This window comes from Zea mays, chromosome 5, assembly GCF_902167145.1.
Source record: "Zea mays cultivar B73 chromosome 5, Zm-B73-REFERENCE-NAM-5.0, whole genome shotgun sequence".
Classification (NCBI taxonomy): Eukaryota; Viridiplantae; Streptophyta; class Magnoliopsida; order Poales; family Poaceae; genus Zea; species Zea mays.
The window spans coordinates 187,334,394-187,405,125 of record NC_050100.1 but is presented as its reverse complement, the minus strand read 5'-3'; the positions used below and the strand labels follow the sequence as shown (position 1 = coordinate 187,405,125).

At 49.3% G+C, this 70,732-nt stretch overlaps 3 protein-coding genes across 5 annotated transcripts; 2 read left to right on the top strand and 1 right to left on the bottom strand.

Moving 5' to 3' along the window:
- Positions 1-24,617: 24,617 nt before the first annotated feature.
- On the top strand, positions 24,618-28,319 carry LOC100217168 (uncharacterized). The gene is made up of 3 exons (NM_001143533.1): positions 24,618-24,981; positions 26,716-27,228; positions 27,758-28,319. Exons 1-3 carry the CDS (start codon positions 24,751-24,753, stop codon positions 27,998-28,000), a joined length of 987 nt encoding a protein of 328 aa, NP_001137005.1. The 5' UTR covers positions 24,618-24,750; the 3' UTR covers positions 28,001-28,319.
- Positions 28,320-29,955: 1,636 nt separating this feature from the next.
- LOC100194386 (uncharacterized) lies at positions 29,956-35,518 on the top strand. 3 transcript variants are annotated; one of them, XM_008683030.4, is made up of 3 exons: positions 29,956-30,851; positions 31,015-31,452; positions 34,369-35,518. In XM_008683030.4, the coding sequence occupies exons 2-3, from the start codon at positions 31,015-31,017 to the stop codon at positions 35,269-35,271; spliced, it is 1,341 nt and encodes a 446-aa protein (XP_008681252.1). In that variant the 5' UTR covers positions 29,956-30,851; the 3' UTR covers positions 35,272-35,518. The 3 variants fall into 3 exon arrangements, with proteins under 3 accessions (XP_008681252.1, XP_008681253.1, NP_001132890.1); XM_008683031.4 differs by having other exon boundaries at positions 29,956-30,937; NM_001139418.1 differs by having other exon boundaries at positions 30,721-31,452; positions 34,369-35,512.
- A 2,330-nt stretch (positions 35,519-37,848) lies between these two features.
- On the bottom strand, positions 37,849-42,039 carry LOC100191497 (uncharacterized). Its single transcript, NM_001136929.2, has 2 exons — positions 40,974-42,039; positions 37,849-39,240 (listed from the first exon to the last, which is right to left on the bottom strand). Exons 1-2 carry the CDS (start codon positions 41,940-41,942, stop codon positions 38,188-38,190), a joined length of 2,022 nt encoding a protein of 673 aa, NP_001130401.1. The 5' UTR covers positions 41,943-42,039; the 3' UTR covers positions 37,849-38,187.
- Between the last annotated feature and the right edge of the window lie 28,693 nt (positions 42,040-70,732).

Sequence of the window (70,732 nt, the reverse complement as noted above, 5' to 3'; positions counted from 1 at the left end):
GCTCTCTTTCCTTTCTCTGTCGTGCACTCCACTACTGATGCTAAGTACACATATGAACTTTTATTACTTGCTAAACAAGATCCAATCCATACAGATTCACTTGGGGTTAATGATTCATTAGTACCAAGTTTATTTCATGCATATGTGGTCTAACGATTTTTCGCAGCCATAGAAGATCCTAGGAACCCAATCTACGTCGTCTTTCTCCCAGGTGTCATCAGCTGACATGCTTGTGTCTTCTCCAGTGGGATCTACGCCGACGCCGATAGCACCTCACGATGTGCGGGGCACGGCCGCTCCAACCTTGCCACGTGGCGCCCTGTCTCTACCTGCATTCGACACCACGAGTCCACGATGGACTAGCCCCTCAATGATTCTAGCATAGACTTCTGCACATGCAGCTGCTCTGGAATTTGCACATCCAACGTCATAATCCCCGGTATGTGCGCCCATTACTCTGTGCACCCGACTTCATTTTGGTATTCGCTGCCCCAAAAATATTCTCTGATGGCACCATACGGTATGGTCTTCAATCTATGTCTGATACTGAGCCTCCTAATTTAAAAGTAGCATTATTTGACCCCCATCGGAAAGCTGCAATAGATTCTGAATTTTCTACTTTACTTCGAAACAAAACTTGGTACTTGGTTCCTCCAACATCTGGTTGTAATTTGATTGATTCCAAATGGTTTAACAAAATTAAACACATGGTAGGTGTCGATGTTTGTGTCCGACCGCACACCTGGGTACCCTCGTGGTGCTTTTGGGTAGGACGGTGTTGTAGATCGTAACTCGATGGTTCGCGCTTGGGCACGAGAGAGAGACAAGCAGATTTCAGTAAGTTCGGGTCGCTTTGAGGAGCGTAATACCCTACTTCCTGGGTTGGCTTTGTATGTGAGTGGTATTACAGGTGGTGTCTACCGAGCTGTGAGATGCTAATGATATGAAAATGGAGGGCATCCCCCTTGGCCTTATATACACGTCCGTAGGGTGCTTCCCGCGTACATGTTGATCATACTTTTCCTGCTTGTCTCCTAGTTAATAGCAAACAACCTTCACTGTCCCAAGGAAAACCCGGCGCCTCCGCTCCGAGCTATCTCCGGTGTTTGAGGATGTCGGGCGCGAGAAAAACGAACGACCTCAACACGATCATGCCCAACCCGCGACTAGTCCGGGCGTGGGCCCAACACGCTCCTGGGTCGGCTCGCTTCCATCGTTTCCCTTTGCCCGGCCCACGACGGGATGTCGTCACAGAGGGGCGACTGTCATGTGGCCCCGGACGAAGTTTTCACCCCCGAGTGGACCCAGGGGATATTCGCCCCCACAGCAGGTGACTCAATTGATCACTACTCATGAAGTACGCATAAATGACAATAACAAAAGCAGCATCTTGATTGACAAGCGATGTTCTCTAATCCACATGTTCCATATAATTCATAGCAAGAATGGAAAAGGCATGGCTCATATAACATCATAACAACAAAAGGCAGTGCTCATATAACATAATGAAACATCATCGACTAGGACATGCGCTTAGATACAACATCGAATCAACATATCTGCATACAGGCAGGGACATGAATTATATGCATCACACTAGAGAACAAAGGAAGTAGAGCAACAAGAAAAAGAGGAAACTTTCAACGTTGGCATAGGTCTCGAGCGAGAATCGCACAAGGGGGTCTCAACTTGATGGAACAAGTTAGGAGGACGGTGGATCTACACAAGGAGCGAGGAAATACATGCAAATAACAGATCTACAAATCATTAAACAAGAGGAATAAAACTTGCCTTTTCCAAGTCAGACCGAGCCAGAAAAACATAGATCGAACCCTACAAATGAGCAAATCCAGCATGCCTTCATAAAATACCCATGGAAATCACAAGACCTAAGGCGGATTTTAAGGTTACCTCCACTGTTTCTCAAGAACCCTAGTTGAATCGACCACAGACCCTACATAAATGCAACAAATCGAGAGGAAAGAGGAAACACAAACAAATGTTAGGAGAAAGCATAGATCTTGCACAACCCAAACAGGAAGAGGGGAACCGCACGACGCATCGCATGCTCTCACAGGAGAGGAAGCTCGGAGTCAAGGAAGAAAGGAGGAGGAGAGAGGAAAGAGCAGAGAAGACGAGAGAGCACATAGAGGAAGATGAAGGGGCGACAGAGGGTTGCGGTGGCGCAGAGGGCTACAAATACCCAACGAGTGCACAAAAGGGAGGTGGTAACCCTGGACCTTCCCGCACGACCGCGCCTGCATCGTGGGAGCCGTATTTTGGAACCCGCGCTCGTCCCCTCGCGTTCGCCACGAGCCAAGACAAGAAGAAACGAAAGCCACTGGCGTTTCCAAGCTACCAGGCTTAGAAGGGAGGAATGCATACAAGAATGTGCTCTCTAGATGTAGTGCAGGCAACCAAACTACTGAGACCTGCATCTGATGGACTAGCTGAACTGAATGCAACCAGTCAAACGCAACCTAAGGCTATCTCTAGCATAGCGTGTATATAATCATGCAAAATAATGTTTTATATTGTAGATTGTTCACATATTAGACATTGAAATAGGAGGTAAGACAGTGAGTTCGCTGAAGATTGTCTAAGAAACTCTCGCCGCGATTCCCCGTTCGCTTGAGCTTGAAGCTGCAGCAGCTGCCTTTTTTCTCTCCGTAAACACTGTGGCTGCAGCAGCAGTAGCAACTTTTTCTTGCTGTCGAGCATATAGGTGTACATTTGGGCCGGGCCTGATGGGATGGCTCGAAGCACGAAAAAAGCATGGCCCAGGCACGACCCGACCCGAAATATTTTAGTGCCGGGCCAGCACGACCCGATATATCGGGCCGGGTTTAGGCCGAGGTCGCGACCCATGGGCGGACACGAGTGAAAGGGAATTAGGCTTACACCTAGTTCCTAATTGATTTTGGTGGTTGAATTGCCCAACACAAATAAATTGGACTAACTAGTTTGCTCTAGTCTATAAGTTATACAGGTGCCAAAGGTTCACACTTAGCAAATAAAAAGACCAAGAAATGGGTTCAACAAAAGAGAGCAAGGGATAACCGAAGGCTGCCCTGGTCTGGCGCACCGGACTGTCCGGTGCGCCACCGGACAGTGTCCGGTGCACCAGGGGACTCCAAGCCAAACTCTTCACCTTCGGGAAAACTCAGAAGCGCTCCACTATAATTCACCGGACTGTCCGGTGTACACCGGACAGTGTCCGGTGCTCCAGAGGAGAGCGAGTCTGAACTCGCCAGCTTCGGGAATCTGCTCCGCTATAATTCACCGGACATGTCCGGTGCACACCGGACTGTCCGGTGAGCCAGCGGAGCAACGGCTACTTCGCGCCAACGGTCACCTGCAGAAGCAATTAATGCGCGCCAGAGCGCGCAGAAGTCAGGCACGCGCGAAGTGGCGCACCGGACACTCTACAGTACATGTCCGGTGTGCCACCGGACATCCAGGCGGGCCCAGCAGTCAGAGCTCCAACGGTCGGAACCCAACGGCCTGGTGACGTGGCTGGCGCACCGGACAGCGTCCGGTGGCGCACCGGACTGTCCGATGCGCCATGCGACAGACAGCCTCCACCAAACGGCTAGTTTGGTGGTTGGGGTTATAAATACCCCCAACCACCCCACATTCAAGACATCCAAGTTTTCCACCTTCCAACTACTTACAAGAGCTAGGCATTCAATACAAAACACACCCAAGTGATCAAATCCTCTCCCAATTCCACAAAAGCTTTAGTGTTAAGTGAGAGTGATTTGTTGTGTTCTTTTGAGCTCTTGCGCTTGGATTGCTTTCTTCTTTCTCATTCTTTCTTGAGATCAATACTCACTTGTAACCGAGGCAAGAGACACCAATTGTGTGGTGGTCCTTGCGGGGAAGTTTTGTTCCCGGTTGATTTGAGAAGAGAAAGCTCACTCGGTCCGAGGGACCGTTTGAGAGAGGGAAGGGGTTGAAAAGACCCGACCTTTGTGGCCTCCTCAACGGGGAGTAGGTTTGCGAGAACCGAACCTCGGTAAAACAAATCTGCGTGTCACACTCTTTATTCGCTTGCGATTTGTTTTGCACCCTCTCTCGCGGACTCGATTATATTTCTAACGCTAACCCGGCTTGTAGTTGTGATTAACTTTGTAAATTTCAGTTTCGCCCTATTCACCCCCCCTCTAGGCGACTTTCAATTGGTATCAGAGGCCGGTGCTTCATTAGAGCCTAACCGCTCGAAGTGATGTCGGGAGAACTCGCCAAGAAGGAGATGGAGACCGGCGACAAGCCCACTACAAGCCACGGGAAAGCTTCATCGGAAGAGTCCCGCAACAAAGGGAAGGGAAAGGTGAAGAAAGCTTCTTCCCACAAGTCGCATAGGAGTGGCGACAAGAAAAAGAAGATGAGGAAGGTGGTCTACTACGAGACCGATACTTCATCACCTTCCACATCCGGCTCCGACGCGCCCTCCATAACTTCTAAGCGCCATGAGCGCAAGAAGTTTAGTAAGATCCCCTTACACTATCCTCACACTTCTAGACATACTCCATTACTTTCCGTTCCATTAGGCAAACCGCCAACCTTTGACGGTGAAGATTATGCTAGGTGGAGTGATTTGATGAAATTTCACCTAACCTCACTCCACAAAAGTATATGGAATGTTGTTGAGTTTGGAGCACAGGTACCATCCGTAGGGGATGAGGATTATGATGAGGACGAAGTGGCCCAAATCGAGCACTTCAACTCCCAAGCCACAACCATACTCCTCGCTTCTCTAAGTAGAGAGGAGTACAACAAGGTGCAAGGATTAAAGAGCGCCAAGAAAGTTTGGGACGTGCTCAAGACCGCGCACGAGGGAGACGAGCTAACCAAGATCATCAAGCGGGAAACGATCGAGGGGGAGCTCGGTGGCTTCCGGCTTCGCAAAGGGGAAGAGCCACAAGACATGTACAATCGGCTCAAAACCTTGGTGAACCAAGTGCGCAACCTCGGGAGCAAAAAGTGGGATGACCACGAGATGGTTAAGGTTATTCTAAGATCACTTATTTTCCTTAACCCTACTCAAGTACAATTAATTCATGGCAATCCTAGATATACACTAATGACTCCCGAGGAAGTAATCGGGAATTTTGTGAGCTTTGAGTATATGATCAAGGGCTCAAAGAAAATCAACGAGCTAGATGATCCCTTCATGTCCGAAGCACAACCGGTGGCATTTAAGGCGACGGAGGAGAAGGAGGAGTCTACACCGAGTAGACAACCAATTGACGCCTCAAAGCTCGACAACGAGGAAATGGCGCTCATCATCAAGAGCTTCCGCCAAATCCTCAAGCAAAGGAGGGGGAAAGATTACAAGCCCCGCTCCAAGAAGGTTTGCTACAAGTGTGGTAAGCCTGGTCACTTTATGGCAAAATGCCCTATTTCTAGTGACAGTGACAGGGGCGACGACAAGAAGGGGAAAAGAAAGGAAAAGAAGAAATACTACAAGAAGAAGGGTGGCGACGCCCATGTATGCCGCGAGTGGGACTCGGACGAGAGCTCCTCCGACTCCTCTTCCGACGAGGACGCCACCAACATCGCCATCAACAAGGGCCTTCTCTTCCCCAACGTCGGCCACAAGTGCCTCATGACAAAGGACGGCAAAAAGAAGAAGGTTGAATCCAAATCCTCCACTGGATATGAGTCCTCTAGCGATGATAATGCTAGTGATGAGGAAGATAATTTGCGTACTCTTTTTGCTAACCTCAACATGCAACAAAAGGAAAAACTAAATGAACTAATTAGTGCTATCCATGAAAAGGATGATCTCTTGGACTCCCAAGAGGACTTCCTTATTAAAGAAAACAAAAAGCATGTTAAGGTTAAGAATGCTTACGCTCTAGAAGTAGAAAAATGTGAAAAACTGTCACACCCGGTTTTAGAAGGCAAACCGAATGCGAACCATGTACGTGCCAGGATCAGTTATTCACGTACACAGCAGTTACATAATATGGACATCATCACACAGTGCTCAAAATGGTATTAATAAGGGAAATAGTCGATTACATCATACGTCTGAGACGTCCATATAGTTCTTACAATAAATCAAAGTGCGGAAAAGAAACGTAGATAACACGGCCTTCACAGGCAGCCGACTGGGGGTTGCCGCTAACCCACACCTAGAACTCGTCGTAATCTTGGAACTCCTGGAAGTCTCCTTCCACAGCTTCATCTTCGCCTGAGCAGTGGTTGCAATGCTGACAACCTGGGGGGGGTTTGGTGTGTAGAGCAAGGGTGAGTACACATCAACATACTCAGCAAGTATCCTGTTTGGCTGTAGTGGACTAGCTTTATGTGGGGATAAGTCAAGCAGTTGCTTTTAGTTGGTCAGATTATTATTTACTAGTAGAAAGCCAAGTTTTAGCATTAACCCAAGTTATTAACCCAATGTATCCTTTCCAAACGGAAAGGATACCACTTACCAGCACCATAATCATAACCGGAAACATCAATCTCATAACCACCTGTACCAAAATATCTCTGATCAAGTATCACTAATCTCTGGAGCTCCCTTGGCCGCTCATAACCGCGAGCACGGCTGATATATCAGTTTCATAACACTCTGCAGAGGTTGTGCACTTTACCCACAAGCCGTGATTCCCTCTCTGGCCCGGGCTTGCAAGACCCTTATTCACTCCCGAGGTGAATGGCCAGGGATCCACTACGAAGCCTTTACAAAGATTCCCCGGGGCTGTAGCCACCCGTTAGGTTTCCTAAATGCACCGCACTCCTCCCCAAGGGGCGAACCCAAACTTGGCAGAGCGAGCCGCATACACCGAGCCCCATTGACGGCACGACGGCTAAGTGAACTACACCCCGGATCCTCTAATTATTCAGCTAAGGGCACCCCATTCCACCCTCATGGTTGCACTGTTTTCCCGGGCGGTCATCCATAGAACAGGTCCTTACGGAGAGGCACTCGAGAAACCGCTCGAGTCCCCTTGAAAACCACAAGTATAATCATAAAGAAGAACGGGAAAACAGCGTATCATAGATAATCACATCATGTTCATTGATTAGAGTTGAGCAATAGCATCAGACTAAGTAGTAATAATCCGACCCAAATAGGTAAACAAGGACATGGATAACAAAAGCTAGTCAATCCTTAGGTATAAATGTGTAATGCGGGAGGTGAATTAAAGAATGAATAGGACATAGATAGGTCAAAGGACACTTGCCTCCACCAAACGACTGCTGCTCAGGGGCTTCTCCTGCGAATTCCTCGGGCTCTTCGACCGGATCGTTCTCTATGCGAGCGCAAACATACATACATACATCCACACATTTAATACAAAAGAACAGTACACCATACAAGATAACAAATAAAGCGAATATGCATCAAGTATGACATTCGATAACGCATTTGTTATGGCTAGAAAGAAACGGGAAAGGTCTCGCAGGAGGTTAAATCTTATGCACTAATGACACAATTGGTTTTTAACAAAATAATTCTGTTATACATATTTATATATACTAATGGAAACCTAATCACTTTTAGTTGATCAACATTGCACAGGGTAAACAATTAACTACGTGAATCAATAGCATAACGGAATTTAAATTAAACTTCCTATTTTCTCATAGCATGAACAGCGATTAGCCTACTTAAAATGCAGTAATTATGATCACAGAAAGTAAATAAAATAAAATAAAAAAATAAAAAAAAACAGAAGGGGGGGGGGGCGGTTGAACCGGCCCTAGGGCGGTTGAACCGGCCCTAGGCGGGGCGCGCAGGGGCGGCCGAGCTGGCGAGGGCGGGGCGGCCGAACCGGCGGAGCGCAGGGGCGGCCGAACCGGCGGGGCAGGGGGCGGCGCAGGGGGCGGCCGAGCCGGCCATGGGGCGGCCGAACCGGGCGGGGCAGGGGGCGGCGCAGGGGGCGGCCGAGCCGGCCATGGGGCGGCCGAACCGGGCGGGGCAGGGGGCGGCGCAGGGGGCGGCCGAGCCGGCCATGGGGCGGGGGTAGGGGCGGCGGCTAGGGTGGGGAAGAAGAAAATGAGAGAAAATGAGAGGGAGGGAGAAAGAATTGGGGGAAAAAGGGGAGGTGGGGGGGGCGGTTGGGCCTATTGGGCCCAAGGGGGGGGCGCCAGGGGGCGGCTGGGCCGGCCGGGGTCGGCCCACGGCGCGGGAGAGAGAGAAAAAGAGGAGAGAAAAAGAGAGGGAGAAAAAAAGAAAGAAAAGATCTTCTCCATATTTTCGAAATCCGATCTTTCTACATGAATGCAATTGCGCTTTCAAAGCAATCAAAAGAAATGCAAGGTTCGGCATGGTGCATCAAGCAACATAAAGCATTTAGGGTTTTTATACGTACGGGAATTCCAAACCGAATCCCGCTAGAACTTTGGAAAAGGTCAAGGTTTAGCGAGGGGAAAAAGAAAAGGAAAAGGTAACGCCCGAATTTTGGCGAGTAAAGAAAAGAAAAAAAATTCAACTGCAAAATTCGGGGCGTTACAAACCTATCCCCCTTAAAAGAATCTCGCCCTCGAGATTCAGGGCTGGCTAGCAAAGAGTTCCGGGTACTTGGCCATCAGATCATCTTCACGCTCCCAGGTTGCTTCTTCCTCAGAGTGGTGACTCCATCTGACTTTGCACATTCTGACGGTCTTCCTTCGGGTGACTCTATCTGCAACCTCAAGGATCTGAGCTGGCTTCTCAATATAGGTCAAGTCCTCCTGGACCTCAAGACCTTCCACTGGCAACTGCTCTTCCGGCACACGCAAACACTTCTTCAACTGAGACACATGAAAGACATCATGCACAGCAGACAAATTCTCTGGCAAACTGAGCTGATAAGCCACTTCTCCTCGTCTTGCAAGAATCTGATACGGACCAATGTAGCGGGGTGCTAGCTTGCCTTTCACTCCGAATCTTCTGACTCCTCTGATCGGTGACACTTTCAGATAGACAAAGTCTCCGACTTCGAAACTCAGCTCTCTTCTTCTTGTGTCTGCATAGCTTCGCTGCCTCGATTGCGCTATCTTCAGATTCTCTCGGACCATCTTGATGTTCTCTTCGGCTTCGAGCAAAATGTCTGGCCCAAACACTTGCTTTTCTCCAGGCTGATCCCATTGCAACGGAGTTCTGCAATTCCTTCCATACAGCGCTTGAAACGGTGACATCTTCAAACTGGCCTGATAACTGTTGTTATAGGAAAACTCTGCATAAGGCAATCGCTTGTCCCATCCGGACTGATCTTGCAACGCACAGGCTCTCAACATATCTTCAAGAATTTGATTGGTTCTTTCAGTCTGACCATCTGTCTGCGGGTGATAAGCTGAACTGAAATTCAGATGCGTGCCCAAGGCTTCATGCAACTGCTGCCAGAAATGAGAGGTGAACTGCGTTCCTCTGTCTGACACTATCTTCTTTGGCACACCATGAAGACAAACGATCCGAGACATGTACAATTCTGCTAATACTGCACTGTTGTAGTTGGTCTTGACAGGTATGAAGTGGGCTGACTTGGTCAAGCGATCCACTACTACCCAAATGGAATCGTAGCCGGCTCGAGTGCGAGGCAATCCGACTATGAAATCCATACCAATTTCATCCCATTTCCACTGAGGGATCTGCAACGGTTGCAACAATCCAGCTGGTCTCTGGTGTTCTGCCTTAATTCTTCGACAACTATCGCACATAGCCACATGCTCTGCGATTTCTCTTTTCATTCCGTACCACCAGAATTTCTTCTTCAGATCCTGATACATCTTCTCACTGCCAGGGTGAATCGAATAAGCTGTCTCATGAGCTTCCTTAAGAATCAACTCCCGAATAGACTGGACATTGGGAACACACAAGCGGTCTCTGAACCATATCACGCCTTCTGCATCTTCTCGAAAATCTTTGCCTCTGCTATCTAGAATCAATCGCCGAATCTCACTGATCTTTTCATCATTCTTCTGCGCTTCTTTGATTTCTCGCTCCAAGGTAGGTTCTAATTCAACTGTGACTCCTCGCGAATTGTTCAGAAATCCGAGACTCAACCTGTCGAACTCCTTGGCCAACTCATAAGGCATCGGGCGAGCGACCATCAGATTGACTTGACTCTTTCTGCTCAGAGCATCTGCCACTACGTTTGCTTTGCCTGGATGGTAATGAATTTCCAACTCATAGTCTTTGATCAACTCTAACCATCTTCGCTGCCTCATGTTCAATTCTGACTGAGTGAATATGTACTTCAGACTCTTATGGTCTGTGTAAACATCGCATTTCTGTCCATACAGGTAGTGCCTCCATGTCTTCAGTGCGTGAACCACTGCTGCCAACTCTAGATCATGGATTGGGTAGTTCTTCTCATGAACCTTCAGCTGTCGGGACGAGTAAGCCACAACTCTTCCCTCTTGCATCAACACACATCCCAAACCTGTGTAACAAGCATCGCAATACACCGAGAAGGGCTTGTGCACATCAGGCAAGACTAGGACAGGCGCTGTAGTCAACTTCTCTTTCAGCGCTTCAAAGGCCTCTTGGCATTTCTGGGTCCACTTGAACTCAACTTTGTTGCCTAGCAACGCTGTCATTGGCTTCGCAATCTTCGAAAACCCTTCAATGAATCGCCGATAATATCCGGCCATTCCAATGAAGCTCTTGATTCCTCGAGCATCTGTTGGCGCTTTCCAGTTCAGAATGTCTGCCACTTTCTTCGGATCCACAGCCAATCCTTCTTTGTTGATTATGTGACCCAAGAACAGGACTTCACTGATCCAGAACTCACACTTGCTCAACTTTGCATACAACTGGTGCTCTCGCAATCTCTGCAATACCATCCTCAAATGATCTGCATGCTCTTCTTCACTTTGAGAATAAACCAGAATGTCATCAATGAATACCACCACAAACTTATCAAGATAATCCATGAATACACTGTTCATCAAGTTCATGAAGAACGCTGGCGCATTGGTCAAACCAAAAGACATCACTGTGAACTCATACAAACCATACTTGGTAATGAATGCCGTCTTCGGAATGTCCGAAGGTCGGATCCTGAGCTGATGATAACCTGACCTCAGATCAATCTTGGAGAACACACTGGCTCCTCTCAACTGGTCGAACAGATCTTCTATTCTGGGCAAGGGATACTTGTTCTTGATCGTGACCTCATTCAAAGCTCGATAATCGATACACATCCTTTTGGTGCCATCTTTCTTTTCCACGAACAAGACAGGGGCGGCCCAAGGCGAGGTGCTTGGCCGAATGTAACCTTTCTCTGACAGCTCATCAATCTGCTTCTTAAGCTCATCCAACTCTGGTCCAGATATTCTGTAAGCTCTCTTGAAGATAGGGGCGGTTCCAGGAAGAAGCTCTATAGCAAATTCAACTTTTCGCTCTGGTGGCATACCCGGTAAATCCTTTGGAAACACATCTGGGAATTCAGACACAACCTTGATACTCTCAATTGGGTCTGCTTCACTGCTATCGACAGCCATCTGATAACAACTTCCTTTCTTTGGCTCAGGCGGGACTAACTCGGTCACCACTTCCTCTCCTAGTGGGGACATCAACTTGATTGTCCTTTTATCACAACTGATAACGGCCTGATACTTATCTAGCCAATTCATCCCTAGGATGACATCTATTCCCTGAGTACCCATTACTATAAGGTTGGCGGGAAATGCTATCCCCCTTATTTTCACACTTATATTCAAACAAATGCTATCAGCTCGAACTCTACCACCGGCTGAGTCAATTTGAATGGGGGTTAACATGGTAGTAGTTGGAAGATTATGTGCTTCTACCCATGATGCAGTAATGAAAGAATGTGTTGCTCCAGTATCAAATAACACTTCTGCAATATGGGAGTCGACTGGGAACATACCCACTATCATGTCGGGGGTCTCCTGAACTGCTTCAGCCTCCAAGTGATTCAATCTTCCATGATTATAGCGCGGCTGAGGGCGATTGCCTGCTCCAGGCTGAGGCACGCTCTGCTTTGCTGGGGCATTGGGGCCTGACTGCTGCTGGGCTGCCTTCTTCGGACATTGCATCACCCAGTGGCCTTGCTCCCCACAGTGGAAACATGCCCTGTTTCCAACCTGAGCTGGTGCTGCCTGACTGTTCTGCTGATTTGCTGGGGCAGGAAGGCGAGGTGCTTGCTGATTCTGCTTTTGAAACTGACCTCCTGACTGATTGCTCTGACGGTTCTGGTACTGATTCTGAGGGTACTGCCTTTGGAACTGCTGATACTGCTGACGCTGCTGATGCTGCTGAGGTGGACGCTGGTTCTGCCTGAACTGCTGAGGTTGATTGCCTGAGAAACGGGGACGGCTGCTGCTTCCAGGCTGGGGTCCACTGATCTTGCGCTTACGATCTTCCATCTCCTTGCGCTTCCTTTCTGTCATGATTGCTCTGTCAATCAGGTGCTGGAATGTCGGGAAGGTGTGGTTCATCAGCTGATACTGCAGAGGGTCAACCAAGCCTCTCAGGAAACGGTACTGTCGCTTGGCGTCGGTGTTGACATCTTCAGGAGCATAGCGAGACAATTGCAGAAACTTGTCCCGGTACTCACTGACAGACGATGACCCTTGCTTAAGGGCCAGGAACTCCTCCTTCTTCACTGTCATCAGACCTGCAGGCACATGGTACTGACGAAAGCTACCTCGGAATTCTTCCCAGGTGATGGTGTCGGGGTTGGCATGGGTGGCGAGGTAAGACTCCCACCATGACTGGGCTGCTCCTCTCAACAGACGGGGACCATACAGAACTTTCTCCCGGTCATCGCACTGAGCGGTATGCAACTCCCGCTCCACAGTGCGCAGCCAATCTTCAGCATCCATGGGGTCGGAAGAGTGAGCGAACGTTGGTGGATGACCTCTCATGAATTCAGCACGCTTGTCTCTAGGCATCTGAGGCATCTGAGGCTGGGGTGGTGCTTGCTGCTGTTGCTGCTGCTGCTGCTGAATGGCGGCCAGAGTCTGACCGATGGCTTGAACTGCCTGAGTCTGCATCAGAAACATCTGCTCAATCGACATCGGGGGCGGGGGCGGCAGGTGTTGCTGCTGGGGCACCTCATCCTGCGGAGCGGCTCGCTCCTGCTGAGCACGCCTTCCTCCTCTACGCCTGTTCTCTGACATCTGCAGAACGCAACCACACATCAGAACTGATCTGGCAAAGCTTGCAGCATAAGAAAAGAGTATAGAATTCTCCAACAGCACTGAACAGATGAGCATCTTCACTGATCTCCAACACAGACCACACAGCTTCTCAGATAAAGAGGAAAGGAGAATAATGGGTTTCCCAACTATATAACTAACTTTATTGACATAGTATGTAAACCAAAATGCAGGGGATACCCACACTCTGGTGACAATCATTACAAAGATCCAAATCAAACATAGTTCATCATGACAAACATAAATGCACAGGATATAGCAAACTACCCTGTCTAACTAAAACTAACTAAGACCGAGACTAACGCTAAGATTGAAGCTTCTATGTATATATTTATTTCGTATTAATTACAAGATCCAACTCTAACGATCTATGGTTCTAGATTGATCTTGGTCTTGCAGGCGGGATTGCCATAAGACTGGTGTCCACGCTGAGGTGAGCGGTACGGGTGCTGAGTCCCAACGGGAGCGGGGGAACCACCGTCCAGAAAACGACGTTCCGCGCGCTCAGCCCGCAGCAGGGCGATCTCAGCACGAGCCCTACTCAGCTCGTCTAATGCATGGTCCAGCTCCGTGTTTAGCACGGCGGCTAGGTTGACTGTGCTGCTCAACCTAGGATTGCCCTCACCGACAGGTGAGACAATCACGCCTCCTGTGCTGCCAGATGAACGGCGGGGGTAATACTTCAGGTCAAGACCGTCAGCTGCCCCACCGAAAACCGAGCAGTAGTGCGAAAGCGCACGCCGTGCAGCATCTTGCATGGCTGCCTCAGCTGAGTCCCGCTCAGAGATAGAATAGTGCTCTGAACAGGCCTCTGCACCCTGGAGACTGTCCTCCGGGCAGCGCACCAAGCAAGTAGCCTCCCAGCGGTCCGGGTAGACCCCGCGACTATGCTGGTAGACCACACAGCGATACTCGACGGACCAAGTATGCCGGTCAAATGCCCGACGTAGCAGGGTGTCGAGCGCATCATGGAAGTGACACCCGCGAGCAGCGTCGCGAGTGATGGGTCGAGCAACCCATCCTTCCGGCTCAGGGTTAGCAGAGAAGTCGGTGTCGTGGCTCGAGCTGTCGTCGCCATCTCCGTCGTCTGGGTCTCCTCCAGCAGCTACTCCAGAGGCTGGGGCGCCCAGTGGTGGTGCAGGGGGCGGCTCCAGAGGAAGCACAGGGGAGCAGCTCCTCACAGACTCTATCTCCTGGTGGAGCGAGAGGGAAGAGCTCTGCTGCTCCTGTCGTCGACGCTCCTGCTCCTCACGCAGGCGGTGGTGTAGTCTCTCCAAGTGGCTGGACTGTCCGGCCACAGGACGGCGAAGCGGACGCTCAGCAAGGCGGGAAGGTAAGAAGGGGATGACTGACTTTCGTGCAGTGTGTCTAAGTCGAGCCATCTACAAAAGACATCGCAAGCAAAAGGGTGAGAACAGAATTAATATGACCAGCAAGTAATGAATCATAAGTAAATGAAGGATCAGAATAAAACATAATTTTCAGCAAGGTATAATATGTAGTAGAACATAGGTTTGGTCAGTAGGACCAACTTTTGAAGGGATATCAAAGTCAAGGAAGAGACAGAGGTCTATAATCCTTAGAACGGCCATTCTACTCTAGGTTAGCGGTCCTACAGTCAGCACGGCTCTGATACCACTTATGTCACACCCGGTTTTAGAAGGCAAACCGAATGCGAACCATGTACGTGCCAGGATCAGTTATTCACGTACACAGCAGTTACATAATATGGACATCATCACACAGTGCTCAAAATGGTATTAATAAGGGAAATAGTCGATTACATCATACGTCTGAGACGTCCATATAGTTCTTACAATAAATCAAAGTGCGGAAAAGAAACGTAGATAACACGGCCTTCACAGGCAGCCGACTGGGGGTTGCCGCTAACCCACACCTAGAACTCGTCGTAATCTTGGAACTCCTGGAAGTCTCCTTCCACAGCTTCATCTTCGCCTGAGCAGTGGTTGCAATGCTGACAACCTGGGGGGGGGGTTGGTGTGTAGAGCAAGGGTGAGTACACATCAACATACTCAGCAAGTATCCTGTTTGGCTGTAGTGGACTAGCTTTATGTGGGGATAAGTCAAGCAGTTGCTTTTAGTTGGTCAGATTATTATTTACTAGTAGAAAGCCAAGTTTTAGCATTAACCCAAGTTATTAACCCAATGTATCCTTTCCAAACGGAAAGGATACCACTTACCAGCACCATAATCATAACCGGAAACATCAATCTCATAACCACCTGTACCAAAATATCTCTGATCAAGTATCACTAATCTCTGGAGCTCCCTTGGCCGCTCATAACCGCGAGCACGGCTGATATATCAGTTTCATAACACTCTGCAAAGGTTGTGCACTTTACCCACAAGCCGTGATTCCCTCTCTGGCCCGGGCTTGCAAGACCCTTATTCACTCCCGAGGTGAATGGCCAAGGATCCACTACGAAGCCTTTACAAAGATTCCCCGGGGCTGTAGCCACCCGTTAGGTTTCCTAAATGCACCGCACTCCTCCCCAAGGGGCGAACCCAAACTTGGCAGAGCGAGCCGCATACACCGAGCCCCATTGACGGCACGACGGCTAAGTGAACTACACCCCGGATCCTCTAATTATTCAGCTAAGGGCACCCCATTCCACCCTCATGGTTGCACTGTTTTCCCGGGCGGTCATCCATAGAACAGGTCCTTACGGAGAGGCACTCGAGAAACCGCTCGAGTCCCCTTGAAAACCACAAGTATAATCATAAAGTAGAACGGGAAAACAGCGTATCATAGATAATCACATCATGTTCATTGATTAGAGTTGAGCAATAGCATCAGACTAAGTAGTAATAATCCGACCCAAATAGGTAAACAAGGACATGGATAACAAAAGCTAGTCAATCCTTAGGTATAAATGTGTAATGCGGGAGGTGAATTAAAGAATGAATAGGACATAGATAGGTCAAAGGACACTTGCCTCCACCAAACGACTGCTGCTCAGGGGCTTCTCCTGCGAATTCCTCGGGCTCTTCGACCGGATCGTTCTCTATGCGAGCGCAAACATACATACATACATCCACACATTTAATACAAAAGAACAGTACACCATACAAGATAACAAATAAAGCGAATATGCATCAAGTATGACATTCGATAACGCATTTGTTATGGCTAGAAAGAAACGGGAAAGGTCTCGCAGGAGGTTAAATCTTATGCACTAATGACACAATTGGTTTTTAACAAAATAATTCTGTTATACATATTTATATATACTAATGGAAACCTAATCACTTTTAGTTGATCAACATTGCACAGGGTAAACAATTAACTACGTGAATCAATAGCATAACGGAATTTAAATTAAACTTCCTATTTTCTCATAGCATGAACAGCGATTAGCCTACTTAAAATGCAGTAATTATGATCACAGAAAGTAAATAAAATAAAATAAAAAAATAAAAAAAAACAGAAGGGGGGGGGGCGGTTGAACCGGCCCTAGGGCGGTTGAACCGGCCCTAGGCGGGGCGCGCAGGGGCGGCCGAGCTGGCGAGGGCGGGGCGGCCGAACCGGCGGAGCGCAGGGGCGGCCGAACCGGCGGGGCAGGGGGCGGCGCAGGGGGCGGCCGAGCCGGCCATGGGGCGGCCGAACCGGGCGGGGCAGGGGGCGGCGCAGGGGGCGGCCGAGCCGGCCATGGGGCGGCCGAACCGGGCGGGGCAGGGGGCGGCGCAGGGGGCGGCCGAGCCGGCCATGGGGCGGGGGTAGGGGCGGCGGCTAGGGTGGGGAAGAAGAAAATGAGAGAAAATGAGAGGGAGGGAGAAAGAATTGGGGGAAAAAGGGGAGGTGGGGGGGGCGGTTGGGCCTATTGGGCCCAAGGGGGGGGCGCCAGGGGGCGGCTGGGCCGGCCGGGGTCGGCCCACGGCGCGGGAGAGAGAGAAAAAGAGGAGAGAAAAAGAGAGGGAGAAAAAAAGAAAGAAAAGATCTTCTCCATATTTTCGAAATCCGATCTTTCTACATGAATGCAATTGCGCTTTCAAAGCAATCAAAAGAAATGCAAGGTTCGGCATGGTGCATCAAGCAACATAAAGCATTTAGGGTTTTTATACGTACGGGAATTCCAAACCGAATCCCGCTAGAACTTTGGAAAAGGTCAAGGTTTAGCGAGGGGAAAAAGAAAAGGAAAAGGTAACGCCCGAATTTTGGCGAGTAAAGAAAAGAAAAAAATTCAACTGCAAAATTCGGGGCGTTACAAAAACTATCTAGTGAGCTAAGCACATGCCATGAGACTATTGACAACCTTAGAAATGAGAATGCTAATTTGTTAGCTAAGGTTGATTCAAATGCTTGCAATGTTTCAATTCCAAATGATAATATTGAGTTGCTTGCTAAAATAAAAGAACTAAACATTTCTCTTGCTAGCCTTAGGAATGAAAATGAGAAATTACTTGCTAAGGCTAAAGAACTTGATGTTTGCAATGTTACAATTTCCGACCTTAGAAGTAAAAATGATATATTGCATGCTAAGGTTGTAGAATTAAAATCTTGCAAACCCTCTACATCTACCGTTGAACATACTTCTATTTGCACTAGATGTAGAGATGTTGATATTAATGCTATACATGATCACATGGCTCTAATTAAACAACAAAATGATCATATAGCAAAATTAAATGCTAAAATTGCCGAGCATGAACTTGAAAATGAAAATTTTAAATTTGCTCGTAGTATGCTTTATAATGGGATACGCCCTGGCATTAAGGATGGCATTGGCTTCCAACAGGGAGGCAATGTCAAACTTAATGTCCCTCCTAAGAAATTGTCTAACTTTGTTAAGGGCAAGGCTCCCATGTCTCAAGGTAACGAGGGTTACATTTTGTACCCTGCCGGTTATCCCGAGGACAAAATTAGGAGAATTCACTCTAGGAAGTCTCACTCTGGCCCTAACCATGCTTTTATGTATAAGGGTGAGACATCTAGTTCTAGGCAACCAACCCGTGCTAAGTTGCCTAAGAAGAAAACTCCTAGTGCATCAAATGAACATAGCATTTCATTTAAGACTTTTGATGCATCTTATGTGTTGACTAACAAATCCGGCAAAGTAGTTGCCAAATATGTTGGGGGCAAGCACAAGGGGTCAAAGACTTGTGTTTGGGTACCCAAAGTTCTTGTGTCTAATGCCAAAGGACCCAAAACCATTTGGGTACCTAAAGTCAAGAACTAAACTTGTTTTGTAGGTTTATGCATCCGGAGGCTCAAGTTGGATCATCGACAGTGGGTGCACAAACCACATGACAGGGGAGAAGAAAATGTTCTCCTCCTATGAGAAAAACCAAGATCCTCCTATCACATTCGGGGATGGAAACCAAGGTTTGGTCAAAGGATTGGGTAAAATTGCTATATCATCTGACCATTCCATTTCCAATGTTTTTCTTGTAGATTCTTTAGATTACAATTTGCTTTCCGTTTCTCAATTATGTCAAATGGGCTACAACTGTCTATTTACTGATGTAGGTGTCACTGTCTTTAGAAAAAGTGATGATTCAGTAGCATTTAAGGGAGTGTTAGAGGGTCAGCTATACTTAGTAGATTTTGATAGAGCTGAACTCGACACTTGCTTAATTGCTAAGACTAACATGGGTTGGCTCTGGCACCGCCGACTAGCCCATGTTGGGATGAAGAATCTTCATAAGCTTCTAAAGGGAGAACACATTTTAGGATTAACAAATGTTCATTTTGAGAAAGACAGGATTTGTAGCGCATGCCAAGCAGGGAAGCAAGTTGGTGCTCATCATCCACACAAGAACATCATGACGACTGACAGGCCACTGGAGCTCCTACACATGGATCTATTCGGCCCGATTGCTTACATAAGCATCGGCGGGAGTAAGTACTGTCTAGTTATTGTGGATGATTATTCTCGCTTCACTTGGGTATTCTTTTTGCAGGAAAAATCCCATACCCAAGAGACCTTAAAGGGATTCTTGAGACGAGCTCAAAACGAGTTCGGCTTAAGGATCAAGAAAATTAGAAGCGACAACGGGCCGGAGTTCAAGAACTCACAAATCGAAGGCTTCCTTGAGGAGGAGGGCATCAAGCATGAGTTCTCTTCTCCCTACACTCCACAACAAAATGGTGTAGTGGAGAGGAAGAATAGAACTCTATTGGACATGGCAAGAACCATGCTTGATGAGTACAAGACTTCGGATCGGTTTTGGGCCGAGGCGGTCAACACCGCCTGCTACGCCATCAACCGGTTATATCTACACCGAATCCTCAAGAAGACATCATACGAACTCCTAACCGGTAAAAAGCCAAATATTTCATATTTTAGAGTCTTTGGTAGCAAATGCTTTATACTTGTTAAAAGAGGTAGAAAATCTAAATTTGCTCCTAAGACTGTATAAGGCTTTTTACTAGGATATGATTCAAACACAAGGGCATATAGAGTCTTTAACAAGTCCTCTGGACAAGTTGAAGTTTCTTGTGACGTTGTGTTTGATGAGACTAACGGCTCTCAAGTAGAGCAAGTTGATCTTGATGAGATAGGTGATGAAGAGGCTCCGTGCATCGCACTTAGGAACATGTCCATTGGGGATGTGTGTCCTAAGGAATCCGAAGAGCCTCAAAATGCACAAGATCAACCATCCTCCTCCACGCAAGCATCTCCACCGACTCAAAATGAGGATAAGGCTCAAGTTGATGAAGGAGAAGATCAAGCAAATGAGCCACCTCAAGATGACGGCAATGATCAAGGGGGAGATGCAAATGATCAAGATAAGGAGGATGAAGAAACAAGGCCGCCACACCCAAGAGTCCACCAAGCAATCCAACGAGATCACCCCGTCGACACCATCCTCGGCAACATCCATAAGGGGGTAACCACTAGATCTCGTGTTGCACATTTTTGTGAGCATTACTCTTTTGTTTCCTCTATTGAGCCACACAGGGTAGAGGAAGCACTTCAAGGTTCGGATTGGGTGGTGGCGATGCAAGAGGAGCTCAACAACTTCACTAGGAATGAGGTATGGCATTTGGTTCCACGTCCAAATCAAAATGTTGTAGGAACCAAATGGGTCTTCCGCAACAAGCAAGACGAGCATGGTGTGGTGACAAGGAACAAAGCTCGACTTGTGGCCAAGGGATACTCCCAAGTCGAAGGTATGGATTTCGGTGAAACTTATGCACCCGTAGCTAGGCTTGAGTCAATTCGTATACTATTAGCCTATGCTACTTACCATGGCTTCAAGCTTTATCAAATGGACGTGAAAAGTGCCTTCCTCAATGGACCAATAAAAGAAGAGGTCTATGTTGAGCAACCTCCCGGCTTTGAAGATAGTGAGTACCCTAACCATGTCTATAAACTCTCTAAGGCGCTTTATGGGCTCAAGCAAGCCCCAAGAGCATGGTATGAATGCCTTAGAGATTTTCTTATCACTAATGGATTCAAAGTCGGAAAGGCCGATCCTACACTCTTCACTAAAACTCTTGAAAAAGACTTGTTTGTATGCCAAATTTACGTTGATGATATTATATTTGGGTCTACTAACGAGTCTACATGTGAAGAATTTAGTAGGATCATGACAAAAAAATTCGAGATGTCTATGATGAGTTGAAGTACTTCTTAGGATTTCAAGTGAAGCAACTCCAAGAGGGCACCTTCCTAAGCCAAACGAAGTATACTCAAGATATTCTAAGCAAGTTTGGGATGAAGGATGCTAAACCCATCAAGACACCCATGGGAACCAATGAGCATCTCGACCTCGACGAGGGAGGTAAATCCATCGATCAAAAGGTATACCGGTCGATGATAGGTTCTTTACTCTACTTATGTGCATCTCGACCGGATATTATGCTTTCCGTATGCATGTGTGCAAGATTCCAAGCCGACCCTAAGGAAGCTCACCTTACGGCCGTAAAACGAATCTTGAGATATTTAGTTTATACTCCTAAGTTTGGGCTTTGGTATCCTAGGGGATCCACATTTGATTTAATTGGTTATTCGGATGCCGATTGGGCGGGTGTAAGATTAATAGAAAGAGCACATCGGGGACTTGCCAGTTCTTGGGAAGATCCTTGGTGTCTTGGGCTTCAAAGAAGCAAAATTCCGTAGCTCTTTCTACCGCTGAAGCCGAGTACATTGCCGCAGACCATTGTTGCGCGCAACTACTTTGGATGAGGCAAACCCTTAGGGACTATGGTTACAAATTAACTAAAGTTCCTCTTCTATGTGATAATGAGAGTGCAATCCGCATGGCGGATAATCCTGTTGAGCATAGCCACACTAAGCACATAGCCATTTGGTATCACTTTCTAAGGGATCACCAACAAAAGGGAGATATCGAAATTTCATACATTAATACTAAAGATCAATTAGCCGATATCTTTACCAAGCCACTTGATGAACAAACCTTTACCAAACTTAGGCATGAGCTAAATATTCTTGATTCTAGGAACTTCTTTTGTTGATTTGCACACATAGCTCATTCATATACCTTTGATCATGTCTCTTTCATATGCTATGACTAATGTGTTTTTCAAGTAAATTTCAAAACAAGTCATAGGTGTATTGAAAGGGAATTGGAGTCTTCAGCGAAGACAAAGGCTTCCACTCCGTAACTCATCCTTCGCCGTCGCTCCGAGCATCTCTCCGGCTTTGGTATAACCTTCACTCCTATGTTTTATTTACCAAAGGGGAGAAAGTAGTTACAAGGGCTCTAATGATTCCGTTTTTGGTGATTTATGCCAAAGGGGGAGAAAGCATGAGCCCAAAGCAAAAGGACCGCACCACCACCACCTAATTTTAAAATTAAGGATTTTCAATTGGTAAATTTCAAATTGGTACCTCATTGTGTTCAAAAAAAAGGAAGTAGTAGTATTTTCAAAACTGATATCTTAAAACCCTCTTGAACACTAAGAGGAGGATTTCATTTAGGGGGGGTTTTGTTTAGTCAAAGGAAGCATTTGAAACAGGGGGAGAAAATTTCAAATCTTGAAAATGCTTCGCAAAATCTTATCCATTTACCTTTGACTATTTGCAAAAGAACTTTGAAAAGGTTTTACAAAAGAATTTGCAAAAAAACAAAACTTGTGGTGCAAGAGTGGTCCAAAATGTCAAAAATCAAAGAAACAATCCATGCATATCTTATAAGTATTGATATTGGCTCAATTCCAAGTAACCTTTGCACTTACATTATACAAACTAGTTCAATTATGCACTTCCATATTTGCTTTGGTTTGTGTTGGCATCAATCACCAAAAAGGGGGAGATTGAAAGGGAATTAGGCTTACACCTAGTTCCTAATTGATTTTGGTGGTTGAATTGCCCAACACAAATAAATTGGACTAACTAGTTTGCTCTAGTCTATAAGTTATACAGGTGCCAAAGGTTCACACTTAGCCAATAAAAAGACCAAGAAATGGGTTCAACAAAAGAGAGCAAGGGATAACCGAAGGCTGCCCTGGTCTGGCGCACCGGACTATCCGGTGTGCCACCGGACAGTGTCCGATGCACCAGGGGACTCCAAGCCAAACTCTTCACCTTCGGGAAAACTCAGAAGCGCTCCGCTATAATTCATCGGACTGTCCGGTGTATACCGGACAGTGTCCGGTGCTCCAGAGGAGAGCGACTCTGAACTCGCCAACTTCGGGAATCTACTCCGCTATAATTCACCGGACATGTCCGGTGCACACCGGACTGTCCGGTGAGCCAGCGGAACAACGGCTACTTCGCGCCAACGGTCACCTGCAGAAGCAATTAATGCGCGCCAGAGCGCGCAGAAGTCAGGCACGCGCGAAGTGGCGCACCGGACACTCTACAGTACATGTCCGGTGTGCCACCGGACATCCAGGCGGGCCCAGCAGTCAGAGCTCCAACGGTCGGAACCCAGCGGCCTGGTGACGTGGCTGGCGCACCGGACTGTCCGGTGCGCCATGCGACAGACAGCCTCCACCAAACGGCTAGTTTGGTGGTTGGGGTTATAAATACCCCCAACCACCCCACATTCAAGACATCCAAGTTTTCCACCTTCCAACTACTTACAAGAGCTAGGCATTCAATACAAAACACACCCAAGTGATCAAATCCTCTCCCAATTCCACAAAAGCTTTAGTGTTAAGTGAGAGTGATTTGTTGTGTTCTTTTGAGCTCTTGCGCTTGGATTGCTTTCTTCTTTCTCATTCTTTCTTGAGATCAATACTCACTTGTAACCGAGGCAAGAGACACCAATTGTGTGGTGGTCCTTGCGGGGAAGTTTTGTTCCCGGTTGATTTGAGAAGAGAAAGCTCACTCGGTCTGAGGGACCATTTGAGAGAGGGAAGGGGTTGAAAAAGACCCGGCCTTTGTGGCCTCCTCAACGGGGAGTAGGTTTGCGAGAACCAAACCTCGATAAAACAAATCCACGTGTCACACTCTTTATTCGCTTGCGATTTGTTTTGCACCCTCTCTCGCGGACTCGATTATATTTCTAACGCTAACCCGGCTTGTAGTTGTGATTAACTTTGTAAATTCCAGTTTCGCCCTATTCACCCCCCTCTAGGCGACTTTCAACGAGCACGGTCCGTTTGTGGCAGACACGAAATGACCCATATAAAGGCGCGAAAAGGCTCATATATTCATTAAAACCACACTTCATTCCATACTTTCATGTACTTGATAAAGAATACAAAGCTAGAGATGATGTTAGTTTGATGTTTTTTGTGGCTTTGAATTAGAGTGTGTGATGTAATTTTACTTTTGTTATAAACATTAGATAATAAACTAAACTTATGAACTTTATATAGAGCTGATTATACTCTTTTTCCTTCTAACAAAATGATTTGTAAACGAGGTAGTCATTGCATAGCTTTATAACTTAATACAAATATTAAGTTTGTTTTTGGTCAAATTTATTTATCTTATCTTTTATTTGTTTTGAATTTAGATCCAAAAATTAAATTTTGGTCCAAAAATTGAATTTCAGTTTTTTTATAATTTCAGTCTTTTTATAATTTTGGACTGCCGAAATATACCGGACACGTTTAAACAATTACGTACCAGGTTGTAGACTGAGGCTAGACCCATGGACTGGCCCGACACGGCCCAAAATTCAAAGGTGCTGAATCGCATAATCAGCCTGAAATTTATTAGTGTGTTTGGTTTGAGAAATGAAGTGATTCATCTTATTTTTACTCCTCACTTTTTTATTTGGTTTGTGGAATAGAATGAGTTGATCCATCATCACTTCATTCCTCATAAGCTAATAATTAGCATATACATGAGGAGTGAGTTGATTCTACTAAAATTGATCAAATGAATTTATGATGCATCACTTTATGAGACATAGAATGACTCCACAAAACAAATACACCATAAATAAATCAGACCATTTCAGGGTTGGGTCGGTCGGGCCGGACCGACCGAATGCACACCTATAGCCGAGCAGCAGCGACACACGTAGTCACAGTCACGCTACTGCCTGCTCTCCTCCGCGAAGGCCTTCTCGAATTCTCGATCCATTCCCAATTTTTCATCCATCCATCCGAAGGCTAGAGTTATCTCGTACCTCGCCCGCTGCTGCCTGCTCTGCTCCCCGAAGGCCGAATCCGATAGCCAGCGCCAACAAAACCCCTCTCCGCGCCCGCTCCCCACCGGTGACAGCGCGCCCATGGCTGCCTTACTCCGAACGGCCGCGGCCCTCGTGCCCCCGCCCTCGTCGCCCCTGTCCGCACGGGAGCCGCGTGGGCGGTGCCTGCGGCTAGCCTGCTCCCGGCGCGCGCCGGTCCGACAGCTTCGGGCGTGGCCACTGCCGACTCCGCACGTCTTCGGTCGCTCTGGGGGCCGGTTCCGGCGCCTGAGCGTCACCGAGGCCGAGGAGGCCGCGCAGACGGCGGCGCAGGTTAGGGAGTATTTTGGTGACCGTAGCTTATCTAACCTCTGCCGATCCTCCTTTGTATGTATCCACTGGACAGGCGGTTGCTTCAAATTGAAGAATAGCTGTCAGATTGCTGATATCGTTAGCTTACTAGTAACTTTGGAGTAGAAAAATATCTAGTGGGGGTGCCATATTGTCCCTTCTCTGAACACCAATTTTGTTGATAGTGGTAGTAATGATCTGCAACAGCTTTGCATTGACTTTTGTGGACGAATTTTTTGTCCTAACTTGTTAGGGTAAGTAGACACACAATTTATGTCGATGCTACTGCTTCCATTTGCTATGTTTTGATTATATGGCCGGGATACATAAGTGCTGTAATTTTGGGATTGAGCAGCTGTACCTGTAATTTTGGGAATGAGCGGCTGAACCTTCATTCTTGAGTTGTTTAATATGTTCAGTTAAGAATCTTTCGGTATGTTTTGGTAGGTCTTTTTTTGTTATGAAGATTTCTGGTTTGCTTTCTTGAGTGACCCTTAAACAGATCTTGGTTAGTCACGATTAGTGATTTTTAGGTGGTCCCTAAGAAGACAGATATTTAGCAATGTAGGATAGTTGTGATACTTCGATTATATAGCCTTGTTGTCCATGATAGTTACTTTTTTCACTGGGAGACATTCTAAAATTCGTGTTATGCTAACTTATAATTCATTTCCAACATAAACTTGTGTGCTTCACAACTTGTGCTCACTATACTCTATATTTCGAAGTTTGACCAATATTAGAGCGAGTATTGCTGGACTTCTGTAAGTAATGACTGCCCAAAGTTTCAGTAATTTGGAAGCATTAGTTATCTTTTAGAAAAAAGGGTGCTGCACTTTTATGGAGAACTATTGGAAAACCTTGATAAGTAGGGTAGTCACACCGGCAGTGCATCTTTATTTAGTGGAACTTTTCTCTACTTGTAAAAAATAATCATGTGATGCTGCCACTGGTGGTGTGACAGCAATAACTGTACCCAGCTGTGTGCCTGTGCACTTGTGCTAATTCTTGAAGATTCTAGTCTCTTGTTTGATTCAAGAGCCTCTAATTGAGTTGATTAGGTGGTCTGAGTAGCACTCCTCAGGTCCTGAGTTTGACTTCTCGTGGAAGCGAATTTCAGGCTGAGGTTAAAAATATCTCCTTATCTATCCCACACCAAAGCATAGGTCTAAGGCCTGGTCCGGTCGTGGTCGTTCTCACATGGGCTACTATGCCGTTGTGTATGGGTGGGATAGGGTTCGAGGGTTTTCTCGACCTGTGTGAGAAGGTATTCTTATCAATACAATATTCGGGGTTGTCTCGCCCCATGTAGGTTGAGTTTTTTTGTTAGTTGAGGATATTGACTTGTTGCATTTCACTAAATGTTATATGTTGCAATTTTTTTAGGTTATCAAAATTTCATTCTAGCCTTAGTACAGTATGACACTGATTTGTGTAACACATCTACACAATAGTTAAATCACAGTGCAGGGATGCAATCTTTCTGCAGATTACATGACATCAATATAATAATTTAAAGGAAAAATGTTTTATTATGTCAGGTTGAAATTTTCTCTAAAGATGGCAATAGTGCAACAATATCTTGCTTTGCTTTCAATGCTTGTTTAAAAGCTCAACAAGTTCATTTTGTTGCAATTCTATCCTCGTCCATGTACAGATAATCTGTCTATTGGATGCTTGGATTTTTTAATATGATGTTGTCTTTCTATGCTGCAGGAGGATCCAGAAACCGAAGTTACTGGAGAGAGTGCTGCAGATGACAGTGCTGGAAGCACAGACGAAACTCCATCTATTATTGTGACAACACTGCAATCATACAGAGTAGCTCTGATTAATGATGATGACGCAAAAGCTGCTGAGATAGAATCCTTTTTACTTTCTATCGAGGATGAGAAGAACTCTCTTTTGAACAAAATCACTGCTCTAGATGTGGAACTAGCAACTCAACGAGAACGTATCTTGCGGATTAGTGCTGATTTTGACAATTTCAGGAAAAGGACAGAAAATGAGAAGCTTAACATGATGGAAAATGTGCAAGGGGAACTTATAGAGAGTTTTTTGCCTGTTCTCGATAACTTTGAAAGAGCAAAAATGCAAATAAAGGTGGAAACAGAGGGAGAGGAGAAAATAAACAATAGCTATCAGAGCATTAATAAGCAATTCATCGAGATTCTTAATTCATTGGGTGTTGAAGATGTTGAAACTGTTGGCAAACCATTTGATCCTATGGTAAGCTAGTCTTAGCCTCTTAGGGGTGTTTGGATCCCCGGAACTGAAGTTTAATCCGTATTTTAGATGCCAATTAGGAGGACTAAACCTGAGCTGATTATAAACTAATGCATAAGCTATGGCTAATTTGTGAGACAAATCTATCAAGCCTAATTACCCATGATTTGCTACAGTAGAATGTGCTAACCGTGGACTAATTAAGCTTAATAGATTTGTCTCGTGAATTTGCCACAATTTATGCAATTAGCTCATGTTTAGTCCTTCGAAATGGCATCCAAAACCCGGACTAAATTTAGTTCAGGGGATCCAAACACACCCTTAGCAAAAAAAAAAAAAACATCATCTAGCTTAAGTCTTGAGATTGGCATATGTGCTGATTTTTAATATTTGTGTAATCGGGTGATAGAATCTATTGAATATTTGACTTCTACAACAGAAATGCTAGATCTTTATAGGATTCTGTGCCCACATCGAGCATTTGCATATTTTTTTCTTTTAAAATGATCCCCTTTTGCACCTTGTGTTTCAGCTGCACGAGGCTATTATGAGAGAAGAATCATCGGAGTATGAAGAGGGGATCATACTCCAGGAATTCAGAAAAGGCTTCAAACTTGGGGAAAGACTACTTCGCCCAGCAATGGTCAAGGTGTCTGCAGGGCCAGGCCCTGAAAATTCTGGAGATGATGACCCTACAGTTGTTGAAGATAGTGTGGCACCTCAAAAGGTTGAGGATGTTGAAGAAGACGGTTTTGATGACGGCGATGCAGAATAGGTGGCTGGAGCTTCAGCTGTGAATCAACAAGAACAGGTCCAGAAATTTTGATGTTTTTCTGGAGCGTGCCAAGCAGGTAATAGGATAGTGCCAATTCGTTCAAGCTAGAGTTAGGTCCCCAAATGTGCTGTTCTTTACTGCTACTGACATGGGGGTGTTGGTATTGCGACAAATTTGTGTTTCTACCCGCCGTGGTCAACTTTTTGTTCTTACGAAGGGGAATTTTCGTGGTTCATACATGAAAAAAAAAATGATATTTGTAAGGACTAAATTGGCTCAGTTTGCTATTGATAATCAATATATGAATTCCATTGTTTGTACATTCCGACTGGAACGGCAGTACCCGTTGCAGAGTGCTGGAGTGTGTACAACGATAGTAATATAGAAAGAAAATCGGACATATCCGAATTTGCGAATTCTAAGCAAGAATTATACATATGGTTAATAATTTAAACCGTTTGGTCGTGTATGATATCTCAGCAGTATTGCACGGTGGAAAATCCATCTACGAGTAGACAGAAGTGGAAATCAGGATCCATTTGTTCAGCTGTGGAAAATCCATCTACCAATAGCATCTTTGAAATGAGGCCAGAAACGATCTTCTCTAGCTTTTGGATGCTCGCCGCTGAAAGTAGGATCCCTTGGTTTGATACAATCTCTCGCCAATTTTTCCCAAACATGACAATACATCTCTGAACTTCATGTGAACTGTCCATAAAGACCTTACAAACCAATTTTCAGCTTGGGAGAACGACAGAGTGCCTCCAACACGAGCAGCTGTTGCCACCGCATATGCATTACCTCGCCATTTTCTGTGTCACCAAACGCACTGAGATTTATTATTCACGCTCGACCGACCAAAGCCGTGTCCTTGAAGCAGAGAGCAGAAAAGGAAAACTGAGCTGTATCGCTGTATCAGGCTGCTTGCTTGATCTGCACTCATGATAACTATAATGCGTATGCGTCGTAACCTGTAGCGCGTCATCAACTAGACCAGAATCCGGACAGGCCAAAGAAAGCACGAGTTCAGGACAGCAGAGTTTGCTTGGTTGATTCGCCTTCTGCTGCTGCTGCCTTGTGCCAAATGCCAATATATATACACTCTTATAGCGTGAATCGCGCGCTGACTTGGATTGATTCCTACACCAACTCAGAACCTTGCAGCAGCAGCGGCGGCGGCAGCAAACATGAGGGAGAAGGATGCTGGTTGGTTGGGGCTTGGGACCTGAGAGGCCTGACAAGTGAAGTGACACATACAGTACGCCTGATGAGAGGCCCGGACGCGGGGGAGGCGCGAGCGAGCTGGCGGCCGAATTGCGACGTGGGCGCACCACCGGCCGGCGCACGCAAGTACGCAAACTAGCAGAAGCTACGAAAAGGGCCAACTGGTCCAGCCATGGACGAAATCATGCATGACAAGTGGTGGCAGCCATCGAGCCTCGCTGGAGTACTATGTTAGGATGTATCCTCTACAAACAGTAACTGAGGTAGAGTTAATCTTAATCGTCTAACCGCGTCCTTGATCGGGGGCTATCCTAACCGTTGGTTGCAGCCCTCGGTCATACGACGCCATATAAATAGATTAAGGGGGCCGACTGGTTTAGCCAACGCTAATCGCTCCACCACAAAACCCTAATCGACACCTTAAGAGGAACCGATCCCCTAGGCGCTCGGAGTGACTGAAATCGCTGTAACTATGTCTCAGATCCTCGTTATCCCATCGAGATCTGAAGTTCCCCTGCAGACAACATTGGAGGAGCCGATCCACCGTCGATCAACGATGAAAACCAATCTCCTCGACACTCGTAGGGAGATCAAGAAGGAGGAGGCGGGTCTTCGCTGCAAGACGCCGCCGCAATGATGGTTAGGAACAACAACGACAGTATGTATATATTTACCCCTCAGTAGAATAGATCTACTCATCATCGAGGTATTTTAGACATAAATTGGTATTCTAGGGACTTAGAAATCGATATTAATCACCAAAGAATTTAACATACTGCACTGTTAAAACCGAGTAAAACCTGAGAAGACCACCGCTGCCGAGGGCCAGGGTACCAAGTCTAACCCACCACCTCGGCATCTAAATCGAAACAAACGCCTGAGGTCAGGTGCATGCATATAAAACCACGCCATTGAAGCGGTCAGTGCTCACCTGGACGGCGTCGCCGCTGCTGATCGCTGCATAGACAGAGCATTCCAAGTGCTGCGCGCGCGCTCGAGCCGACATGCGACAGCCGAGACGCGGCGCGCGCGGTCGGCCTTCCAAGTGCTGCGTGCCCTCCCCCCCCCCCCCCCAGGCCACCATCGTGCATTCTTCTGTCACTGCTGATGCGGCGCGGACCTCATCGGATCGGAGCAGATCAGATCACCAGCACCGGCTCCCGCGTCCCAGCGTCCGGTGGGGTGGACGCGGTCCACCCAGGGTCCGAACACCAGCACAGAACGCCACGCCACGCCTCCTAGCTTGCCTTGGGCTGACAAAATCCAACCGGCAACCCCCCATCAACTCCACCCCCCAGCCCCCACCATCCGCTGTTGCTTTCCGCTGGTCATCCATCCCACCAAACGCCCAGCATTTTTCTTTTCTTCATCCAAAAAAAACCCCAACCCGAGACTCGGGCAGATTCACGGGGGACGACCACGAAGGGGCGCGCGCACGGCAGCCTGGCTATAAAAGGCGCTCCGCCCCCCGCTAGCTCACCAGCTCTCCACCAAGAGCTGTACCCCACACCACTAGGCACTAGTCCACTACCTAACGCTACCTGCCTTTTCACCGCGTCGTGCGCCACCGCCACGTTGAGCTCGCGTCCGTCCCAGATCCGCCGTGCTCCTCCATCGCTCGCGCAAGGTTGGTTACTGGCCTCGCCTGCTCGCCTTTCCTTCAACTCCTTCCCGCCCGCAGGATTTGGGCTTTCTCGATCACGAGGCGCTCCGGTAGGTCGGAGTGGGAGGATCAATCAATCAATCCGGTTGCGTACGAACGATAACGCGGTGTGTCGCGTCGCGTGCAGATGAAGATCACGGTGCGGGGGTCGGAGATGGTGTACCCGGCGGCGGAGACGCCGCGCCGCCGGCTCTGGAACTCGGGGCCCGACCTGGTGGTGCCGCGGTTCCACACGCCCAGCGTCTACTTCTTCCGCCGCGAGGACGCGGACGGGAACGACCTGGCGGGCGCGGACGGGAGCTTCTTCGACGGGGCGCGGATGCGGCGCGCGCTGGCCGAGGCGCTCGTGCCCTTCTACCCGATGGCCGGCCGGCTGGCGCGCGACGAGGACGGCCGCGTCGAGATCGACTGCAACGCGGGCGGGGTGCTGTTCCAGGAGGCGGACGCGCCCGACGCCACCATCGACTACTTCGGCGACTTCGCGCCCACCATGGAGCTCAAGCGCCTCATCCCCACCGTCGACTTCACGGACGACATCTCCTCCTTCCCGCTGCTCGTGCTCCAGGTGAGGAAAATCGATCCATCCCCACCTAACATCTTCGGGCTTCAGTTCTCTGCATTTCACTAGAGTTTTGACGATTTGATCGGGGTCGGGGAAGGGTTGAAACAAAGTGGTGGGCTTCGGTTATCTGAGTCGCCGCCAGCGCACAACGTCTGGGTCAACGTAGGTAGACTCGTCACAATTGTTGGGTGCATGTGCGGCGTGTGTATAGTATACATGGGCTGGCGCCGACGCGGATCGATGCGCGTGGAGACAACCTGTCAGGCCTGCATCCGTTGTTCAGCTGACTAGCCGAGGTGTGGAGGACGATCTCCAGATCTTCTTACATTTATGAATGAAAGATGTGGCCAAAAAAAAAACCTGCAAAGGACTCCGTCATTCATGTAGCTAGCAGTGCTCTATAAAGAAATCGTACCTGTAGTCAAATGAGCGTTCAATAGTGCGTGCCGACGTGCCGTGCCATAGTATTAAGCTAATCTAGTAATCTGTCAAGGGGTTCGATGTTTTGCACCAATCGGTGTGTGCATCGTGTTTCGAATACAAAACGCTCTCTGCTCCAAATATCACTCCTCCAAATATAGGGAATATTATAATTTGGAAAAGTCAAATATATGACTATATAGATATTTACCATCACATTCGTAGGTTCATACTGATGTGCCTTTTAGTACTTTGCTTTTGCAATGGCTAATAACAGATCGTAGAGAAAATCAATTGTAAGAGTACACACCTTGAAATGCTTCGAAATCCTAATATGCCTTGTAAAAACAACCCGAGGGAGTACTCAAAACTTGTTTCTTATTTTTTTTTTAGAGTAGCGCTCTGTTTATTTTTTAGAAGCATTTATGCGAATGAAAGTGTTGTGTTACCATCTGGCCTTGAACATGCACTGTCTAAATGTTTAGAGCATCTTTAAAATCTTGTTAAAACAGTTCACTTAATCGGTTGTTTCGGCCAAAAAAACCAAAAAGGGTCATCCAACAGTTTTATAAACAACTCCCCTAATGTTAAGCACGTGTTCCCTCAACTCTTAGGCCCCGTTTGGTTTGGTGTTACTAAAGTTTAGTCACTTTTAGTTCTTAAAGAAGCAAACATGGTGACTAAAGTAGAGTGACTAAACTTAAGTTCTTTAGTCACCAAGAAACTGACTAAAATAGACTAAAATATGATTTTTACCTCATTTGACCTCACCTCTTTCTTAGTGCAGCAGACATCCACTAATTAATAGCGGTAATGCAGTCATTATTCGCACCAATTAATGTTTTTAGCCAGGTTTAGCCATTGAAACCAAACGGGGTACTTAGTCACTAAAGTTTAGTCAGGTGACTAAATTGAACCAAATGAGAGCTTAGATAGGTATGTCTTTTGTGCTCGTTAAGCTTAGCAATTTTTGGAAGAAAAAAAAACCAAGTATTACTGGATATTATTAAGTGTTATAAGACTGGTTCTATGCAGGGTTTCATGAACGTTAAGGAGCTTTTAGAAATGCTGATATTTAAGGATATCAGCATAAAATCATCAGTTCACCAAATGATATTTAAGGAGCTTTTAGAAATGCTCATGTTCGTGGAATCCGTGGAAATCATACGGGTAGCCCCCCTTCCCATATAGATCGGATAAAATTATACTACCTTATCTGTTTTATTTGACGCCAAATAGTGTAAAATTAAACTACAAAACGTCAAAGCACAGTACCATGGTTGGTGTTGTTAGGCCGAAATATCCTCTCTCTCTTTTTTTCTTCGAGAAAAGAAACTATCGTGACAGCAACGTGCCACCACCTCGAGAATGCGTTAATACGTAAGCTAGCGTATGCCTATGGCTATGCTCTATCATGTGTTTGCCATCAACTAACGAACAGATGCCTAGCACCTACGGAGTGTATCATTTAGCTACTGCACATGACAGCACCTTCTGGAACACATGGATTGGAAATAAAAACAGCTTCTTTTATTTGTTTAAGGTTCACAGATGTGACAGATCCAATCAAATCAAGCCATGACTCGATCAGAGCCAAACCGCGCAACTTCCCGCGGTGTGACCCAGTAACCACTAGCTAGCCACACTGATGATTAAAGTAGGTTGCTGCTTTCGTTGAACAGCCGAATGTGGTTGCGCGCTAGTTGTTCTTTGCTTGGCAGGCACGCGTTGCTTGCTCGATCAAAGAAAATGATAGCCTAACAGGGGCGCCCAGAAAGATGATGCTTTGGACTTTTCTTGAGGCAGCAAGCAAAGTTTGGTGGTTTCTTCTGTTGTGATCTGCAAGGTCTTTTGCTCTGTATAGCACCCGTTCGTGTTAGCTGTGCATCCATGATTATGACTGGCCTCAACTACTGTGAAAACGTAGCATGGAGCGAGGTGCCGAGAAACAGCAAGATTGGACAAACAGAATTTTTAGATTTTCTTCAATTGTTGGGGCCGGGGTGTGGGTTTGTGCAATAATCCGACAACAATAATGGTATCCAATTGGAATTGCAAAACTGTATACGTACTACGCTAGAAACGTGGGATCCGCTTGGAGTCTTGGTATTGGATTGAAGTTGCAAGGTGCTATAGTTAATTCATCTAGTCCATTCGGTTTTGGTGCGATGATTGTTTCGTGTTAGCTGTGCTACCTACCAGGCAACAATCTGCTGATGAAATCATATGCAGATTACCATAATCCCAAGCAGCTTAGTTGTCGGTCCTTCTTTTTCTACGGTAGAGAAGAAAGATTGCCAGCCTCCTATCTCATTCAGTCACCTACCGTCATCTGGTATATGCTGAATATTGACTTCAGTCTCGTGCTCTCGTCTTGTATTCTTCGTTTGATAGGGACAAAAGTTAAAAGAATGCTTATACTTCAAAAAAAGTGGTATATGCATGAAACAATTTCGGCACCTAACCAAAATTGGCGCGCGCTTTTGCTCATTGCTGCAGGTGACCCACTTCAAGTGCGGTGGCGTGGCTATCGGCGTTGGCATGCAGCACCACGTAGCCGACGGCTTCTCCGGCCTGCACTTCATCAACTCGTGGGCGGACCTCTGCCGCGGCGTCCCGATCGCCGTCATGCCCTTCATTGACCGCTCGCTCCTCCGCGCGCGCGATCCGCCGACCCCGGCCTACCCGCACATCGAGTACCAGCCGGCGCCCGCCATGCTATCTGAGCCGCCACAGGCGGCCCTCACGTCCAAGCCGGCGACGCCGCCCACAGCCGTGGCTATCTTCAAGCTCTCCCGCGCCGAGCTCGTCCGCCTCCGTTCGCAGGTCCCCGCGCGCGAGGGCGCGCCGCGGTTCAGCACGTACGCTGTGCTGGCGGCGCACGTGTGGCGGTGCGCGTCCCTGGCGCGCGGCCTGCCGGCCGACCAGCCCACCAAGCTGTACTGCGCCACGGACGGGCGGCAGCGGCTGCAGCCGCCGCTTCCGGAGGGCTACTTCGGCAACGTGATCTTCACGGCGACGCCGCTGGCCAACGCCGGCACGGTGACGGCCGGGGTGGCAGAGGGCGCGTCCGTGATCCAGGCCGCGTTGGACCGGATGGACGACGGGTACTGCCGGTCAGCGCTGGACTACCTGGAGCTGCAGCCGGACCTGTCGGCGCTGGTCCGCGGGGCGCACACGTTCCGGTGCCCCAACCTGGGGCTCACCAGCTGGGTGCGCCTGCCCATCCACGACGCGGACTTCGGGTGGGGGCGGCCCGTGTTCATGGGCCCCGGCGGCATCGCCTACGAGGGGCTCGCGTTCGTGCTCCCCAGCGCCAACCGCGACGGCAGCCTGTCCGTGGCCATCTCGCTGCAGGCGGAGCACATGGAGAAGTTCCGGAAGCTCATCTACGACTTCTGATCTCCAACTCCTCCCCACAAGTCATCAGTACCAGTACGCGCAACACAAAGAAGCAAGAGACCGTTGGGAGTAGGTTGCAGCAATATTCTTTGATTTCACACATAGTTCCTGCACACTTTTCCGTTCCTGCCTGCCCCCTTTGGGCAGGGCGCATACCTTTTGTGCCGAATTATTTACGAGCCCCTGCAATTGTATGATGAATGAACAATGAATGATACAGATTAATAAGATTAATTAACTTATCTCTTGAGCTTTTTTTCTTATATAGGCATAGAAGAGTATATGCATGACAGTGATACCATTCAAAACGCTGGGTTGGATCGAGATCAACAGGAACTAAAATTTATATATTTAGAAAAACACTTACTATGTCCTTTAGAGCTTAGGTGTCAGCAAATCGTGTATATAATTGTGCAAAATAATGTTTTACTATATAGATAGCACTGTTTGTATAATATAGATAGCACTGTTTGTACAGTAAAGTTTAAAACATGAGATGAGATAGTAGAACTGGTGGAGATAGCCTTGCGACATAATTGGACCGTATTTAGGGATCGTTTTTTTCCGGAATGGAGGCATGGTCTAGCTGATTTGCTTCTCTAATTTATATAAGTTTTGATCACCTGAAACGATTCCGAGCCTATTTTTGGACAACTGAACACACCCTTAGAATAAAAATGATCCATGTCCATATTCAAGAGAAAAATGTTTTAGGGTTCATAATTAATAAGTTTCTCATTAGGCCTTGTTCAGTTGTGTCTAGATCAAAAAAGATTGAAGAGGATTTACTATATTAGAAAAAACCTTCACACAATAGGTATAAAAAATGTTACACCACTTTTTTGGGTATAAAAAAGAGGCAACGACTAGATATACAATAGGTACATGTGACACGATACCCGATGTGTATTTACTATATTAGAGTATATATATGGGCTAAATATTTTACCAATGGGTCTCTTATTGGGAAAAAACCTTCACACAATAGGTAAACCGATATTATAACGTTCTACCCTCACTCATACCCGTTAACCCATGGGTATAAAATTCCCAGTACAAACTTGCCCAAAAAACATAAACTTGAGCACTTGGCCTAGAGCCCTAGACCAAAACAATGAAACCCTAGTTATATAATCTCTAAGCAGATTTTATAGTTGTTTTTTGTGCAACTATGTAATTAGATATTATTTCTATAGATCTGAGTACAGTCATAGCCATGCAATTTGATTTTTACATCCTCGTGTGTCTTTAATGTTAGAAATCAAATGGTGTGGTACTTAATTATGTCACATGGTTTATTTAAATTAGATGTTTAGTAGCTAGTATTTTTTTACAGTTCATTATAATTGTTGAATGATGCTTACCGCATATGATATATGTCTAATCTTTGCGGGTACAGGTGACTCATACCCACATGGGTATGGATATGGAGCAAAATCTATACCCACCAGTGAATACGGGTAACCTAACGGGGTTATTTTTTGTTGTGGGTGTGGGTATGTGTATAAGATAGTGATACTCGGTTGGTATTTACCTATTGCCATCTCTGGGAACGACTATTGTAGTCGAGCCTTATGTGTAAGCGTGCAATCGAGCATCATGTCCATTAGATTATGATTTAACCGTAGATATAATTGTGGTATGTGAGTTGGTGGTGAAAGTGTTTAAGTGTTAAATGTGACACACGGTTAGATCATAATATAACGGACAAGAAAGCTCGCTTGCATGCTTGTACATTAAGTCTGACTAGTCAATTGCTCATGCGCTGGCACAATTTCTATATATCATGTGTGTAAACTTTATTCTAATAAAACACAAAAAATATGGGTTCTATTGGTTAGGTGGGTGTGAATATGGAGCCAATAACCGAAGTTCAAGAAACCCTCATTTATGCATAATTTTAATTTACTTTTGCATTAAGCGGAAAGGTAACGTGGGAGAACAGTTGAAACTGGTACTATGTTCCAATTTATAATTTGTTTGACTTTTTTTTACCAAGTTTAATCGGCTAATCTTATTAAAAAATGCGGGAAATTCAAAAATTCAAAGCCATACTTAAAGTAGATTATATGCTAAATGACATCACAATAAAAATTAATAATAACAAATTTTTTTAATAAGATGAGTCGTTTAAACTTAAGATAAAAAGTTAAACATATTTTAAATTGAAACGGAGGGAGTATGATATACATAATATAGTGGGAGCAATAAATCATACCCTAAAATCCTAAATAGACAGTATATCATGCTGAACAATCATCCGTTGCCTTTGACCTCTAATATCTTTCCTTAAACTCTTTTAAATTTATAATATTATGCAAGTAATGCGAATCTACACATGACCTGATTTGAAAAGTCTTCTGTTAAATATTTTTAACCTCTAATATATTTTAAAATGTCTCTTAAACAACTAAAATTTTGCGAGTATATCTAATGCAAATCTACACATAATTAGTATGTTTCCAGACTCAATAAAGTCTAGAAGTTATTGATGTATGTAGTTTTGGTGAACCATTGTGACCGGAAGCCAGAAGGAATATTTATTAACTTACATCATTGCATGTCTGAACAGAGTAATAACCACTAATCGCGGATATATGTTTTCCTTGGCACAACCTGAAAGATGGATCAGTGTTACAATCACTTCAAACCTCATCTAATACAAGTGAAAATCCTGATCACTGGAAACAACAAAGTCATTTAGCCAGGACCTATTAACTACATAGTCTATGGAAGCAACGTCGCGCCTCGAGACAATTGACAACCAGAAAAAAAAAATTGGCCAAACCATCTTTCAGCACTGAGTTTTGTCAATTTGATTGTACCGTGTCAGTGCCACAAGGTTCTCACACCAGAATCCCTCTTTGCCTGACTGCGTGCCCAGTAGATCACTGCCACTCTGCCGGCGTACAGGCTCTACCTACCAGTGCGATGAGAACCGCCCCTAATCCTGAGAGCCTTAACAGCGACCTCGATTGTTTTTGATGGTTCAAAGCCACAGGATTTCATCATTTTGTAGAATTTATTTGCCTCCTCCGAAAACCCACCATCGACAAGGCCTCTTATAACCCTCTCAAACTGATCAGACTTCAATAGTTTCTTCTTCTCTTCCAAGATCTTGAGGGACCTGCGGGCTTTATCTTCCTGGGACGACTTCGCATACATATCGGCAAGGAACACATGGACTTCTATGGGCTCTTCTCCAAGATTCTTTATCTTCTGCACAAACTGTTCAGCCTCCGGAACTAGCTGCAACATAGACAACCAATCCAGTAACATGAGATTTGTCTTGACACCAAGTTGAAGTCCTTCCTTCTCTAAACTCAGCAGCCACTGCAAAGCATGGTCTAGTTGGTTATTCTTCATGTATGCGGCCACCACACCAGCAATTGAACTGTCATCTGCTTCGTGTCCAAACTTCCTCCTCATTTGATCAAACATGGCACAGGCCTCTTTTGGATCACCAACACGTCCATATGCTTCTATACATATTGTATAGAGTTCCTGTGTAGGCTCGACTCTATCAAATGACATTGTCTTAAGAACCCTCTCTGCATATGCCATCAAGCCTCGCTGAACATATGATCGTAAGAGACCTATGTAGATTTCTCTAGTGGGTTTGACACGTGTATCCCTCATAACTTTTATCAGATTTTCTGCTTGTTCTGGTTCTCCATGGTTGATATAGCATTTAATCATTGAACTGAAGAGTTTCCGATCTGGTTTAAAATCCTCCCTACGAATAAAATCAAAAGCCTCCTTGGCCTGCTCTAGCTTGCCTGCCCTGCTATACATGTGGACTAATACGATGGATATGATGACATCAGGTGCAATACCCTTCTCTTTCATTTTACCAAGTACTCTCTCTGCACTTTCCACATTATTTGCTTTAGCATGAAGATCAATTAATTTTGAGTAATCTCGGATGTTTGCCTCAAAAGATTCTTGATCTAGCAGAATTTCAGCAACCTGTAAGTTCAAATACGTAGCATATGTTAAGTGGTGTTAAAACATTTCATTTCTTAAGGCAGCTAAAGAATTGATTTAACATATATTACCATGGCTAACAACAAATTTGGCTGACAAAATACATTTAAAACCTAAATCAAACACTGTTTTGGAGGAGAGAGTGGGGGGCATGACATGAAGATAGTGAAGTTGACTACGGCCCTGTTTGGCACAGCTTATTTTCATCTTCTTCACAGGTTTAAGTAGAAGTTGTGCCAAGCAAGGAGCTTCTGCAGCAGCTTATTAGTTCAGCTGCTTTTCAGAATTAACTAAAAGCAGACAATAAGCAGAAGCTACTTTTCACCAGCTTCTCAGATAAGCTGCTTTTTCAACCAGCAGCAGCTATGCCAAACAGGGCCTAAATCGTCGATGAACGCAAGTGACCTATCAGCATTGTGAAGTTGTGAATGACCTTGTACCAGGAAAAGCCAGTCTGCGACCTCCTTTTATTTTACAACTTTTTCATTAAAAAAATAGAGTTGTAGTGTGGTGCCCTCTCCTCACCTGACTTCAGCAATAATAAGTAGGCCCCACGTTTCACCAACCCACAGGACACTAATGGCCTCTGTCCCACCCGTCTGCAACAGACAACTGCTCCAGCATCCCCACCTCCCTCTCCCCCCAATCCACTTCTACCAAAAAAACCCTGTCCATGCCTTGATCCACATTGATTTGCATTGCCTAATCTGTGCCCACCCTGAATCCAGGGAAGACTTGCCGCACTAGACTAACATATCTCGAAGTCTCCATTCACATGAACAATGACCCTCTTTCTCCTCGAGCTCAATGGCAGCCATGCCTGACCCTCCCTGACGACAGCCCTCTCCTACATACCACCCTTCTGAAACACGAGGTCACTGACCAGTGGCACCCATAGCACCCCCACCGAAGCCTCAAATCAATGCCCCCTCCCCCGCAACCAGATATCCATCAAATGATATAACTGGTGAACATGAACTCCTGCCAAATGTGCGTCAAATGATAATCACCTTGTGGGACTTACGAGAACTACTCATTAAAGTTTTCAGAAATTCTAGAATCATAACCCTTGTCTGAAGGTGAAGGCATAATGATCTCCAGAAGCTTACAATCAAACTCTTGCACTCGGTAGACATGAAAAGATACAGCAGCTCAAAATAATATTGGGAAAAAAAAACTAAATCACTATGCACACAATTTGTCTGGCATCTGTTTTGCCCAAGCACAATAAGTTTGGAATGAAATATTCAGTGTAATCTAGTATTCACTTCCAGTAAGCCCACCAAAAATTTCAGAAAGTTGATGTCCAAATAGGCTTAGTGTCACTAGGTTCAAAGGACGAAATGGCCCAATAAAATACACCTATACTCCATATGTCCCAAACTATTGTTTCAGAAAATGCTTCTCATCATACAGCTTTCTTTTCTCTAAGAAATGAAAACATCTAACCACATTTTATGCCTATCCAGGTTAAGCTATTATTGTCCGAGTACATCCAGGATAACCAATGCCAAAGGTAATAAAAAAGAATCTCTAATATCCACAAGTGAAAACAGGTAATTAGTTACATACTCCAACAATAATTAAGATAGTTTTCAGCGAGAAAACTTTTGGACAAAGGAAGAATTTTACTACATGCAAAAGGGAAAAAAACATTAAAGAACAAACATTACAGCATGATGCACACAAGCTTTCAGTGTTACCAAAGATCTCACCTTGAGGTATAACTCGACATTCCGTGCCTTAATCCGCTCAAGCAGAGATATCCAATCGACACGGTTTGGCCTGAGATCTTCCTTCCACTCCTCAATGGCAGGCACCGGATCTCCACTCCTCGGGTCAACGGACAGCAGCCGCTCCTCAGCCTTCTTCGCCCTCCCTTCTACAGCCTTGGCCTCCTCAGGCACAAAATGCGCCTCAGCCTCGGCCACTCGCTCCGCCACCTCAGCCCACTTTGGGTCAGACATGTCCAGCCCGTACATCGTGAACTTCACCTCTCCCTTCCTCTTCGGCAAAGCAGTCAGCCTCGGCACTGGCGCCCGGTCGGCGCCGGCCTCGGCATCGGCGTGCTTGTCATCAAGGCCGCGATAGAACTCGACCTCGTCGAGCTTCTCGCCGGCCCACTTGAAGCGGAGCTCCCGGAGCATGGAACCGCGGATGCCGACATCGACAGCGAACCGCGTCATCTCCTTCACCTCGTCGCAGTGAAGGTATTGGCGAAGGTCGGCGCGGACCTGATCCCGGCGCATAGCCTCGCGCACGGAGGCGCTGACCTCCCATACGGCCGCCCAGAGGTCGTCATTGAGCTCAATAGCATCGCCCCCCCGGTCGGTCCCGGTGAGGCGGCACAGCACGGCGTCCGCGACGAGGCGGAGCATCTCGTCGAGCACGTCACGGTCATGGTTGGGGAAGGCAGCCGCCAGTCGCGGGCGGAAGGCAGCCACGAAGCGCGCGAGGAACTCGTCGAGGGTCGGATCGGATGCCGGCTCCGACTCGTCGTTCGGGGTCAGGCACGGCTCCGATTCGAGGATGCGGGAGACGAAGGGCGTCGAGTCATGAGATGGCGGTGGCGGAGGGGCGTCCGCATGGATGTGCCGGAGGAGTAATGTTGTCGGCGCCCTCACAGGGCTGAGAGAAGCTGGAAGCCGTCGGGCGAGACGGGAGAGGGAGAGGAGGGCTCTCATGGCGGCCGTCACCGTGGAGTAGCTGCGGCCTGCTGAGGAGGTGGCTCTGGTAAGAGAAGCGATGAGAAAAACCCTACGGCAACGAGGAGACGCGCCGCGATCTGCACCTTTGATCCACCGATCCGACGGATGTTTCAGCTTGCTGCCCCTAGCTTGGTTGATAGCGGACTGCGTACCCTGTCACGCTATGTGATGACTAATAGATGGTGTATACAGCTGTACAAAAATATTGTTTATGGCTAATTTGGGAACTCTGTTTTCTCAAATAATTTTCCTTTTTACAAACGAAATTAGTTAATATTCTCTCAAAAAATAAAAAATATTTAAAAAATAAATTTCCAAACTAGCCCTTATACTATGAAGTTCTTCCTCCGTTCCAATATAATAGTCATTTTAACTCTTAATTTTATGTCTGTATTTGTCGGCGTTTCGACCCCGGAGGTCCCTGAACCGACGAGTAAATTGTCGCCGCGTGCCCCAGCCCAGATGGGTTGGCGCGAGACGGAGCGCGAAGGGGGGAAAAGCCAGAGGGAGACAGACGTAAAAGGGGAAACCCGCGGCCTTCGTGTTTGTCCCGCGCCCAAGTCGGGTGCGCTTGCAGTAGGGGTTACAAGCGTCCGCGGGGGAGGGAGCGAGAGGCCTACGCGCGCGCCGTCTCGTCCTTCCCCGCGCGGCCAACCCTCTATAAGAGGGCCCTGGACCTTCCTTTTATAGGCGTAAGGAGAGGGTTCAGGTGTACAATGGGAGATGTAGCAGTGCGCTAACGTGTCTAGCAGAGAGGAGCTAGTGCCCTAAGTACATGCCGTCGTGGCAGCCGGAGAGGTTTTGGCACCCTGTTCGTGTAATGGTGTGGCCGTCGGAGGAGCGCTGGAGCCTTGCGGAAGGACAGCTGTCGGGGCTGTCGAGTCCTTGCTGACGTCTCCTTGCTTCCGTAAGGGGGCTGAGAGCCGCCGTCGTCATGGAGCACGCGGGGCGCCATCATTGCTTGTTTTACCGGGGCGAGCCAGATAGGACGCCGGTCTTGTCCCCCGTAGCTAGAGCTAGCTAGGGGTAGGGTAATGATGGCCCCTCCTGTGGCGTGGTCGGTCCGAGCCCTAGGTTGGGCGAGGCGGAGGCTCCTCCGAGGTCGAGGTCGAGTCTGTCTTCCGAGGTCGAGGTCGAGTCCGAGCCCCTGGGTCGGGCGAGGCGGAGACCGTCGGCTGAGGCCAGAGCTGAGTCCGAGCCCTGGGGTCGGGCGAGGCGGAGTTCGTCGTCTTCCGGGGCCGAGGCCGAGTCAGAGCCCTGGGGTCGGGCGAGGCGGAGTTCGTCGTCTTCCGGGGCCGAGTCCGAGCCCTCGGGTCGGGCGAGGCGGAGTTCGTCGTCTTCCGGGGCCGAGGCCGAGTCCGAGCCCTGGGGTCGGGCGAGGCGGAGCTTCCCATGGTGCCCAAGGCCGGACTTGGCTGCTGTCAGCCTCACTCTGTCGAGTGGCACAGCAGTCGGAGCGGCGCAGGCGGCGCTGTCCTCTTGTTAGGCCGGTCAGTGGAGCGGCGAAGTGACTGCGGTCACTTCGGCTCTATCGACTGAAGGGCGCGCGTCAGGATAAGGTGTCAGGCCATCCTTGCATTAAATGCTCCTGCGATACGGTCGGTCGTCGTGGCGATTTGGCCAAGGTTGCTTCTTGGCGAAGACTGGGCCTTGGGCGAGCCGAAGGTGTGTCCGTTGCTTGTGGGGGCCCTCGGGCGAGACGTAAATCCTCTGGGGTCGGCTGTGTCGGTGTTTTGGGTCCGACCGCACACCTGGGGTTACCCCTCAAGGTGTTTTTAGGAGTAGGACGGTGTCAACAACTGTAGCAAAATGGTTCATGCCGATTGCACGAGGGACAGTGGACAAGATTTGCAGGTTCGGGCCGCTTAGAGATGCGTAACACCCTACGTCCTGATGAGTATTCGAGTGTGGTTACAAGAGGGCTCTCTGGATTGAAGGCACAGAGAGTTTACGTGGGTGGCTAAGTAAAGTAGGGTCGATCGTTCTGAAGGGGTGCCCCCTAGGCCTTATATACTCGACCGTGGGGCAGTACACGTGGATATGATAACAACAAGTAGCTGAAAGATAGTAAACCTCTTGAGTTTATCCCTACGTAACCCTTGTCGACTTATCCTCGCATGGCTCTGTTGCATGGGGGCTTCAGCGCGGGAAAGTCGGGTCTCTGTTGCGATTTACTCGTTCGACGTTGTGGGCCGTCCGGGTTTGCTCCAATCCAGTCTTACGTCTTCTCTGCTTCGTTGATTGTCTTTCCCCAGGCCCACGAAAGAACGACCTTACGATTTATTGGGCCCTTGGGCCTTTCGTGAGGTCTTTTATCTCTTTAGTGGACCCAGGGGATATCTATCCCCCACAAGCCCCCGATCTTTGGGTTGATTTAGAGGTAATCAACTCAAAGATCCAAGGTCCAAGAAATGGCTTCCTGCTGTCTTCTCTTGCTCCGATCACTCGTTTGACCAAAGTTTAGTTTTGTGCTTGTGCCTTAGAGGTCGGCATTTTGAATTGTAGGATTATGGACTTCATTGGGTGCACCGGAGGTGCACCCAATGGGTGTAGCCCCCGACCTTTGAGTAGATTTTAGAAGATAATCTACCCGAAGGTCTTCCCCAAAGATTATCTCCATTCGCGCTCCTGCATCTCGGTTGAGGATTGGTCTTTTCAATCTTGTCCCACGCCTTAGAAGTCGGCGTTATATCAGTTTAGAATGATAATCCATGGGGTGCACCGGATGCGTCAACCTCCAAATCTCCATTTTCGTTCACCTATGCGAAGCCTACCTCGGTGTGCTGCCGCATTTCGGTTTATGGAAGTATCTGTATCATTGTCGCCCTGGGATGGCCGGGGGGCAACATCAGCTGGTCGGAGGTGCCAGTTTGGAGATGCGCCGTGGGCGGAAGACCGAGTATCTTGAGATTCCCCTCAAAGATAGCATTAAAGGGTGGCGTCTGGAGTGGTTTATAGTTGATAATTATGGAAATTCTCTCCCCTCCCGGTCAGGAAGACAGCCAGACGTTCGCACTCCGAGTTGGACTGAGTCTCCCACAGATCAGGAAGTGGCCGAGGCAGGCGTGCTGCTTACTGAAGTCGGATTACTGAAAGAGAGAGGTCTGACTGCCGAAGCTGTGGTCACTGATTTTGTTTTCAAGAACATTCAGCCACTGAAAGACAGGGCCTATCCGGCATATCTGTATCGAGGGCTGGCCGACTCAACTCGGGTTACCAATAGGAGAATTCCTTCTGTTGACTTGGTAAGCCGACTTGAAATGATCCTCAGGGGTAAAGTTTCAAATGTTGGTGCTCCAGTGGCATACTCGGCTTGGAACCTACCTCCTCCCAAAGCTTTCACCCTTTTTGTGTCAAATCCGCCTGTGATTGATAGCAATTCAGGCCTTAGAGTGCGACCCTCTGCTGAGGAAGTCAGTACTTTGGTTGCTTCGCTCGGGGCGATTCCTGATGATGAACGGCAGGTTTATTTTGAAGTGCCTCTGAACCCTAGTGATGCAGACATAAATGACATGCTTGATCTGTTAGCTGAGGATTCGTCCGATGCTGCTCCTGATGGTACGTTGGCAGTAGTGCCCCTTCCAGAGGTTGATACAACTTTGGATGTCCCGAAACCTGTCAGTACTCGCCCGAGACGCCCTAGCCGAACCAGTCAGCCCGAGCCTTCTGCTGATGATCAAAAGAAGAAGAGAAGACGTCTCCGGCGAGTATCCAGTTTTGATGAGGACGCCGGTACCTTAGCTCCTGCTGCTGAAGAAATGCCTGCAAGTGGTCTTACTGACACTGATCCCAATGGGTGTGCCCAAACTGTTGCTGATCCCAATGGGAGTGCTGCTTGCGTTGCCGCTGTGGAGGATGAAGAGGAAGAAGATGAAGCTCCTTTAACTCGGAAAAACAGTCGGCAGTTCATCGCCAGCGGTGGAAGTAGTGGAGTTCCTTCTCCTGCTTTGTCTGCCCTTATTGGTCTGCAAGAACTGTCCATGGCCAACTTTGATCAAACTCTAGAGGATATGGTCCCAGAGGATTTGCTATTAGAGCCTGTGGATGTTGATGCAACAGAGACTTGTGCTGCCGTGCCCGATGCTGGGTTGAGGTCATCCCGTGCCTCGTCGACCTTAGAGCATGATCTCGAGGGTCGGGATGCTGACTTGGATTGTCCTGGTCCCATGGAAGTAGCTGAAGGCCCGTCAACCTTAGAGGTGGTTACGGCAGAGAGCTTGGACCCCTTGAATAGTGCTGACACGTGCCCAGCCCCCGAGGATGTCGCCGGGGAAGACTTAGCTCGGGTGAAGAGTATAAGCCACTGCCCAGCCCCCGAGGGTGTTGCCGGGGATGAACCGGCTCAAGTGGGCAGTGCCAACTGTGACCCAGCCCCCGAGGGTGTCCGAGCGAGGTCTCCTTCCTGCACTTCCATGGATGTTCATGCGGGTTCACCTCCACACTCTGGCGGTATGGTGGTGGCCCAAATTCTGGATCAGGGAGTCGCTTTAGAGGGCAGCATCCCCACTGGTCTGGCGTTGGGCTCTGTTGAATGTACTGAGCTCGTTCCTGCTGGTCTGCTGCAAGCTGCTTCGGGTGGTGGTCTGGCACCTGGTTATCAGCTGATTTCTCCTGACTTGGGGATCCCTTCGTTCTTTTCCAACCTCCAGGTACTGTGCTGTACTTTAGCTTGTTCTTTACGTTGCATGAATTTTTGTCATTATGTTCATCCGCTCTTCTCATCAGGCTTTGGTGGATGGGATGGCCAGCCAGCTGAGATCGCAGGGTGCTTCCATCCCAGAAGTGGCTTCATCTCTTGAGCGTTGGAATCCGGTGTCGCTTCATCGTCGTGTATCCGAGTTGGAGGCGACTAATGCGGGTTAGTGCCCTTCTTCTTCTTCCTTGCCTTTATTCGTGGATTGTTTTACCTTCTGACCTCATTTCGTTTGATTACCTCTTGATAGGAATGACTCGGCAGATTGCAGTTCTTGAGGAAAAACATTCCCGAGATCAAGCTGAAATGGCTCAACGGTGTGCTGACTTCGAGGAGAAGTATTCTCAGAGCCAGACTGAACTGAATCAGGTCTCCGCTGCTTTGGATGACGCCAACGCTCTGAGTTCTTCTCTTCATGCTCGGCTTGACTCTGAAAAGGTAACTTACAAAACCGTGCTTTGCCTTATTACATGCTTGGATTCTGAATGAGTTGATTTTTGTTTGTAGGAAGAAAAACGTATCCTTGCTGCCTCTCGCGACAATCTGGACAGATTGTATCGAGACTCTAGCAACTCGCTAACCATCTTGGAGAGGAGCCACCGTTTTACGATGGAAGAACTGGACAACCAGCGTCGCAGGCTGCAAGAATCTGCAGACGAAGTGACCCGCCTCACGCAATTGATATCAGCAAAAGATGCCACCATCAAGGGACTCCGAGCTTCTAAGAAATCCATTGCTCAGGAGTTAGAAGCTGCTCAGCTGGCTGCTAGAGTTGCCGAAGAAACTGCTGTCACTCTCAAAGCTCAGCGTGATAAAGCCATGGACAAGGCTATTCGGGCGGAACGAATCTTGATGAGAAGACCCGGCGTGGTTGTCCCTGAAGACATAAGAGCCGATGTGAATGCTGCCCCCGATTCTTCGAATCGCCCTTCTTCGTCAGTCGTTCCTGAGAAAGACATTGGAAAATATAGAAACATTTCGCGTGCTATGAGCGCGCGGTTAGCATGATCAAGTACTCGTTAGGGGTTATCAGCTTATCATTCGAATGATATGATCACTCTCTTATTGTATCAGAATTTATTAATTCGCAAGTTTGTGGTAACGCTACATGATGATTATGAAGTTTGTTTTCGGGATATGGAAGTCATCCCCTGAATTGCATAAGCGTGAGTATGTTGCACTGGCTTAAGCCATCGCTGACTTTTAGCCGATAGCTCCGTTGGTAGGGCATAGTGGTCGCCCTGGGTTAAGTAAGCGTGAGCATGTTGCACCGCCTTAAGTCGTTGCCGACTTAAGTTGATTGCTCCGTTTGTAGGGCATAGTGGTCACCCCAAATTAAGTAAGCGTGAGCATGTTGCACCGCCTTAAGTCGTTGCCGACTTAAGTCGATTGCTCCGTTTGTAGGGCATAGTGGTCACCCCGAGTTAAGTAAGCGTGAGCATGTTGCACCGCCTTAAGTCGTTGCCGACTTAAGTCGATTGCTCCGTTTGTAGGGCATAGTGGTCACCCCAAATTAAGTAAGCGTGAGCATGTTGCATCGCCTTAAGTCGTTGCCGACTTAAGTCGATTGCTCCGTTTGTAGGGCATAGTGGTCACCCCAAATTAAGTAAGCGTGAGCATGTTGCACCGCCTTAAGTCGTTGCCGACTTAAGTCGATTGCTCCGTTTGTAGGGCATAGTGGTCACCCCGAGTTAAGTAAGCGTGAGCATGTTGCACCGCCTTAAGTCGTTGCCGACTTAAGTCGATTGCTCCGTTTGTAGGGCATAGTGGTCACCCCAAATTAAGTAAGCGTGAGCATGTTGCACCGCCTTAAGTCGTTGCCGACTTAAGTCGATTGCTCCGTTTGTAGGGCATAGTGGTCACCCCGAGTTAAGTAAGAATGCAAGTCAATCGTAAACGAGCCGAGTATCTTTGAAATCTCTCTTTATTGATGACGTATTTCCATTTTACAGAATACATGGTCGCCCCAGCTGTTTTGAAATACAGCTAGGGGTAAAACTTTCTGAGGTGCTCTATGTTCCAGGAGTTCCCCACTTCTGTGCCATCCATCTGGGTGAGGCGATACGATCCGGGCCGAGTGACCTCTGCTACTATGAAAGGCCCTTCCCATAAGGGTGATAACTTGTGTCGTCCCTCCCCCGTTAGAATTCGGCGGAGGATGAGGTCTCCTATCGAAAAGAAACGTTGCCGCACAGCTTTGTCGTGATAGCACCTTAGAGTCTGCTGGTACCGTGCTGATTGGATTACTGCATTCAGTCGTTCTTCCTCAAGTACATCAATATCCTCCAGCCTGGTGGCCTCGACTTCTGCTATGCTTTCAAAGATCAATCTTGGCGCCCCAAACTTGAGATCAGCAGGTAGCACTGCCTCCGACCCATAGACCATGAAGAAAGGAGTGTTTCCATGCAGGGCTCGGCTAGGTTGGGTTCTCAGGCTCCAAACAACATAAGGCAGCTCTCTTATCCATTTTCCTGCGAATTTTTCATTCTTATCGAAGACCCTTTTCCTGAGTGCCTCCAATATCATTCCGTTGGCTCGCTCAACCTGCCCGTTGGCTCTTGGATGTGCTACAGATGCGTACTTGATCTGAATGCTCTTTTGCTCGCAGAAGTCAAAAAATTCTGAACTGGTGAAGTTGGATCCCAAGTCAGCGATGATACTGTTTGGTATCCCGAATCTGAATATTATGCTTTGTATGAATTCCACGGCTTTAGCAGAGGTTAAAGAAGCAATGGGCTGGAACTCTATCCATTTAGTGAATTTGTCAATCGCCACCAATACATGGGTATATCCTCCTTGAGCTTTCTTAAAAGGTCCAATCATATCCAGTCCCCAGCATGCGAAAGGCCAAGTTACTGGTATGGTCTGTAGCTGCTGTGCTGGCATGTGCTGTTGCTTTGACAGGTATTGGCAAGCTTCGCATCTCTGAACTAACTCGGCTGCATCGTTCTTCGCCGTCGGCCAATAGAATCCTGACCTGAAAACCTTCCCGACTAGTGTTCTGGATGCTGCATGTACTCCACACTGCCCTGCATGGACTTCCTCCAGAAGTTGCTTCCCGGTGGACGGGAGAACGCACTTCATGAGGACGCCTGACGCGCCCCTCCTGTATAATACCTCCCCAATGAGTGTATAGTGAGCCGATTGTCTGGCAATGCGCTCTGCCGAGTTCTTGTCATCTGGTTCTTCTTCATTCTTTATATACTTAATAATCGGCCGTCTCCAGTCATCAGAGTCTGACTCGGGTTGATCTATGATGTTGCACTCTTCTGTTTGATCCATTGAGATACTCGGCTGCGGGATTTCTTGTACGAAGACTCCGGGTGGGACCTGAGTTCGACCGGATCTGAGCTTGGACAGTACATCAGCTGCCGTGTTCTGATCTCTTTCTATATGATGAAACTCCAGACCCTCGAATTTATCTTCCAGCTTTCGGACGGCAGCACAGTATTTTCCCATTGAATCACTTGAACAATCCCATTCTTTGTTTATCTGGCTGATGACTACCAGAGAATCTCCATATACCATCAATCTTTTGACGCCCAGTGATATGGCGATGTTTAATCCGTGTATCAAGGCTTCATATTCGGCTGCATTGTTAGAGGCCGGGAATAGCAACTGGAGAGCGTACTTGAGGTGCTCGCCTCCAGGTGCGGTGAAGAGAATCCCTGCTCCTGCTCCCTGCAGCTTCAGCGAGCCATCGAAATACATTCGCCATACTTCTGCAGTTTCTGGATTGTCTGGTACTAGCTGTTCTGTCCATTCCGATACGAAATCAACCAGTGCTTGAGTTTTGATGGCGGTGCGAGGTCGGAACTCGATATCGTGGGATCCCAACTCGCAAGCCCACTTGGCTATTCGGCCAATGGCTTCCTTGTTGTGAAGAATGTCCCCTATTGGAAAACCAGTAACCACTATGACTTTGTGGTCGTCAAAGTAGTGACGCAGCTTGCGGGCAGTTAGAAGTACTGCATATAATAGCTTCTGAACCTGAGGATACTTTTTCTTCGAGGGACCTAGAACTTCACTGATGAAGTAAACAGGATGTTGTACTGGATAGGCATGTCCTTCTTCTACTCGCTCGACTACCAACGCAGTGCTTACCACGTGAGTCGTGCAAGATTTATACAACAACAAATCTTCAGCCGGTTGAGTCGGCGTAGCTCGCCGGGGTGGTTTCAATACTAGTGGTGTTGTCAAGAATTTCTTCAGCGCGTCTAGAGCTCCTTGTGCTTCTGAAGTCCACTGAAACTTATCCACCTTCTTGAGTAGTTTGTAAAATGGCAAACCTTTTCTCCCAGTCTGGATATAAATCTGCTCAGAGCTGCCATACATCCAGTGAGCCGCTGAACCTTCTTTTGTGACCGAGGAGCTTCCATCTTCATGATAGCTTCAATCTTATCTGGATTAGCCTCGATTCCCCGGTGGCTGACGATAAATCCGAGCAACTTTCCTGCTGGTACCCCGAAAACACATTTTTCAGGATTGAGCTTCCATCTATATCTTCTCAGGCTGTTGAAAACCAGCTGCAAATCTTCGATGAAGTTTTTCGAATTCTCTGTTTTGATCACCACGTCATCTACGTAAGCCTCCACACGCTTGCCCCAGTGATCGGCTAAGCATGTTTGAATGGCTCTCTGATAAGTCGCTCCAGCGTTTTTGAGGCCGAACGACATGGAGGTATAACAGAAAGCACCAAACGGAGTGATGAACGCCGTTTTTTCCTCGTCTTCTTTTGCCAAACTAATCTGATGATACCCGGAATAGCAATCTAAGAAAGACATCACAGAACATCCAGCGGTGGAATCCACCACCTGATCTATCCTCGGGAGCCCGAAGGGATCCTTCGGACAGTGTTTGTTGAGATCAGTATAGTCGACGCACATGCGCCAATCCACTTTATTCTTTTTGAGTACAAGAACAGGGTTGGCCAACCACTCGGGGTGTAATACTTCTCTAATAAATCCAGCCGCGACCAAGCGAGCTAACTCGGCACGAATGGCCTCTCTCTTGTCGGGCGTGAAACGACGTAGCTTTTGCCGGACCGGCCTCGCCTGGGGATAGACCTTCAATTTGTGCTCGGCCAGTTCTCTTGGGACTCCCGGCATATCCGCAGGTTGCCATGCGAATACGTCTCGGTTATCTTGCAGGAACTGGACGAGCGCGCTTTCCTATTTGTCATTCAAACTGGAGCTGATGATGGCCGTCTTGCGCTCATCAGCGAACCCCAGGTTGATTCGCTTGGTTTCTTCAGTCGGCCGCATAGAGGTCACGGCTTGAGCTTCGTTTGCCGGTACGGCGAGGTCTTCCTCAGGCTTAGAGTTCGCCGGCGTAGAAGGAACCGTTGACGGCTTGGTGGTGAGGGCTGCTTGGATGGCCACTCGGAAACATTCTGCGGCGCCTTGGAAGTCGGCGCGCACAGTTATGATTCCTTGCGGTCCTGGCATCTTTAGTATCATGTATGTATAGTGCGGAATGGCCATGAATTTAGCCAGCCCCGGCCTCCCGATGATGGCGTTGTACCCGCAGTCGAAGTTCGCCACCTCGAACCTCAGGAACTCGGTTCTGTAGTTCTCCGGAGTTCCGAAGGTGACCGACATGTAGATGTGGCCCAGCGGGTATTCCCCTTCCGTCGGCACGATGCCGAAGAAAGGGGTATCCGACTCGCGGAGCTCTTTGAGGTGAACTCCCAAGCCTTGGAGTGTCCGGGGGAAAGTGACGTTGATGCTGCTCCCCCCGTCCACTAGCACCTTCTTTACCCGGCTTTCTCGGATCACCGGATCGACGAGAAGCGGGTATTTGCCTGGATGGTCGAAGTTGAGCCATTGATCCTCCCGAGTGAAAGTGATCGGGTGCTCCGACCATCGGTATGGGGCGGGAGGACCGGTGGTCGCCACCAGTATCTGGCGGTCGTTGAGCTTTTGTTGTCTTTTGTTCTCCTGCGACCCATGTCCGCCGAAGATGACGTTGACCTCCCTGTCAACGCGTGGGAAAGCTCCTCCTCTCCCCTCCTCCTGCTGATGGGGCTGTCGTGGTTCATCTGGTCCTCCCCTCGGCGGAGGAGGCGGTAGAGGTTGGAAGGGTCGGCCGTGCCCGACGGAGTGCTTGAAGTCCCAGCAGTTACGAAGAGTGTGGCGCATGTCCTTGTGGTACGGGCACTGGGCATCGAGGATGTCGTCCAGCGTGCGCTCGCCTCCACGAGGTGCTCCTCGGGCGCGAGAGGCGGGTGGTCCGGCGGCGTGTACTTCTTCACGAGGCCTCTTCTCCCAGCGTTTGTCGGGTGGTTGGTTCGCGTCACGTCGTGGTGCTGCCGGTGCAGGCTTTGCTCCTCCAATGAGATCCTGGGCCCGCTCGTCGGCGGTGATGTAGAGGTCGGCTTCCCGGAACAACTCCTCGGAGGTAGTCGGTGCCTTTTGTAGTATGGCTCGGACGAAAGCCGAGTCATTGGATCCTCTGTAGAAGTCCTCGATCACGGCCGCCTCCGTGACCTCGGGGATACGGTTTCTCATGGTCTGGAACCTTTTGAGGTACGACCGGAGAGTCTCGTCCCCCCGGCGCTTGATGGATTTGAGGTCCCATGGTTGCGCTGGTTTGTCGGAGAGGGACTGGAAGTTGGCGGTGAAACATCGACTGAAGTCTCCCCAGTCGTCGATGCAGTGTCGGGGTAGATGTCGTAGCCACTGCAGCGCATCTTGGCCAAGGACAATGGGCAGATACGCGGTCATGACGTCTTCAGATGCCCCCGCAGCCCGAGCAGCGGTGGTGTAGACGGCTAGCCAACCCCCTGGATCCTGCTTAGGTTCATATTTGTCGACATTGGATACCTTGAAGTTGGGAGGCCATTGGATGGCCCTAAGGCGCGGAGTAAGAGCGGATACTCCGCACGTGTCTTCCTGTCGTCGGGGACGATGTCTGTCCCGGGGAGGGGAGTGGTGGTGGTGGTTCCTCGACCGTCCCCGGGTGGTACCGCCAGTTGAAGCTGTTGCCGACTCAGTCCTGGGGGCCTGGCTTTGAGTCGGGAAGCCGTGATCTCGGTCATACTCCTCCCGACGGCGAATTTCGTTTTCATGCCGCCGTTCGCGCGAAGCATTGATAGAGCTTCGCGCGTCTCGGCGACTGTTGATGGCATGTCGCAAATCGTTCGGCGGGTGAGCGAGCGGTAGAAGATGGTTGGCCGCCTGAGTGAACAGGCGTCGGTATCCCTCGGCGTTTGGAGTCCGAGGAAGTCCGTCAGCTATCCGAGCTAGTACGCCTCCGACTTCGCTCGGCGTGTTCATAGCTCGGGCAAAGTCGGGGTTCAGGTTGCGCCCGAAGAGCGGATTCTCCCGGCGTTGCCTTGCATCTTGCTCGGCTTGCTCCTGAGTCCGTCGGCGGTCACGTCGTCGGGAGTTCCTTCGTTCCCTGAAGACGCGTTCTTCCGGAGTTTCTCCTATCTCCGAGACCTCGTCTCGCGAGACAGGCTGCTCCGGATCCCGTTCTCCGGCCGCGTGATGTCGTCGAACGTTCCTGCGTCGGTTCCTCCGTCGGCGGGATTCTCGTTGAGGTGGTTCTTCTCCAGGCGCGGTCGGTTCGTCGTCAGAGACGGCGGGCGACTCCACTCTCCCGATGAAGAGGACGTCGGGGTAGAATGGTGCTGCTGTCGTGGCGACTTTCTTTCCGTTCTCCTTTGAGGCCGGAGGAACAGAAAGAATGACTTGCCTTTCCCTGGTCTCCTTCTTCCTCGCGATTCGTGTCCATTCTTTCGTCGGGGAAGTAGACAGCGGAGGCTTCCGGGTCAGCGAGCTTCCAGCTCCAGCCTTTCCGGAGATAATCTTTTTCCGAAGAGCCGGAGGTAGCGTCTTTCCAGCATTTTCGGAGTTCGTTGGAGGAGATTTCTTTTCCGGCAGATCAGCGAGGCGGTGTAGAATTCCTTCTTCATCCGCTACAGATGAGATTGTCCCGAAGCAGAATACAGATTCGGGACGCACGGTGATCTTGCTGTGGAAGGTGACGGCCATTGAGCTAGCTTGGATCGTCGACACACCCCCTACCTGGCGCGCCAGCTGTCGGTGTTTTGGGTCCGACCGCACACCTGGGGTTACCCCTCAAGGTGTTTTTAGGAGTAGGACGGTGTCAACGACTGTAGCAAAATGGTTCGTGCCGATTGCACGAGGGATAGTGGACAAGATTTGTAGGTTCGGGCCGCTTAGAGATGCGTAACACCCTACGTCCTGATGAGTATTCGAGTGTGGTTACAAGAGGGCTCTCTGGATTGAAGGCACAGAGAGTTTACGTGGGTGGCTAAGTAAAGTAGGGTCGATCGTTCTGAAGGGGTGCCCCCTAGGCCTTATATACTCGACCGTGGGGCAGTACACGTGGATATGATAACAACAAGTAGCTGAAAGATAGTAAACCTCTTGAGTTTATCCCTACGTAACCCTTGCCGACTTATCCTCGCATGGCTCTGTTGCATGGGGGCTTCAACGCGGGAAAGTCGGGTCTCTGTTGCGATTTACTCGTTCGACGTTGTGGGCCGTCCGGGTTTGCTCCAATCCAGTCTTACGTCTTCTCTGCTTCGTTGATTGTCTTTCCCCAGGCCCACGAAAGAACGACCTTACGATTTATTGGGCCCTTGGGCCTTTCGTGAGGTCTTTTATCTCTTTAGTGGACCCAGGGGATATCTATCCCCCACAGGCTGCCCTTGCCCGAGGCTAGGCTCGGGCGAGGCGAGATCGTGTCCCTCGAGTGGACCGAGCCTTGACTTAATCGCACCCATCAGGTCTTTGCAGCTTTGTGCTGATGGGGGTTACCAGCTGAGATTAGGAGTCTTGGGGGTACCCCTAATTATGGTCCCCGACAGTAGCCCCCGAGCCTCGAAGGGAGTGTTAATACTCGCTTGGAGGCTTTTGTCGCACTTTTTTGCAAGGGGACCGGCCTTTCTCGGTTGCATTTTGTTCCGGTGGGTGCGCGCGAACGCACCCGCCGGGTGTAGCCCCCGAGGCCTCGGAGCAGTGGTTTGACTCCTTCGAGGTCTTAATGCGTTTCGTGATGCTTCGGCCGGTCTGGTTGTTCCCTCATGCGAGCTGGCCGTAGCCCGGGTGCTCAGTCGAGTTCCAAGTTCTCGGGCTGGTATGTTGACGCTGTCAACGGTTTGGCCGGAGCCGGGTTTGCGGGAGCAGCCCTCGAGCCTCCGCACAGAGCGAGAGGACGGTCAAGGACAGACTCGACTTTTTTACATACGCCCCTGCGTCGCCTTTCCGCAAGGAGGAGAGGGGAAAAGCGCCATGTGGCCCTTGGAGGGCGCCGAACATGGTGTCTCCAATGAGCTGCTAACGGGTAATCTGAGTGGACGCCCGTGCCCCATTTGTTAGGGGTCGGCTAGTGGCCCGGAGGCGCGCTCCAAAAGTACCTGCGGGTGATTTGCCAGACCCGGTCCCCTTTTGACGGGGTCCGAGGGCTCGATGCCTCCCTCTGATGGGATTCTGTTACAAAATCGTTCTCGTTGGTCTCGGAAATGTCCTAGGGTACCTCGGGAGCGTAGCCCGAGCCTTGGTTATGTATCGAACGTACCCAGGGTCATCCCTCGCTCTGCGTCTGAGGCGGCTGTCGAACCCTTTGAGGGCCAGCCTACGAACCCCTGATCAGTAGTGGGCGTGGAGCCCGAGTGGCCTGAGGCGGCCGTCGAACCCTTCCGAGGGGCCGGCCTTCGAACCTCTGACCAGTAGTGGGCGCGGAGCCCGAGTGCTCTGAGGCGGCTGTTGAACCCCTCCGAGGGGCCACCCTTCGAACCTCTGATCAGTAGGGGGGCTCGGGGCCCGTTTCCTTCGCGGAGAAGGATCCCTTTCGGGGTATCCCCTTTCCCGATCCCTGTTGTAAGAGAGAGAAAGAGGAAGAGGAAAAGAATACGAAATCGAATGACGTGGCGCACCTTTTTTGACGCGGTCATTATGGCGGAAGCGAAGCGTCGCCTGCTTCGCCCGCCAAAGGTGCCGCCCGTCCTGCCGCAGAGTTAATGCGACGGGACGAGTGGTTCACGGGGCGGCCGTTGCGCGTGCGCGAGCAGTTCGAGGAACGGAACACGGGCGCGCCGTCTTCACGCCGTGGGAGAGGATTCTCTCGCTGTCCCTGGAGGGGACGTGAGCTTGGCTGATGACTTGACCGCTGCTTCCGCCCGCCTGCCACCGCCATTACTGTCAGCCCATTTCTGGTCGTGTCGACCGTCGCGCCTTCTCCCGCGGCTGACTGACCCGTGACCGACGTGCCTGGTTGGCACTGTTGGGTCATACGCAGGGTTGCCTCGAGTCGCGGTACTGGTTCCGCAGTCGAGGAGGCACGGTAGTGGCGCGAGTGGCGGCGCAGCTTCTTGCACGTAGCAACCGGCGCGTCGGTTACATGACGTGTGGGCCTGGGCCCCCATGCTGGACGCGTTGGAGCCGAAAGGGTGCGCCCACTTGGTGCGGTTGCATGCCGCCTGCATGGTGGTCCGCCCTTTCACCCGCTGGTCTGGGCGAAAGTGGAGGAATGCTCGTAACCGCTGGGCAGTTGCGCACACCGCGCGCAGCGGTTTGGCTTCTTCTGCCCTGGGCCAGCTTGCATGACGCGTGGGACCCAGCCCCCGTGTCGTAGGGGGAGGACCTTGGAGCGTGTTGGAGAAGACTCAGCCCGCGATGGCTGAGGATGCAAGTGGGGTGAGTTGCCTTTAAAAGGAGGGTGACCCCTTGAAAGGCAACCATGTCTTCGTGCTCCCCTTATGCATCGCGTCTTTCCACCTTCCGAGCCTCCAGATGGAGGACACTCGCAGTTCTTCCGCCTTGTCGTTGGAGGAACGCAACTTCGCGGAAGTTGGTACCTTTCAGCCATCGTTCGGCTTCAAGGATTTTCATCAGGTAGCCTGGCCGCATCCCCTCGCCGGGGGTCACCCAAGACGGTGACCACCAGTTCGATGGTGGGGACAAGCGAGCCGGGCTGCGATCTTGGTCCCGCCCTTAGCTTCAAGGATCTTCATCATCCTAGCTGGGGCGGAGGCCGGGCGGAGGCCGGGCTGAGCCGGAGCTCTACCTCCCGCGCGGGTTCATGGGTCACCTTCTCCCTCAGCATTCAAGGGAGAGGGCGCTCACCGGCCTAGTGGGAGGGTCGGACTTCGGCAACGCGGGGCTCGTCAGCTTCAGCGCGTTGGGCTCGCTGGCTCAGCTGTCTCTGGCTCGGCTCCCGGTGCCCCCTCCCTCCGCAAGAGCGGTTGTCGCGCCGCGCGCACCGGAGGACCGCCCAAGACGTCGCGCGCTGCTAGGGCGGCGTTCGTGTTCTGGGGCTGTCCTGCCTTTGCCCCGGTACGGCGCCTCTGCGCGGAGGTCGGTGCTCCGCTCGTCCGGGAGGATCCGAGTGGGGATCTGCCGGTGGGCAGATGGCTTCCGTTGTCGGTGCTGAGGTGGTGGCGGCTGAAGAAGTCCTCGTCGCCGACGGGATCACCGCCACCATCCGCGCTCCGGGCCTCCGACTCTTTGGCTTCGATATCTTGTCCTCGCCCCTCGAGCGGAGACGTGGGCGAGGGCATTGTTGCAGCGGCGTCCGCCCTGAGGCCATCGCTGCTGCAGTTCGGCCACCCAGAGCGGAGGTCGTTGTCGCTGCTGCTGGAGCGGGCGGCGGTGGGCGACCTTGTCGGTGTTTTGGGTCCGACCGCACACCCGGGGTTGCCCCTCAAGGTGTTTTCAGGAGTAGGACGGTGTCGACGACTGTAGCAAAATGGTTCGTGCCTGTTGCACGAGGGACAGTGGACAATGTTTATAGGTTCGGGCCGCTTAGAGATGCATAACACCCTACGTCCTGGCGAGTATGCTTGGTGAATGAGGTTACAAGAGAGCTCTCTGAATTGAGAATGCAGAGAGTTGAAGTGGATGGCTAAGTAATAGGGTCGATCGATCTGAAGGGGTGCCTCCTAGGCCTTATATACTCGACCGTGGGGCAATACACGTGGATATGATAACAATGTGTAGCTAAAAGATAGTGAACTGTTTTAGTTTATCTCCTTGTAGTTCTGCCGACTTATCCTCGCATGGCTCCGTTGCATGGGGGTTCAGCGCGGGAAAGTCGGATCTCTGTTGTGGTCGCTCGCTCGACGTTGTGGGTCGTCCGGGTTTGCACCAATCCGGCCTCATGTCGATCTGCTTTGCTGGTTGTCCCTCCCCAGGCCCACGAAAGAATGACCTTACGATTTATTGGGCCCTTGGGCCTTTCGTGAGGTCTTTTACTCTTTTAGTGGACCCGGGGGATATCTATCCCCCACAAGCCCCCGATCTTTGGGTTAATTTAGAGGTAATCAGCCCAAAGATCCCAGGTCCAGCTTGCAGGCGATTTGAAGAAAACGACTTCTTACTGTCTCCTCCTGCTTTGATCACTCGTAAACCAAAGCTTTGTTTCGTGTTTGTGCCTTAGAGGTTGGCATTTCGTTTTGTAGGACCCTGATGTTCATTGGGTGCACCGGAGGTGCACCCAATGGGTGTAGCCCCCGAGCTTCGAGTAGATTTTTAGAAAATAATCTACTCGAAGGTCTTCACCAGAAATTATTTCTATTTTTACTCCTGCGTTTTGGTTGAGGGCCAGCCTTGTCTTTAATCTTGCTCCATGCCTTAGAAGTCGGCACTATCTTGGCTTGGAATGATGATCCATGGGGTGCACCGAAGGTGCACCCAATGGGTGTAGCCCCCGACCTTCGAGTGGATTTTTGAGGATAATCCATTCGAAGGTCTTCCTTTTGTGTCTTTTTGCTGAAGATTATCCTTTCTGCTTGTAAAAATCGGCATGATGCCATCTGCATTATGCTTTGGAGGTCAGCATTATGTCATCAATATTATGCTTCAGAGGTCAGCATGTATTTTGTCTTTTGCAGCCGAGTTCACAATCCATCCATATCTTGCTAGGTAGTGTAATTTATTTGCTCTGGGACTGATTGGACATTTGATGGACGTTCTCTGTCTAGTCTTCACGTCGCTTCTATCGGCCATATTTTGTACTTCACTGGCTATATTTGGCTTTCCTCTGATCCTTACTGATATCTCATTTTTGTCTTGAGGTATTCACTGCGTGCCATGCACAGATGTGACCGTTTTGAAAAATATACTGATAATTCCTGGGCGTCCCCCCAATGGGTGTGGGCAAGGGACGGCTTGGTACGCTGAGTGTTTTAGTCGGCTACTTCTGAGTAGTAATGTGATGTGACGGCGGGTGTAATCATATCCTCCGCGTTGTTGACTGGAGTCCCAATGGGTGTTGTGTTGCGTGAAACGGCGTCAGCCGCCTGACGTGTCTTCAGACGGGTTGAAGTGCTTATTGAATGCTTTGCGACTGTTCAGTGACCGCGGTTGGAGGTGAGCGGTTGCCTTCTCCTTCTATAAATAACGTCGTTGTCTCTCCGGCTTTTTCATATCTCTTGTTGTTCTCTGTTGCTTGCCTTTCTTCTCTCCCTTTCGCTTCCACCATGGGCAAGAACAACAAGCGCAAGCGTGAGCCAACTCCTCCATCGGAGGATTTTGGTGACTCGGAGTACTCAGAGGAGGAGTTCTCCTCTGAGTCTGAGGGGTCTCCGGCTCCCATCCCCCTGCGTGAGTCGTCTGACGACTCAGACGACTCCCAGGGGCTCGCGGCGGAGGTCTGGACGTACATCCGGGCCGTCGAGCGCTCTGGGCTCGAGGGCTCGGATGAGTCGGAGTACTCCTCGGATGAGGAGGACTCGGACGGCGGCGGCGAGGACGAGGACGACGACGACGACGACGAAGGCGGTGGCGGCGGTGACGGTGACGGCAGCGGCAGGGGCGGCGGCAGCGGCAGCAAGGACGGTGACGGCGGCGGCAGCAGGGGCGGCAGCGGTGGTGGCGACAGCAGCAGAGGCAGCACCAGGGGCGGCAGCGGCGGCGGCAGCAACAGGGCCAGTGGCTAGATGCCACTGGTCTTTTAGATATTAGTATAGTATAGTTAGAATAATGTAGTAGTATTTAGTAGTGTAGAGTAGTATAGTGTAGTGTAGTAGTAGTAGCAGTAATGTAATGTAATGTAGTAGTAGTAATAGGGAAGTATCAACTCATAAAGAGTTGATTTGTAAGTATGTTATCTTCCCTTTAATGAATGAAATGATGTTGGTTTCTCTGTGATGATTACTCTTTGATATTCATAACTCGAAGTTCTTGAATCATTCCTCTTTCCGACTTTTTCGTGAAGTTGATTCTGAGTTACTTGAAGACGACGTCGGCGCCTTAGAGGTAACTGTCGAGCGACTGAACACGATGTCAGAGTTTTAGAGATAACTGCCGAGTGACCTGAGGGCGACGTCGGCGTTTTAGAGGTAACGCCGAGCGACTGAACGCGATATCAGCGTTTTAGAGGTAACGCCGAGTGACTGGAGGGCGACGTCAGCGTTTTAGAGGCAACACCGAGCGACTGGAGGGCGACATCAGCGTTTTAGAGGTAACGCCGAGCGACTTGAAGGCGATGCCAGCGTTTTAGAGGTAACGCCGAGCGACTTGAAGACGATGTCAGTGTTTTAGAGGTAACGCCGAGTGACTGGAGGGCGACGTCAGCGTTTTAGAGGTAACGCCGAGCGACTGAACACGATATCAGCGTTTTAGAGGTAACGCCGAGTGACTGGAGGGCGACGTCAGCGTTTTGGAGGTAACGCCGAGTGATAGCAGGCTGCGTGGGCCACTTTGAGGATGATAGCCGAGTGATGAGGTGGCGCACCGGTGTTCTGGAAATAACTGCCGGGTGATCACGTGGCACGCCGGTGTTTTGGAAATAACCGCCGGGTGCTGACTGGACACTTTTTGAAACGGTATCTGGCTCGGGAATATCCCATAAGTGTTGCGCTTTTAGCCGCCTCTGCTTTCCGTGCCCTAGTTCTTGCTTTCTCGCTTCCGAATCCTCTCTGCAATTCGCGTCCCACTCTGCTCGCCGGTAGAATCGAGATGGCGCCCAAGAGGAAGACCTCGAGTTCGTCTGGTGTGGTGATTCCTCCAATCGACCCCAACAGCCAGTTGCCTTTCGCAGGTAACCACATGTCCGTCATCTCTGAGCCCGAACTTCTCCATCTCGTGTCCATCGGAGTTCTTCCTCCGCGGGAACTCTGTTCTTGGCGGATTTGCCATGGGGTTACTGTCCCAACTGAGGATACCCATGAGTCCGTTGTTTATGCTCCTTTCCTTCTCCGCGGCCTTGGCCTTCCCATTTCTCCCTTTTTCCGCGGCCTCCTTGATTTCTACCATCTTAACTTGACCCATCTGAACCCCAATTCTATCCTGCAAATCTCCATTTTCATTCATTTATGCGAAGCCTTTCTCGGTGTGCTGCCACATTTTGGGTTGTGGAAGTATTTATATCATTGTCGCCCTGGGATGGCCGGGGGACAACATCAGTTGGTTGGGGGTGCCAGCTTGGAGATGCGCCGCGGGAGGAAGACTGAGTATCTCGAGATCCCTCTCAAAGACAGTATCAAGGGATGGCGCTTGGAGTGGTTCATAGTTGAGAATTATGGAAACTCTCTCCCCTCTCGGTCGGGAAGACAGCCGGATGTTCGCACCCCTAGCTGGACCGAGTCCCCCACAGATCAGGAGGTAGCTGAGGCAGGTGCTTTGCTGGCTGAAGTTCGATTGTTGAAGGAGAGGGGTCTGACTGCTGAAGCTGTTGTTGCTGATTTTGTCTTCAAGAATATTCAGCCGCTGAAAGACAGGGCACATCTGGCTTATCTGTATCGAGGCCTAGCCGACTCAACTCGGGTTACCAACAGAAGAATTCCCTCTGCAGACTTGGTGAGCCGACTTGAGATGATCCTTAGAGGCAAGGTGTCAAATGTTGGTGCCCCAGTGGCATACTCGGCCTGGAACCTGCCTCCTCCCAAAGCCTTCACCCTTTTTGTGTCGAATCCACCTATCACTGATGGCAGTTTGGGTCTTAGAGTGCGACCCTCTATTGAAGAAGTTAGTGCCTTGGTTGCCTCACTCGGGGAGATTCCTGATGATGAACGGCAGGTCCACTTTGAGGTGCCCCTGAATCCTAGCGATGCGGAGATAAGTGCTATGCTTGATTTGCTGGCTGAGGACTCTTCTGATGCTGCTCCTGCTGGGACATCGGTGGTGGCGCCCCTCCCGGAGGCTGATACAACTTTGGATACTCAGAAGCCTGCCAGTACTCGCCCGAGGCGCCCTTGCCGAGCCAGTCAACCTGATCCTTCTGCTGATGAGCAGAAAAAGAAAAAGAGACGCCTCCGGCGAGTATCCAGTTTGGATCGGGATGTTGGTACCTCAGTTCCTGCTGCTGAAGAAATGCCTGTGACTGAATTTACTGATGCTGATCCCAATGAGTGTACCCAATCCGCTGCTGATCCCAATGTGGGTGCTCCATCTGTTGTTGATCCCAATGGGGGTGCTGCTTGTGTTGATAATGTGGACGACGAGGAGGAAGAAGATGAAGTTCCTTTGACTCAGAAAAACAGTCGGCAGTTCATTGCTAGCGGTGAAAGTAGTGGAGTTCCTTCTCCTGCTTTGTCTGCCCTCATTGGTCTGCAAGAACTGTCCCTGGCCAATTTTGATCAGACTCTTGAGGATATGGTTCCAGAGGATTTGTTATCGGAGCCAGCAGATGATGGTGTGATGGAGGTTTGTGCTGATGTGCTTGATGCTGGGTTGAGGTCATCCCATGCCTCGTCGACCTTGGAGCGCGATCTCGAGGGTCGGGAGACTGACTTGGATCGTCCCGGTCCTATGGAAGTAACTGAGGGCCCATCAGCCTTAGAGGTGGCTACCGCAGAGAACTTGGACCCCAAGGATGGTGTTGACACGTGCCCAGCCCCCGAGGATGTCGCCGGGGATAACTTGGTTCGGGTGGGAAGTGTAAGCCACTGCCCAGCCCCCGAGGGTGCTGCCGGGGATGATCCGGCTCAAGTGGGCAGTGCAAATTATGACCCAGCCTCCGAGGGTGTTCGAGTGGGATCTCCCTCCTATACTTCCATGGACGTTCATGCGGGATCGCCTCCACACTCCGGCTGTATGGTGGTAGCGCAAGCCTTGGACCAGGGAGTCGCTTTAGAGGGCAGCGTCCCCGCTGACCGAGTGTTGGGCTCTGTTGCTGGTACCGAGCTGGTTCCTGCTGGTTTGTTGCAAGCTACTTCGGGTGGTGGCCTTACGCCTGGTTATCAATTGATCTCTCCTGATTTGGGGATCCCTTCGTTCTTTTCCAACCTCCAGGTACTGTGATGTATTTTAGCTTGGTTTTTACGTTGCATGAACTGTTGTCATTACACTCATCTGTTATCCTCATCAGGCTTTGGTGGATGGGATGGCTAGCCAGCTGAGGTTACAGGGTGCTTCTGTCCCAGAAGTAGCTTCATCTCTTGCATGTTGGAATCCAGTTTCACTTCAACGTCGTGTCTCTGAATTGGAGGCGACCAACGCTGGTTAGTGTTTTTTTGCTTCTTTTTGTCTTCACTGTAAATTGCTTTACATTCTGACCCCTTTTTGTTTGATTGTCTCCTGCTAGGAATGATTCGACAGATTTCCACTCTTGAGGAAAAACATTCCCGAGATCAGGCTGAATTGGTCCAGCGATGCACTGACTTTGAGGAAAAGTACTCTTAGAGCCAGACTGAACTGGGTCAGGTCTCCGCTGCCTTAGATGACGCCAATGCACTGAGTTCTTCTCTTCACGCCCAACTCAATTCTGAAAAGGTGATTTGTGAAACTGTGCTTTGTCTTGTTGTGCTCCTATTACTTGCTTGGTTTTTGAGGGAGTTGACTTTTGTTTGCAGGAAGAAAAACGTATCCTTGCTGCTTCTCGCGACAGTCTTGACAGATTGTATCGTGATTCTAGTAACACGCTGACTATCCTGGAGAGGATTCATCGCTTCACCATGGAAGAGTTGGACAACCAACGCTGTAAGCTGCAGGAATCTTCGGATGAGGTGACTCGGCTCAAGCAGCTGATATCAGCGAAGGACGCTACCATCAAAGAACTCCGAGCTTCCAAGAAATCCATCGCCCAGGAGTTAGAAACCGCTCGACTGGCTGCCAAGGTCGCCGAAGAAACTTCTGTTACTCTCAGAGCCCAGCGCGATAGAGCCATGGACAAGGCTATTCGGGCGGGGCGAATCTTGATGAGGAGACCCAGCGTGGTTGTTCCCGAAGATATAAGGGCTGATGTGAGTGCTGCCCCTGATTCTTCGAGTCGTCCTTCCTCATCGATTGCTCCTGAGAAAAATATCACAAAATAGAGAAACATTTTGCGTGCTTTGAGCGCGCGGTTAGCATGGTCAGACATTTGTTAGAAGACGTCATTTCAGTACTTAAACGACATTTTTATTCTCGTATTGTTTCAGAATTCATCAGTCTGTAAATTTGCAGTAGTAAAATGATGCGCGATGGTTTTGAAATTTGTTTGTGGGATATAGAAGTCATCCTTATATGAGTAGTTGTAATCACGTCAGATCGCCTTAAGTTCCTGCTGACTTAAGTTGATTGCTTTTGTTAATAGGGCGTAGTGGTCACCCTGAATTGCGTAGGCGTGAGCATGTTGCACCGGCTTAAGTCGCTGCCGACTTTAGCCGATTGCTCTGTTAGCAGGGTATAGTGGTCACCCCGAGTTAAGTAAGCGTGAGCATGTTGCACCGCCTTAAGTCGCTGCCGACTTTAGCCGATTGCTCTGTTAGCAGGGTATAATGGTCACCCCAAGTTAAGTAAGCGTGAGCATGTTGCACCGCCTTAAGTCGTTGCCGACTTAAGCCGATTGCTCCGTTAGCAGGGCATAGTGGTCACCCCGAGTTAAGTAAGCGTGAGCATGTTGCACCGCCTTAAGTCATTGCCGACTTAAGCCGATTGCTCCGTTAGCAGGGCATAGTGGTCACCCCGAGTTAAGTAAGCGTGAGCATGTTGCACCGCCTTAAGTCGTTGCCGACTTAAGCCGATTGCTCCGTTAGCAGGGCATAGTGGTCACCCCGAGTTAAGTAAGCGTGAGCATGTTGCACCGCCTTAAGTCGTTGCCGACTTAAGCCGATTGCTCCGTTAGCAGGGCATAGTGGTCACCCCGAGTTAAGTAAGCGTGAGCATGTTGCACCGCCTTAAGTCGTTGCCGACTTAAGCCGATTGCTCCGTTAGCAGGGCATAGTGGTCACCCCGAGTTAAGTAAGAGTGAGCATGTTGCACCGCCTTAAGTCGTTGCCGACTTAAGCCGATTGCTCCGTTAGCAGGGCATAGTGGTCACCCCGAGTTAAGTAAGAGTGAGCATGTTGCACCGCCTTAAGTCGTTGCCGACTTAAGCCGATTGCTCCGTTAGCAGGGCATAGTGGTCACCCTGAGTTAAGTAAGAATGCAAGTCAATCGTGAACAAGCTGAGTATCTTTGAAACCCCTTTTTTTATTGATGACATATTTCCATTTTACAGAGTACATCGTCGTCCCGATAGCTTTTGAAATACAGCTAGGGGTAAAACTTCCTGAGGTGTTCTATGTTCCAGGAGTTCCCGACTTCTGTGTCATCCATCTGAGTGAGACGATACGATCCGGGCCGAGTGACTTCTGCTACTATGAAGGGTCCTTCCCATAAGGGCGATAACTTGTGTCGTCCCTCCCCCGTTAGAATTCGGCGGAGGACGAGATCTCCTACTGAGAAGGATCGCTGTCGCACAGCCTTGTCGTGATAGCGCCTTAGAGTCTGCTGGTACCGTGCTGATTGGATTACCGCATTCAGCCGTTCTTCTTCAAGTATATCAATGTCCTCCAGCCTGGTGGCCTCGACTTCTGCTATGTTTTCGAAGATCAACCTTGGCGCCCCGAACTTGAGATCGGCGGGTAGCACTGCCTCCGACCCATAGACCATGAAGAAAGGAGTGTTTCCATGCAGAGCTCGGCTAGGTTGGGTTCTTAGGCTCCAAACAACATAGGGCAATTCCCTATCCACTTTCCTGCGAATTTTTCATTCTTATCGAAGACCTTTTTCCTGAGTGCCTCTAGTATCATCCCGTTGGCTCGCTCAACCTGCCCGTTGGCTCTTGGATGTGCTACAGATGCATATTTGATCTGAATGCTTTTTTGCTCGCAGAAGTCGAAGAACTCTGAACTTGTGAAGTTGGATCCTAGGTCAGTTATGATGCTGTTTGGTATCCCGAATCTGAACATTATGTCTTGTATGAATTCCACGGCCTTAGCTGAGGTTAAAGAAGCGATGGGCTTGAACTCTATCCATTTAGTGAATTTGTCGATCGCTACCAATACATGAGTGTATCCTCCTTGAGCTTTCTTGAAAGGTCCAATCATATCCAGTCCCCAGCATGCGAAAGGCCAAGTTACTGGTATGGTCTGCAGTTGCTGTGCTGGCAGATGTTGTTGTTTTGACAAGTATTGGCAAGCTTCGCACCTCTGAACTAACTCGGCTGCATCACTCTTCGCTGTTGGCCAATAGAATCCTGACCTGAAGACCTTCCTGACTAGTGTTCTGGATGCTGCATGTATTCCACATTGCCCAGCATGGACCTCCTCCAGAAGTCGTTTCCCAGTAGATGAGAGAATGCACTTCATGAGGACGCCTGATGCACCTCTTCTGTACAACGTCTCCCCAATGAGCGTGTAATGAGCCGACTGTCTGGCAATGCGCTCGGCTGAATTCTTGTCATCTGGTTCCTCTTCATTCTTTATATACTTGATGATTGGCCTTCTTCAGTCATCAGAGTCTGACTCGGGTTGATCTATAATATTACACTCTTCTGCTTGATCCATTGAGATGCTCGGCTGTAGTATTTCTTGCACAAAGTCTCCAGTTGGGACCTGAGTTTGACTGGATCCTAGCTTGGACAATACATCGGCTGCTGTGTTCCGATCTCTTTCTACATGATGAAATTCCAGGTCCTCAAATTTATCTTCCAGCTTTCGGACAGCAGTGCAGTATTTTCCCATTGAATCACTTGAACAATCCCACTCTTTGTTTATCTGGCTAATGACTACCAGAGAGTCTCCGTACACCATCAATCTCTTGATACCCAATGATATGACGATGTTCAATCCATGGATCAGAGCTTCATACTCGGCTGCATTGTTGGAGGCCGGAAATAGCAACTGGAGGGCATATTTGAGGTGCTCGCCTCCAGGTGCGGTGAAGAGAATTCCCGCTCCTGCTCCCTATAATTTCAGCGAGCCATCAAAATACATTCGCCACACTTCTGCAGTCTCTGGGTTATCTGGTACTTGCCGTTCAGTCCACTCTAATACGAAATCAACCAGTGCTTGAGTTTTGATGGCGGTACGAGGTCGGAATTCGATGTCATGAGATCCCAGCTCACAAGCCCACTTGGCTATTCGGCCAATGGCTTCCTTGTTGTGAAGAATATCCCCTATCGGAAAACCAGTGACTACTATGACTTTGTGGTCATCAAAGTAGTGACGTAGCTTGCGGGCAGTTAGGAGTACTGCATATAATAGCTTCTGAACTTGAGGATACTTTTTCTTTGAGGGGCCCAGAACTTCACTGATGAAGTAAACAGGATGTTGCACTGGGTAGGCATGTCCTTCTTCTGCTCGCTCGACTACCAACGCGATGCTTACCACGTGAGTCATGCAAGAGATATACAGTAGCAGATTTTCAGCTGGTTGAGTTGACGTAGCTCGTCGGGGTGGCTTCAGTACTGGTGGTGTGGTCAAGAATTTCTTCAGTGCATCTAGAGCTTCTTGTACCTCCGAAGTCCACTGAAACTTATCCACCTTCTTGAGTATCTTGTAAAATGGTAAACCTTTCTCCCCCAGCCTGGATATAAATCTGCTCAGAGCTGCCATACATCCAGTAAGTCGTTGAATCTTCTTTTGTGATCGAGATGCTTCCATCTTCATGATAGCTTCAATTTTATCCGGATTAGCATCAATTCCCCGGTGGCTGACAATAAACCCGAGTAACTTTCCTGCTGGTACCCCGAAAACACATTTTTCGGGATTAAGCTTCCATCTATACCGTCTTAGACTGTTGAAAACCAGCTGTAAGTCTTCGATGAAGTTTTCTGAATTCTCTGTTTTGATTACCACATCATCTACGTAGGCCTCCACACGCTTGCCCCAGTGATCGGCTAAGCACGTTTGAATGGCTCTCTGATAAGTCGCTCCAGCGTTTTTGAGGCCGAACGACATGGAGGTATAACAGAAAGCACCAAACGGAGTGATGAACGCTGTTTTTTCCTCGTCTTCTTTCGCCAAACTAATCTGATGATATCCGGAATAGCAATCCAAGAAAGACAGCACAGAACATCCAGCGGTGGAGTCCACCACCTGATCTATCCTTGGGAGCCCGAAGGGATCCTTCAGACAGTGTTTGTTGAGATCAGTATAGTCGACGCACATGCGCCAAACCACTTTATTCTTTTTGAGTACAAGAACAGGGTTGGCTAACCACTCGGGGTGTAACACCTCTCTAATAAATCCAGCCGCGACCAAGCGAGCTAACTCGACGCGAATGGCCTCTCTCTTGTCGGGCGTGAAACGACGTAGCTTTTGCCGAATCGGCCTTGCCTGGGGATAGACCTTCAGTTTGTGCTCGGCCAGTTCTCTTGGGACTCCCGGCATATCCGCAGGTTGCCATGCGAATACATCTCGGTTATCTTGCAGAAACTGGGCGAGCACGCTTTCCTATTTGTCGTCCAAGCTGGAGCTGATGATGGCAGTCTTGTGTTCATCAGCGAACCCCAGGTTGATCCTCTTGGTTTCTTTAGTCGGCCGCATAGAGGTCGCGGCCTGAGCTTCGTTTGCCGGTACTGCGAGGTCCTCCTTAGGCTTAGGGTTCGCCTGTGTTGAAGAAACCGTCGACGGTTTGGTGGTGAGGGCTGCTTGGATGGCCACTCGGAAACACTCTGCGGCGCCTTGGAAGTCGGCGCACACAGTTATGATTCCTTGCGGTCCTGGCATCTTCAGTATCATGTATGTGTAATGTGGAATGGCCATGAATTTGGCCAATCCCGGCCTCCCGATGATGGCGTTGTACCCGCAGTCGAAGTTCGCCACTTCAAACCTCAGGAACTCGGTTTTGTAGTTCTCCAGAGTTCCGAAGGTGACAGGCATGTAGATGTGGCCCAGCGGGTATTCCCCTTCCGTCGGCACGATGCCGAAGAAAGGAGTGTCCGACTCGTGGAGCTCTTTGAGGTGAACTCCCAAGCCTTGGAGTGTCCGGGGGAAGGTGACGTTGATGCTGCTCCCCCCGTCCACTAGCACCTTCTTCACCCGGCTCTCTCGGATCACCGGATCGACGAGGAGCGGGTATTTGCCTGGATGGTCGAAGTTGAGCCATTGATCCTCCCGAGTGAAAGTGATCGGGAGCTCCGACCATCGGTATGGGGCGGGAGGACCGGTGGTCGCCACCAGTATCTGGCGGTCGTTGAGCTTTTGTTGTCTTTTGTTCTCCTGCGACCCATGTCCACCGAAGATGACGTTGACCTCCCTGTCAACGCGCGGGAAAGCTCCTCCTCCTCCCTCCTCCTGCTGATGGGGTTGTCGTGGTTCATCTGGTCCTCTCCTCGGCGGAGGAGGAGGTAGAGGTTGGAAGGGTCGACCGTGCCCGACGGAGTGCTTGAAATCCCGGCAGTTACGAAGAGTGTGGCGCATGTCCTTGTGGTATGGGCACTGGGCGTCGAGGATGTCGTCTAGCGTGCGCTCGCCTCCGCGAGGTCCTCCTCGGGAGCGAGAGGCAGGTGGTCCGGCGGCGTGCACTTCTTCGCGAGGCCTCTTCTCCCAGCGTTTGTCGGGTTGCTGGTTCGCGTCGCGTCGTGGTGCTGCCGGTGCGGGCTTTGCTCCTTCGATGAGGTCTTGGGCCCGCTCGTCGGCGGTGATGTAGAGGTCGGCTTCCCGAAACAGCTCCTCGGAAGTAGTCGGCGCCTTCTGTAATATGGCTCGGACGAAAGCCGAGTCATTGGATCCTCGGTAGAAGTCCTCGATCACGGCCGCCTCCGTGACCTCGGGGATACGATTTCTCATGGTCTGAACCTTTTGAGGTACGACCGGAGAGTTTCGTCCCCCCGACACTTGATGGATTTGAGATCCCACGGTTGCGCCGGTTTGTCAGAGAGGGACTGGAAATTGGCGGTGAAGCGTCGACTG

Coding starts and splice junctions, on each gene's coding strand:
- LOC100191497 (NM_001136929.2), bottom strand. CDS start 41,942: ATGAGAGCCCTCCTCTCCCTCTCCCGTCTCGCCCGACGGCTTCCAGCT. Junction 39,241..40,973: donor ATGTCGAGTTATACCTCAAG/GTGAGATCTTTG, acceptor TTGAACTTACAG/GTTGCTGAAATTCTGCTAGA.
- LOC100194386 (XM_008683030.4), top strand. CDS start 31,015: ATGAAGATCACGGTGCGGGGGTCGGAGATGGTGTACCCGGCGGCGGAG. Junction 31,453..34,368: donor TCCCGCTGCTCGTGCTCCAG/GTGAGGAAAATC, acceptor TCATTGCTGCAG/GTGACCCACTTCAAGTGCGG.
- LOC100217168 (NM_001143533.1), top strand. CDS start 24,751: ATGGCTGCCTTACTCCGAACGGCCGCGGCCCTCGTGCCCCCGCCCTCG. Junction 24,982..26,715: donor CCGCGCAGACGGCGGCGCAG/GTTAGGGAGTAT, acceptor TCTATGCTGCAG/GAGGATCCAGAAACCGAAGT. Junction 27,229..27,757: donor GCAAACCATTTGATCCTATG/GTAAGCTAGTCT, acceptor CTTGTGTTTCAG/CTGCACGAGGCTATTATGAG.